This window comes from Mus musculus, chromosome 3 (genome assembly GCF_000001635.26).
Source record: "Mus musculus strain C57BL/6J chromosome 3, GRCm38.p6 C57BL/6J".
Lineage (NCBI taxonomy): Eukaryota > Metazoa > Chordata > Mammalia > Rodentia > Muridae > Mus > Mus musculus.
In genome coordinates, this window is record NC_000069.6 from 14967250 (window position 1) to 15039338 (window position 72089).

The following is a 72089-nucleotide window of genomic DNA, read 5'->3' on the forward strand; positions in this document are numbered from 1 at the left end:
CCCAGGATACACAGGAAAGACTGAATTCATTACTGAGCTATCTTGCCCAGGAGAAGAGCAAGGCTTGGGGTTGTAGGTCTCATCAAGCAGTGACAGTGGACTGCTCTGTGGAAATTCTGGAAAGAGGACCTGCAATGTGACCCAGAACTTAAAGGATCAATCTGGGTTTGGCCAGTCGCCAGTGTTAGGCCTAAGCGTCAGCTCGGCCTTCCTGCCTCTGCTCTTTTAGATGTTTTGGTGCGATTGCAGCTGTTAATCTTTAATGGATTTGCTAGCTCTCTCAAGAAAAATTTTTCTTGCCTCTTTCTGGAATTTTCTTCCGCTGGTGGAGGTGAGATATAAAGATATAGACAAGAAGAACAGTATTTCTAGCAGAAGAGTACACTGTGAATCTATTCATTACCTGCAGGGCCATCACCAATTCAGGAAGGAATGGCCTGAAGTGACAAATACAGGAATGTTCTACTTTTTTCTGTGCTCAGAATTCAGTTTAGCAGGCTTTTGTGATTCTTCCCATATTTCTGCCTGGGTTGACATCCTCTAGTCTGACTATAAGAAAAAGAAATGTCAACTTTTTATCCTCCATCATCTTTTCCTAAACCTAGAGTATTCTCCAGTTCTTGGACACCTTTTGCCCTCAAATTTTTGCCTTTACCCCCTAAAGCAAGGTGTTAGTCTGTTGTAATGGATTTAATAAATCCAACTCAGTGTCCGGTAAATAGATGATGTTCCATAGTGATTGAAATTGACTACCTATATGATCTGTTCTGTGGCAATTTTTCACAAGAGATGTCTTGGGCCACACTTTAGTTAAAAACAGTATTGGAGTGTTTTATTTTAATTTAATTGGAAATATATAGAATATGGTTGTTTCTCATTGCAAAAATTACATGTAAGGTCTAGAAAACATCTGTAAAATTATAAATAAGGCAAAGAAGAAATTTAAAATTCCTCTATCCAGCATTATACCCCACCCCTATAGTCGGTCTATGGATCTGTTAACATACATCTTTAAATGAGACAGAGTAAATGAAAATCATATTTTAAAAGTCCATGAGTAGGTTCAGCTTTGGAAGTTAGGAATTACGCTGCCATCTTTCTTTGTTTTCTCTCTCTCTTACTGTTTAGTTCCCCATTCCCCCCCCCCCCCCCCCCAGGTTCATCTTCCTCCATGTTCTTATGCTTTGTTTTAGTTTTGGTTTTGTGACCCACTGAGGTTAAGCAAGGCTGCCCACTTGGGCATGGGTATGAAGCATAAGCACCTTACCAGTTGTTACATCACTGAAAACAGTGACTTCCTCTTCCTCAACAGCCTTCACCTGACAATAGCTCCCCAGGGAGGAGCCCTAAGGCCTTGTCCTCATCTATGATTTGGTGTTGATAGACCCAGACTAAGTGTTGACAGACCCGGGCTGTATATTTCTTGATGCCCTGGTATATAATTAAACAAAAGGTCTGGGATGCTGACATCAAGTGGTGAACAGCTTAAGGTCCTAAAAAAGGGCTTACATAATTTTCTATATTATTAATTTTGAGACCAGAGTTTAAAATATTTAACATTACTGTGACAGGGCCATTATAGAAACAGGGGACTTAGTGCCTTTCCAGTGAGAATAATTTTTTGATTACCTTTAGTTTTGCAAAAAATAAGCCACTCAACATGATCAACTATACATAATTAAATTATCTTTATTTCTTTTTTTTTTTTTTTTGCTTGGGAAAAATCAGAAAAAGTGTATTTGTGATAATCTATAATATTATTGTGAGTCTAAAACCCTTAATGGAGAGCATTTATTGCTACTTCACTGACTTTGCCAGCAAAGACGGATTAAATGGCAGTGGGGCCAGATTCCTACTTGTAGCTATCACCTCTGGTCTGCCCAGAGCCTGAATAGACTGAATAAGCCTCAGCTCACAAAACATGGAGGGGAGCTGTCACCTGTACAGTGCTTGTCTTTGCTTCTTTCCTGAAGCTTTTCAGACTTCAGGTACTTACAGATCTTGTGCATGGGTGACTTAGAACACTGAGAAAATTAATATCCCTGATGCAAACTCTGGAGCCATGGAGCCAGAATCAGTCTAGAAAACTCCATTTTACCTCTAATAATAATTCTATGAAAACCCAGTACATTGCTCAAATCTCGAAGAAATGTGTATGCTCTATGGTTTTTTCCATCTCTATTCACAGTAGCCAAGGTATGGGGACTAATACAATATATTTTGTGTGTGTGTGTTTGTTATGTATGTGTGTATGTATGTATGCATGCATGTATAAGGAAAGAATTCCTGCCATGTGTGACAATATCTATAAACCTGAGGACATTGCTGTATGAAGTAAGACAAAACGGTGCATGGATTCGGTGTTATATGGTTTGTAAGTCAGGGACCTCACAGGAGCTCAGACTAGTCACTCCAGGCCTTGGGAGAATGTCAAGCTGATAAATCACTCAAGGGGTCTAAGGCTTTAGTAAAGTAAGAGGAGTAAGCGCCAGGGACCAGCCGTATGACAACACACCTGTAATTAGCAATGCTGGGCTGTACTTTAAAACCTTTCCGAAAGGGGAGATCTCACATTAAATGCTGTTCCACAATATGAAAAATAATAACACTCTGGTAATGGAAACAAGGGTGCGTGTGCAGTGAACAAGGAAGTAGCTTGCGAGAATGCCACAGAACAAAAGGCTGGCTAGCATCCAGAGTTTCATGTAAAGTTTTCTATCTGCTATTCTAAAGCAGAAGGCTTAGGTTGATGAAGCCGTCATATTTTCTCAATAGTTTAAAATGAGTTATTCCCTTCAGAGTCACACCTTCCTTCACTTCCCTAGTGCTGTATTAAAGTGTTGTCCTCTCATTGCCGATATCTTTGCTGCCAGGGACTGTCTCACGTTGTGCTGCTGAACTGTCAACAGAACATGGGTAAATGGAAACAGTATTCATTTGTTAGCATTCCTTCTAGGCTTCTCCCAGTTACCTGGCTATTGCCAGGTATGCCTGACTCGCTATAAAAGGAGCTGTTTGCCCCTTCTCACTCTCTTACTCTCTTATTCTCTGTCCCTTCTCTCCCCATTCTTCTCCCCCTCTCTTTCATGGCCTGCTTCTACTCCTCCACTCTGTCTCTGTCTGTCTCTGTCTCCCTGTCTCCCTGTCTCCCTGTCTCCCTGTCTCTCTCTCTCTCTCTCTCTCTCTCTCTCTCTCTCTCTCTCTCTCTCTCTCTCTCTCTCTCTCTCTCTCTCTCTGCCTCTACTCCATCAACTCTCCGCCCCATGCCCTAAAGAAACTATTCCGCCGGACGTGGTGGCACACGCCTTTAACCCCAGCACTCGGGAGGCAGAGCCAGGCGGATTTCTGAGTTCGAGGCCAGCCTGGTCTACAAAGTGAGTTGAGGACAGTCAGGGCTACACAGAGAAACCTTGTCTCAAAAAAAAAAAAAAAAGAATCTCTATTCCATACTATATCCGTTTTATGGATGGTACCTCAGGGGGAAGGAATACCTCAGCGTGGGCCCTCAGAGGCACCCCATTTCCCCTGCACCTGATACTGCGCCTCTACCAAACATATCCTGGTTGTTTTTTTTTTTTTTTTCTTTCTTCCTTTTTATAAAATACAACATCCCACTAGCAAAGATAGTGATGAGAACTGTATTATAAACGCATACCAATTAAAGTGTGGCATACTGTTTAAATTAAAATTGCAGTAGCAAAGTGGCTCTCATTTTAAAACCACATCATTATAGGCTCAGAGAAAACCAAAACCTTCTACTATTTTCCAGACAAATATAAAACGTTTATTACAATTCATTACTTAGACTTCTTTTATAATGCTGCCCACATGTGGAAGTCTATTGTAGACTTCAAAACAAGTTGACCCTTGGCTACTTTGTGGATCATGTAGCTAAGCTGCTAGAACAAATGCAATCAGACACCTGGAAAGAGCAGAAGAACTCTGTCAGATGGCAAATTCCAATAAGAGGTTAGAATTAGTTACCTGCAGAAGATTTGCAGAAAGAAAAGGCATCCTGCAGTAAGAGGACTTGTTCTCCGCCTGCTTCTGCTCAGGTGCACGTGCTGTGGGGGCGCTGCTGAAGGAAGGACATTAACAGGTAAATGATTGGGGTTCTGAAATAATTTTACCCCATATAGGCAATGGACTTCACAGTTTTATGTTTAAAGATATTGGCATTGCTTATGTTAAATATTTATTATAAATATGGATCTATAAACATAAAATGTAACCATGCACACACAAGCTTACATGTATCTACATTCAATTTGATGATTTCTAGCAAACACTGAAAGTGTCTTCAATATATTCAATAAACAGGACACATTAAGCAGCTTTGGTGGGTGTTTGTGAAAAGATAGCTGTTATGATTGCTAACCTATGGTTATTGCTTAAAAATACCATAAAACCTTCAAGAGATCAAAGGAAAAATTTAAGTTTTCAGGGCATTTTTATAAGGCACTATTATTTCTCAGACATAGGGGTTTATTCAAGATACAAACAGGCTTGGTTTGGCTGACTGAAACATGTGCCGTGGTCCTTGTAGTTCCTTGTTTACCTCCTATCTAGGCTTTCAAAAGAGTTCCTTGATTTGGTCAACATTGGCACAGTGTAAAAGGTCACTCTGATACAGCAGAGATTTCATTACTGCCTAAGCTTGTAGTCATGAAATGCGATTCCACCCCACAGGGTTTCAGATGGACACATTTTCTATACATTTCATCTCACTTCAGCATATTTACAAATATTAAACATAATTACAATTATGTGGTTGTCCTGAGGTATGATTACAGCTCAGAGGATCATTGGTTTGGCTGTTTTCTGCTGTGTTTTATTTTATTTACATTTCATGGTCATAAGCTTTATTCTCTAGTAAGGTTTATTCAACCCCCACTCATGACATCCTCCAAGGCAGAAATAATTTCAAAGATTTTTATCCACTTACTTGCTTACTTCAGAAAACAAATCTGATTGTGTAAGATTTCACCATTTCTAAATTAGTGTGGTTGTGGTCAACAGGAATCCCTGCATTCAGAAAGTTGAGACAGGAGGATAGATAGTTGAAGACCAGCTACCACCAAATGAGAACCTGTCTCAAAAAGAAATTTCAGTTCTCTTTTAAGGAAAGGTTCAGTCCCAAGTTTAGCAGCTGGGAAAGAGGGAGAGCAAGGAGGGAGCTGATTTGCTCTGGGTCCTGGGATCAAAGTTGTGGTAAAAGAAAAAGATACTGAAAAAAGGAAGGCAAAAAAGAGAGAAAATAGAATGAAATGGAAAGTAAAATGTAATATTTATATTTTAAAATAAAAAAAGGCACGTTGGAAATAATACACACACACACACACACACACACACACAGAGAGAGAGAGAGAGAGAGAGAGAGAGAGAGAGAGAGAGAGAGAGAGAGAGAGATTGATTTAAGCTCATGGATGTTTTCTTAGATGCCATGCATTGCATGTATTGAAATGGTATTCTTCCCTCTAAATACGGCTGAACTAGCTTAGTGTTGCTTCTTGAGGCAACACCTCTCTTTGCTTGATGTTTCATAGGAGTGTATCATTGCAACCTCTATGCTATTCACCTGCTATTGTCAATATTTAAGTCAGTGAGGGCTTGTTTTGAGAGGAAAGATCATAGTCATTGAACCTAAATTTCGTGACTAAATTGATCAATAATGTAAAGCAGTAGAGAGATTTATAAGAAATCTGGGCTTTTATCATTGACTCCTTTAAACAAACAAGATTACTCTAGTAAGACTTCAGACTTGCTGTCCATTGTTAATAAGCATTTGAGTATCTGTGTGTGCCCATTTGTGCATTTGCAGGAATTAGATCTGAACATTGAGATCTAATAGATTGCCCTGGGTGTGGGTTGAATGATATATTCAGGCACGAGTGGCTATATGTGTACATTAGCTTCTGACAGTCTAGAATTCATGCAAGATGGAGAGCCTTCTGTTCCCCCTCATTCAGCTACAAACCATTAAAGAGAGAGGCTTATTCTCATCTCATCAACTCTATCCATTTCAGAGTCCAGACTAAACTGATACTGAATATTTTACATTAAAGAGGAAATTTTTTCTGAGCTCAGGCATTGAAAACACATTCCTTTTTTTTGGGGGGGGTGCAGTAAATTTTATTTATGATACGCAAGAGAGTAGGGATGGCTCCCTAGGCCCATCTTGTTATTATGGGGGTCTGGGATGGAAATTGTGAGGAAGATGCTCAGTCTTGGGGGACAAGTTGGGGCAGGGACTCCTCAGCAACGGAGGGCCTCTCTCTTGCTCTCAGTGTCCTTTCTGGCATGTGCAGTCCAGGGTTTCTTATTCCTTGGAGGACATGTAGGCCCTGTTGCTATAGCCATATTCATTGTCATATCAGGAAATGAGCTTTACAAAGTTGTCATTGAGAGCAATGCCAGACCCAGCATCAAAGGTGGAAGAGTGGGAGTTTCAGTTGAAGTCTCAGGAGACAACCTGGTCCTCAGTGTAAACCAGTATGCCCTTCAGTGAACCCTCAGATGCCTGCTTCACCACGTTCTTGATATTATCAGACTTCTCAGGTTACTCCAGGAGGCATGTCAGTTCCACAACAGATACACTGGGGGTAGGAACATGGAAGACCATGCCAGTGAGCTTCCTGTTCAGCTCTGGGATAACCTTGCTCACAGCTTTGGCAGCACCAGTGAATGCAGGGATGACATCCTGGACAGTCCCATGACACAGCTTTCCAGAGGGGCCATCCACAGTCTTCTGAGTGGCAGTGATGGCATGGGTCATGGCCATAAGCCCTTCCAGAATGTCAAAGTTGTCATGGATGACCTTAGCCACAGGTGGGGGTGGGGGTGGGGGCTAAGCAGTTGGTGGTGCAGGATGCATTGCTGACAATCTTGAATGAGTTGTCATATTCCTCATGGTTCACACCTATCACAAACATGGGGGCATTGGCAGAAAGGGCAGAGATAATGACCCTTTTGCCCCCCCCTTCAAGTGGGCCCTGGACTTCTCCATGGTGAAGTCCATGACATACTCAGCACCAGCATCACCCCATTTGATGTTAGCGGAATTTTGCGCCTGGAAGATGGTGATGGGCTTCCCATTGATGACAAGCTTCCCATTCTCAGCCTTGACTGTACCATTGAACTTGCCATGGGTGGAGTCATACTGGAACATGTAGACCATGTAGTTGAGGTCAATGAACGGGTCATTGATGCTAACAATCTCCACTTTGCCAAGTACAGAGCAGAAGGCAGTCCTGGTAATCAGGCTCCCAATATGGCCAAATCCATTCTCACCGACCTTCACCATTTTGTCTACTGGACGAGGCTGGCACTGCACAAGAAGATGCAGCTGTCTCTGGAACAAGGTGGAGCAGAGGGCCTAAAAACACATTTCTAAGGGCAGACTTGAGTATCCTTCCTTAAGGTAAAAGTATACTGTTATCTGTATAAATGCCTCTCTTCTGTACAATAGAACATATTTCTCTGTCTTTGAAGTCTGCTAGCAAATGCCACTGTGAATATTTTAGCTATGAAGTTGTCAAAGAAAAGGCAAATAGAACCTTTAAAAACACAATACATTTTAGGAGTACAGAAACCTGAAATCAGTACACCATGTAGTCCAGGTTTGCTTATGAGTAAACACTAACATGGCCACTTTATACACGTCACACTTGTGTGGGGCTCCCAAGGCTAGGGGATTGGCAAGTGTGCAAGGTTCATAGGGTTGATGTGGTTAATAGTAGACTCAGCTTTTCCTTTTTAGATTCTACTGGGCATTATATTATTAAATTTTCTCATGATCAAGTCTTCACAGGAGTTGTGCAACACTTATTTTTTATGTCCTTTCATCCTTGAGGAATCTAGCTTTACAGAATATCATTTGTTCTGTAAGAATACTTAGCGTTCTCATTTAGTATCAGGTTTGCACCCAGACAAATTGAAAACTAATGAAGTATTGTGTAGCTCACATATTGAAACATATTGGTTGGACTGCCTGGCTTTCAACTATACTTGAGCCAAATGAAGTTTGGAATTGCTTATGAAATGTTCTCATTCCCAACGCATCCAAGACACTATATTTAATATCTTTACCAGTGACACATTAACATAAACTCAATAAAGGAATTCCTCACTATCACCTCATTTGGTGAACTACCCATCAGAAGCCATATGGATGTTTTTGTTCTTACAACCAAGCTCATACACTCCCTCCTAAGGTTCTCTTGCTTATGTTTCGGGTTCCCCCAATCATAAGTGTGAAGATAAGCCAGTTGAGGAGAAATTTATGTTCCTTGGGAGCCAGGCAAGTTGAAAACAGAAATCAGCTATTAGAGACCAGAAACCTCTGAACAGACCAGGCCTTAACTGTCAAAATAAAAGAGAGTGGCAGGGTAAGACACAAAGAATTTAGTGATTAGGTTTTGGGTGTAGAACCTTTGTCTCTTACTCAGTGGAATAAGAGATGGTTAAATCCTCGTAAGTTAGATACAATACAGGATAGAGGCTCTGCCTCCAATGTGGCAAAGCTAGCACAACCCTGAAGTTTTAATATTAATGTTAATAACATTAATAACAAGAACAAACATGGAATGGGAATTTACTGTTCCTTAGCCCTCACATCAAATGTGTGGTAGATTACTACTGTTTTCTCCAAACAGCATTGAGGGAAAAAAGAAACAGAAGAATTTAAGAAATTCACTCAACGGAACACAAGTATGAAGGAGTGTGGAGAGTATTCTAAGTCAGTCACTGGCTTTAGATAATGATTTGTCACCGCTTTTGGAGATCAGGACAGTGAAGGAATCCAGGGTCCTGAAAATCAAACCAAGAACAGGCAACTAAGAAACGATATTCTCTCTCTCTCTCTCTCTCTCTCTCTCTCTCTCTCTCTCTCTCTCTCTCTCTCTCTCCCTGTCTCTCTGTTCCTATTTCTGTCTCAATCTCTCTCTCTCTCACACACACCTATATGAATATAACAACAATCAATAAAAAACTGAGGTTATAAATTGGATAGAGAGCAGGGAGAGGTACCTGGGAGGGCTTGGAAGGAGGAAAGAAAGGAGGAAATGATGTGTTTGTGATTATATATATATATATATGAATGAAAAGAAAAAGATCAGCCCATAGACATGATTTGGTATGTTCATTGTGATGCTTAATCTTCAGTGTTAGCCATATTATTTGGAAACATTACATATGTGTCTGTGAAGGTGTTTCCATAGAGGTTTACAGAAGAGAGAAGACACACCCTGAAAGTGGGCAACACAATACCACAGGCTAGAATCCCAGTACAAACAAAAGTAGAAAAAGATGTGAGCTGTGTCAACTGAATGCCAACATTCTCACCTCTGTGCTCCTGGGCTGCTACTTATGAAAGCAAGCAATACCATACATTCCACCATGATGGAGTAAGCTGTTTCAAATTGTGAGCATGCAAACACTTCTTTCCCTAAGTTGCTTTCTATTGGATATTTGGTAGTGACAAATATATGTGTGTGTGTGTGTGTGTGTGTGTGTGTGTGTGTGTGTGTGTGTATTTGTCATCATGCTATGTCATCTATGTATATATATTTACAATTCATTTTTTTTTCATAAAAATATATGAAACATAGTTTTGGACTTGAAGACTGGTTGGTCTTAAGCCTATGGGTCCTAAATGTGTACTTGTTGGGTTTCTGAAAATGTGCCTGGTACATGATACTACATAACAGCATGATGACTGGATTCCAGAACTGTGTATCTGACCTTGACTCTCGGGAAGGTGCTGACAGTTAAGGTGAGGTCATCAAAATCCCTAAACAGAGCAACCCTCATTTGTCAGCAGTAAGAAGGTGATTAAAAATTGGAACAGCTTTGTCTAGCAGTAAACAGAAGTTTACATGCCTAGGCATAAGGCTGGTCAGGAAAACCAGAGAATATGTGGAATGAGTGAAATATTCCTAAATATGGAAGGCTAAATAAGCCCGTCTTGTTATGTGGCTGGTGAGCAGAGAATATACGTTGCAAGCTCATTTGTGTTTAGGGTTTATCAAGATAAAGTATGGGTTTGGGAATTTTCCTGCAGGAATTACGTGAAAGACTTTAACACCTTCAATCTCCAAGCTTATTTAGGCTATCAACCCTACAAGGTCCTCAAAACTAAGCAGAATTCCTAAGGAAATAAGTGGAAAGAAAGTAAATATTATGAGACAGAAACTATCTCAGACTGAAGCAGCTCCAACATCATCTCTAAGTAGTGACTTTGCTCATCTGCTGCCCTTTGGAAGCTGGAGCTGAGGGAAGCAGTTAAGCTAATGTCAGCTAGTGGTATGCTATGCGTCCTTTGTCAGCCTTGAAGAAAACTTTACCACAACCAACTTATCATTGCAAAGAGAGAAACTGAATATTTTTATTATTCAGAAACACTACCATTTTCTTTTATGCCACTTAATTGCATCTCAGAGTAATCATTAATTACATTTTTAGTAATTCCTTGTTATAACGTACAACGACAGTTTTCCTTTGAAGGTCTCAAGTCTGCTCAGTAGATGAAACAGTATCACTCTCAGTGCTAAAAGAACTCTCTTTTCTTCCTTTTTGGCCCTTTTTATTTCTGAGCCCTTTTAATGACTGACAAGTACTTTGTGGATATGCAGGTATTTTTGTAAAACACATATTTGTAAAAGTTTCAAATGCATAATGTGACGTTTGTGTAACTTGTCTCTGGTTTCCAGGAAACACATCTGTACTGTCTATTCTTGCAAATGCCATGGAATGGATTTTGAGAGTTTCTCAGATCTACAACCATAAATGGATGTGGTAGATCACAGCTCTTTGAGCAGTGAATTTTATGGATGCTGTGCTGTCACATTGGTCCTGATTGAGCCCACTTTTCCCTGTCATCTGTAATGTGAGTGTCCCCTTTACACATATTTGCATCAGTCAATGGCACAATGAAAACTAATATTTGTTGATTGGCAACTCTGAAGTTGTGGCTCACTGCTCATCTTTCATTGGTGGTTACTGGTGAGTGTGAAATTCTCCTAATCTGTCCAGTTCTCATTTTTGTGTAATTCCTATTCTAGTGCATACCCATCATCTCCCATTTCTTTGGATTTTCAAGGTCTTTTGTTAAGATAAGAACACCTAGATAGTTCCAAATATTATTGGTCCTTCCATCAGAATACAATTTGTAACTTAGATATTAACTGCAAAATATAAAGCTTTGATTTTAATATGGCTAAATTTACACTGAGGTTGAAGATGACCTTGAAGTTCTGATCCTCCTGTCTCTGAGTGCCTACATACATGGTGGTATGTACCACCCTGCTCAGACTACATGGGAATTGGAATGTAATCTGGGGCTTTGGGCATGGTAGGAATACATGCTGATTACAGATGTATATCATTATAATCATACTACATGGTAATAGGTGTTGAACCCTGGGCTTTATGCATATGAGGCATGCATGCTGCCAGCTGAGCCCCACCCCAAGCCTTACTTTATGAATCTTAAGTACATTTTCCTGTAGATTACAGCTATTTCCCTAGATATGCCTCAAAACTTTGAAATAAACAGGTGCTACAAGCTCCAGGTCTAGCTAGACAGGAATCTATGCCTCCTTTACTGGGAAGAGGGCGATCTCATTCAGGCACGGCCACAGGACAGAAGGACAAATATCAAATGGTAGCTGGCTAGGAAGTTCTAGCCTCCCTTCTCAGACTTTTCAATCAAGGGCCATTTCTTTTTCCCCACAAGAGTTGCTAATTAGGGTCTGCCATCTCAGCTCAATTCTACTCCAGCCTAAGGGTTTCAAATGCCCTGCTTCCTAAATTTAGTCACTCGTAGAAGTCACTTGGAATTTCAGTATATCTTTTGTAAACAGTGACTGACTTCTCAGGAAACGGTTACATAAGAACCTTGCTGAAGACATGCGCAGAAACACCTCTTTGTACCCATAGGCTGCCTTTCCTTAGAAATTCCTGACTGAAGTTAATTGCTTTCTGGGTGATTTCATCTTATAAATGGGAACCAACAGCCTTAAAAGACTAAGAAGATTCTACTGAAGAGTCGGGATAATTAGGAACCGCTGTAAAGAGCATCTTCTCACTCTTTTTAGTTAAAGATTAAATCATCTTTAGCTTCTTCACCCATTGGCTCCATAGTTCATGAAGGTGAGAGACAGTGAGTCATTTGTCAGCAAGGAAGGAAAGTTGAGCTATAAACAAGGGCTGTGGTTTTCACAGTTATTCTAACTATGAGTCGGGTTTCCTCTTGGGAACTTTTATATATGAAACTTTTTGAACAGAAAGTTGATTTCTTTCCTTATAACTTCTTCTCCTACTCAAGTGCTACAGAGAAGCATCCAATGTGAACACATCATGTTCAATGTAATATATAGTTTTATTACGATACAGTTTTTTCTTAACTGTTTATACAATTTGACAAATACACACATTTGATACCTTACTATATTTTTGAAGATTTACATTTTTGCAAAGATTCTAGTTTTGTCAGAAAATATTTTAACTTGTTTTTACAGTTTGATTCACTTAATTAAAATATATTATTAATATTAAAAAGGTTGAAAGATAGGAATTACCAAGTAAGGGACTGGGGAGATGGCTCATTGGTAAAACATTTGCTGCATATGCATGGAGACCTGAGTTTGGATCACCAGCACCATGATAAAAAGCAAAGTCTGGTATATTATGCCTGTAGACTTCTATTCTCTACATCCACATATCTACATGTGCCCATGATCACCCAGATACATAATAGAGATATAAATTTAGATAATATGATGACCAATCTTAGTTGTCAACATGACAGCATCTAAAGTTAACTAAACCCCAAGCAGCTGTGAAGGATATTCTCTTGATTATTTGAAGCAGGACACCCACCCTAAATTTAGAACACTGGTGCCATTCCAGAAAAGAAGAAAGATACTATGTTTTTTGTTTCCTTCCTTCTCTGATATTAGAATCAATTTTTTTGTGATCCCAACATAGCCTAAAAACTAGTAGATCTCTAAGAATCCTCTAGGATTAAAGGCTAGATTGAGATTGTGGAGACAGCCAGCACTGTAGACTGAACAAGTACTGAAATCTCAGCCTTCTAAGCATGAGACAGGCATTTTTTGGACTACCTAGACCATACCATGAAACCTGATCTAATAAATGTTTCCTATGCAAGTATATTCATATATATGCATTTTCACACATCCATACATTTTGTTAGTTCTGTTCTTTTAGGGAACCCTGACTAATACAGATTATGGCATTGGGGGTAGATCAGCCTAAGAAAGCAATGTGTGTTGTAGGCTACAAAGCTACAGTATTAAGGGTGGAATACTGAAAGTCCTTTGACATTGGATATGGAGGTACAAGATTTAGGGTTCTGGCCTTATTTTGGCCCAATATGTCCTCATTATGCTCTCAAACCAGAATGACAAAGGCAATATTTTATACCATTTGTATACTGGAAGAGATTTGGTTTGTTTTTTTTTTTTTTGTTTTTTTTTTTTTTTGTTTTTTGTTTTTTTTTGTTTCACTATGGATTACGGTTAAAAAATTGCTTTGAGTCTTTTTTTTTTTTTTCCATTTTTTATTAGGTATTTAACTCATTTACATTTCCAATGCTATACCAAAAGTCCCCCATATCCACCCACCCCCACTCCCCTGCCCACCCACTCCCCCTTTTTGGCCCTGGTGTTCCCCTGTACTGGGGCATATAAAGTTTGCAAGTCCAATGGGCCTCTCTTTCCAGTGATGGCCGACTAGGCCATCTTTTGATATATATGCAGCTAGAGTCAAGAGCTCCGGGGTACTGGTTAGTTCATAATGTTGTTCCACCTATAGGGTTGCAGATCCCTTTAGCTCCTTGGCTACTTTCTCTAGCTCCTCCATTGGGAGCCCTATGATCCATCCATTAGCTGACTGTGAGCATCCACTTCTGTGTTTGCTAGGCCCCGGCATAGTCTCACAAGAGACAGCTACATCTGGGTCCTTTCAATAAAATCTTGCTAGTGTATGCAATGGTGTCAGAGTTTGGATGCTGATTATGGGGTGGATCCCTGGATATGGCAGTCTCTACATGGTCCATCCTTTCATCTCAGCTCCAAACTTTGGCTCTGTAACTCCTTCCATGGGTGTTTTGTTCCCAAATCTAAGGAGGGGCATAGTGTCCACACTTCAGTCTTCATTCTTCTTGAGTTTCATGTGTTTAACAAATTATATCTTATATCTTGGGTATCCTAGGTTTGGGGCTAATATCCACTTATCAGTGAATACATATTGTGTGAGTTTCTTTGTGAATGTGTTACCTCACTCAGGATGATGCCCTCCAGGTCCATCCATTTGGCTAGGAACTTCATAAATTCATTCTTTTTAATAGCTGAGTAGTACTCCATTGTGTAGATGTACCACATTTTCTGTATCCATTCCTCTGTTGAGGGGCATCTAGGTTCTTTCCAGCTTCTCGCTATTATAAATAAGGCTGCTATGAACATAGTGGAGCATGTGTCCTTCTTACCTGTTGGGGCATCTTCTGGATATATGCCCAGGAGAGGTATTGCTGGATCCTCCGGTAGTACTATGTCCAGTTTTCTGAGGAACCGCCAGACTGATTTCCAGAGTGGTTGTACAAGCCAGCACTCCCACCAACAATGGAGGAGTGTTCCTCTTTCTCCACATCCACGCCAGCATCTGCTGTCACCTGAATTTTTGATCTTAGCCATTCTGACTGGTGTGAGGTGGAATCTCAGGGTTGTTTTGATTTGCATTTCCCTGATGATTAAGGATGTTGAACATTTTTTCAAGTGCTTCTCTGCCATTCGGTATTCCTCAGGTGAGAATTCTTTGTTCAGTTCTGAGCCCCATTTTTTAATGGGGTTATTTGATTTTCTGAAGTCCACCTTCTTGAGTTCTTTATATATGTTGGATATTAGTCCCCTATCTGATTTAGGATAGGTAAAGATCCTTTCCCAATCTGTTGGTGGTCTTTTTGTCTTATTGACGGTGTCTTTTGCCTTGCAGAAACTTTGGAGTTTCATTAGGTCCCATTTGTCAATTCTCGATCTTACAGCACAAGCCATTGCTGTTCTGTTCAGGAATTTTTCCCCTGTGCCCATATCTTCAAGGCTTTTCCCCACTTTCTCCTCTATAAGTTTCAGTGTCTCTGGTTTTATGTGAAGTTCCTTGATCCACTTAGATTTGACCTTAGTACAAGGAGATAAGTATGGATCGATTCGCATTCTTCTACATGATAACAACCAGTTGTGCCAGCACCAATTGTTGAAAATGCTGTCTTTCTTCCACTGGATGGTTTTAGCTCCCTTGTCGAAGATCAAGTAACCATAGGTGTGTGGGTTCATTTCTGGGTCTTCAATTCTATTCCATTGGTCTACTTGTCTGTCTCTATACCAGTACCATGCAGTTTTTATCACAATTGCTCTGTAGTAAAGCTTTAGGTCTGGCATGGTGATTCCGCCAGAAGTTCTTTTATCCTTGAGAAGACTTTTTGCTATCCTAGGTTTTTTGTTATTCCAGACAAATTTGCAAATTGCTCCTTCCAATTCGTTGAAGAATTGAGTTGGAATTTTGATGGGGATTGCATTGAATCTGTAGATTGCTTTTGGCAAGATAGCCATTTTTACAATGTTGATCCTGCCAATCCATGAGCATGGGAGATCTTTCCATCTTCTGAGATCTTCCTTAATTTCTTTCTTCAGAGATTTGAAGTTTTTATCATACAGATCTTTCACTTCCTTAGTTAGAGTCACGACAAGATATTTTATATTATTTGTGACTATTGAGAAGGGTGTTGTTTCCCTAATTTCTTTCTCAGCCTTTTTATTCTTTGTATAGAGAAAGGCCATTGACTTGTTTGAGTTTATTTTATATCCAGCTACTTCACCGAAGCTGTTTATCAGGTTTAGGAGTTCTCTGGTAGAATTTTTAGGGTCACTTATATATACTATCATATCATCTGCAAAAAGTGATATTTTGACTTCCTCTTTTCCAATTTGTATTCCCTTGATCTCCTTTTGTTGTCGAATTGCTCTGGCTAATACTTCAAGGTCTATGTTGAAAAGGTAGGGAGAAAGTGGGCAGCCTTGTCTAGTCCCTGATTTTAGTGGGATTGCTTCCAGCTTCTCTCCATTTACTTTGATGTTGGCTACTGGTTTGCTGTAGATTGCTTTTATCATGTTTAGGTATGGGCCTTGAATTCCTGATCTTTCCAAAACTTTTATCATGAATGGGTGTTGGATCTTGTCAAATGCTTTTTCTGCATCTAACGAGATGATCATGTGGTTTTTGTCTTTGAGTTTGTTTATATAATGGATTACATTGATGGATTTTCGTATATTAAACCATCCCTGCATCCCTGGAATAAAACCTACTTGGTCAGGATGGATGATTGCTTTAATGTGTTCTTGGATTCGGTTAGCGAGAATTTTATTAAGGATTTTTTGCATCGATGTTCATAAGAGAAATTGGTCTGAAGTTCTCTATCTTTGTTTATATAATGGATTACATTGATGGATTTTCGTATATTAAACCATCCCTGCATCCCTGGAATAAAACCTACTTGGTCAGGATGGATGATTGCTTTAATGTGTTCTTGGATTCGGTTAGCGAGAATTTTATTAAGGATTTTTTGCATCGATGTTCATAAGAGAAATTGGTCTGAAGTTCTCTATCTTTGTTGGATCTTTCTGTGGTTTAGGTATCAGAGTAATAGTGGCTTCATAAAATGAGTTGGGTAGAATACCTTCTACTTCTATCTTGTGAAAAAGTTTGTGCAGAACTGGAGTTAGATCTTCTTTGAAGGTCTGATAGAACTCTGCACTAAACCCGTCTGGTCCTGGGCTTTTTTTGGCTGGGAGACTATTAATAACTGCTTCTATTTCTTTAGGGGATATGGGACTGTTTAGAAGGTCAACTTGATCCTGATTCAACTTTGGTACCTGGTATCTGTCCAGAAATTTGTCCATTTCGTCCAGGTTTTCCAGTTTTGTTGAGTATAGCCTTTTGTAGAAGGATCTGATGGTGTTTTGGATTTCTTCAGGATCTGTTGTTATGTCTCCCTTTTCATTTCTGATTTTGTTAATTAGGATTTTGTCCCTGTGCCCTTTAGTGAGTCTAGCTAAGGGTTTATCTATCTTGTTGATTTTCTCAAAGAACCAACTCCTCGTTTGGTTAATTCTTTGAATAGTTCTTCTTGTTTCCACTTGGTTGATTTCACCCCTGAGTTTGATTATTTCCTGCCGTCTACTCCTCTTGGGTGAATTTGCTTCCTTTTTTTCTAGGGCTTTTAGATGTATTGTCAAGCTGCTAGTATGTGCTGTCTCCCGTTTCTTCTTGGAGGCACTCAGAGCTATGAGTTTCCCTCTTAGAAATGCTTTCATTGTGTCCCATAGGTTTGGGTACGTTGTGGCTTCATTTTCATTAAACTCTAAAAAGTCTTTAATTTCTTTCTTTATTCCTTCCTTGACCAAGGTATCATTGAGAAGAGTGTTATTCAGTTTCCACGTGAATGTTGGCTTTCCATTATTTATGTTGTTATTGAAGATCAGTCTTAGGCCATGGTGGTCTGATAGGACACATGGGACAATTTCAATATTTTTGTATCTGTTGAGGCCTGTTTTGTGACCAATTATATGGTCAATTTTGGAGAAGGTCCCGTGAGGTGCTGAGAAGAAGGTATATCCTTTTGTTTTAGGATAAAATGTTCTGTAGATATCTGTCAGGTCCATTTGTTTCATAACTTCTGTTAGTTTCAGTGTGTCCCTGTTTAGTTTCTGTTTCCACGATCTGTCCTTTGAAGAAAGTGGTGTGTTGAAGTCTCCCACTATTATTGTGTGAGGTGCAATGTATGCTTTGAGCTTTACTAAAGTGTCTCTAATGAATGTGGCTGCCCTTGCATTTGGTGTGTAGATACTCAGAATTGAGAGTTCCTCTTGGAGGATTTTACCTTTGATGAGTATGAAGTGTCCCTCCTTGTCTTTTTTGATAACTTTGGGTTGGAAGTCGATTTTATCCGATATTAAAATGGCTACTCCAGCTTGTTTCTTCAGTCCATTTGCTTGGAAAATTGTTTTCCAGCCTTTCACTCTGAGGTTGTGTCTGTCTTTTTCCCTGAGATGGGTTTCCTGTAAGCAGCAGAATGTTGGGTCCTGTTTGTGTAGCCAGTCTGTTAGTCTATGTCTTTTTATTGGGGAATTGAGTCCATTGATATTAAGAGATATTAAGGAAAAGTAATTGTTGCTTCCTTTTATTTTTGTTGTTAGAGTTGGCATTCTGTTCTTGTGGCTGTCTTCTTTTTGGTTTGTTGAATGATTACTTTCTTAGTTGTTCTAGGGCGTGATTTCCGTCCTTGTATTGCTTCTTTTCTGTTATTATCCTTTGAAGGGCTGGATTCATGGAAAGATATTGTGTGAATTTGGTTTTGTCGTGGAATACTTTGGTTTCTCCTTCTATGGTAATTGAGAGTTTGGCCGGGTATAGTAGCCTGGGCTGGCATTTGTGTTCTCTTAGTGTCTGTATAACATCTGTCCAGGCTCTTCTGGCTTTCATAGTCTCTGGTGAAAAGTCTGGTGTAATTCTGATAGGCCTTCCTTTATATGTTACTTGACCTTTCTCCCTTACTGCTTTTAATATTCTCTCTTTATTTAGTGCATTTGTTCTTCTGATTATTATGTGTCGGGAGGAATTTCTTTTCTGGTCCAGTCTATTTGGAGTTCTGTAGGCTTCTTGTATGATCATGGGCATCTCTTTTTTTATGTTTGGGAAGTTTTCTTCTATTATTTTGTTTAAGATATTAGCTGGCCCTTTAAGTTGAAAATCTTCATTCTCATCAATTCCTATTATCCGTAGGTTTGGTCTTCTCATTGTGTCCTGGATTACCTGGATGTTTTGAGTTAGGATCCTTTTGCATTTTGTATTTTCTTTGACTGTTGTGTCGATGTTCTCTATGGAATCTTCTGCACCTGAGATTCTCTCTTCCATTTCTTGTATTCTGTTGCTGATGCATCTATGGTTCCAGATCTCTTTCCTAGGGTTTCTATCTCCAGCGTTGCCTCGCTTTGGGTTTTCTTTATTGTGTCTACTTCCCCTTTTAGTTCTAGTATGGTTTTGTTCATTTCCATCACCTGTTTGGATGTGTTTTCCTGTTTTTCTTTAATGATTTCTACCTGTTTGGCTCTGTTTTCCTGCTTTTCTTTAAGGGCCTGTAACTCTTTAGCAGTGCTCTCCTGTAATTCTTTAAGTGACTTATGAAAGTCCTTCTTGATGTCCTCCATCATCATCATGAGAAATGTTTTTAAATCTGGGTCTAGATTTTTGGTTGTGTTGGGGTGCCCAGGACTAGGTGGGGTGGGAGTGCTGCGTTCTGATGATGGTGAGTGGTCTTGATTTCTGTTAGTAGGATTCTTACGTTTGCCTTTCGCCATCTGGTAATCTCTGAAGCTAGCTGTTTTATTTGTCACTGTTAAGAGCTTGTTCTTCATGTGACTCTGTTAGCCTCTATGAGCAGACCTGGAGGGTAGCACTCTCCTTAGTTTCAGTGGGCAGAGTATTCTCTGCAGGCAAGCTCTCTTCTTGCAAGGCAGGTACCCAGATATCTGGTGTTCGAACCAGACTCCTGGCAGAAGTTGTGTTCCACTCACTAGAGGTCTTTGGATCACGTGTGGAATCCTGTGTGGGCCCTTGAGGGTGTCAGGCGACTCAGCTGGCAAGGTAGCCCGGGGCTCGAGTGGAGTGGAAGGGGTTTGTGCCCCAGATCAAGCCCGGGTAGCCTGCTTCCCTATGTACTGCAGTCTCAAGTTCCGCGCGATTGGATTGGGGCAGGCGCTGTGTTCCACTCACCGGAGGTCTTAGGGTCCCGTGGGGAGTCCTGTGTGGGCCCTTGCGGGTGTTGGGCAAGACTCTGCTGGCAAGGTAGCCCGGGGCTCGAGTCTCGAGTCGAGCGGAAGGGACTTGTGCCCCAGATCCGGCCCGGGTAGCCTGCTTCCCTATGTACCGCAGTCTCAAGTTCCGCGCGATTGGATTGGGGCAGGCGCTGTGTTCCACTCATCAGAGGTCTTAGGATCCCGTGGGGAGTCCCGTGTGGGCCCTTGCGGGTGTTGGGCAAGACTCTGCTGGCAAGGAAGCCCGGGGCTCGAGTCGAGCGGAAGGGACTTGTGCCCCAGATCAGGCCCGGGTAGCCTGCTTCCCTATGTACCGCAGTCTCAAGTTCCGCGCGATTGGATTGGGGCAGGCGCTGTGTTCCACTCACCAGAGGTCTTAGGGTCCCATGGGGAGTCCCGTGTGGGCCCTTGCGGGTGTTGGGCAAGACTCTGCTGGCAAGGTAGCCCGGGGCTCGAGTCTCGACTGCTTTGAGTCTTTAAAGGAGACTTTGAACTATAAAATAAAATGTTGATATTGTAAAAGACTACAGGGGATTTTGAAGCTGGACTAAATGAATTTTAAATGGTGATGACTCTATAGAGGCACAAAAATGGAATAAGAATGTCCCCAAAAGCTCATGCATTTGAAGCCTTGGTTCCCAGTCGATGGCTTTATTTAGAAAGGGTATAGGGAGTGTGGCTTTGTTGGAGAAAGTTTGTCATTGGGGGTGGGCTTTGGGGATTTAAGGACTCCCTCAAATTCCAGTTGCTCTGTATTCTTTGTGCTTCTGGTTCAAGATGAGAGCTCTGTGTTTTGCTCCTTCCACGCCTGCCTCTTGCTGCATCATGAAGGACTCTTAACCTTCTGCCACCATAAGCCAAATAAGTTCTCCCTTTTCTATGTTGTCTTTCTTATGGTGGTTTATCACAACAACAGAAAAATAACTAACACAGGTGGATGAAAGGGAGAAGGAAGGAGGAAGGGAGAGAGAGACAGAAGGAGAGAGGATAAAAAGAGATAAAAATAAGACAGCCAACCACTGCTTTCAATCTCTTGAATGGCTTTGGTTTAGAAGTGTTAGCTAAATTTGTAGAGAAAGGAGATAGGGAGGAGGTTCTGGTAGGAGAGGAGGGAGGGGAAACTGGTAAGAGTTCCTTTTGGTCATTTATCAGTATCTCAGTTCCTCCAATTATCCTGTCTCTCTCTCTCTCCAGTGGCTGGCTGTCCATCCAGCAACAAAGCTAAAGAAAATGTAATTTGGCTAGAGTTATCTCACTTTAATTTGAGCCTAGTTTGATATAATATAGAAAGAAAGAAACAAAACTCCAAATGTTACTGAAAAGCTCCCCCAAACGTACTGTGATAACACGTGGAGACATAGAAATAAGGATGGGACATGGGGATAGGACATACTATATATAGTTTATATAGTATGTAGGGTGGGAAGAGTGGGAGTTAATATAGTATTAAGATTAGAACGCAGATGGCGTTAACAGTGAGGAGGATGTAGGGGCCTTATAGAATGAGAGAGATGATAGGATTCAGGGGGCTTATAGAGTACTGGGAATGAGATGCAGGGCGATTATATAGTAAGAAGGGTAAAATATTGAAGGTGACCCAGTAAGGGGAACAGAGTTAGGGGAGTTTATAAAATCAAGGAATTAGAATAAGGTTGGCTTTTATGGCAAGGAGCTAGAATGAAAGATGCTTTATATAGAAAGGGAGTGGGACAAGGTGGTATTGTACAGTGATTATTTTTTTTTTCAAGGTCAGAATTTTATTAGATAGTCTGATTCTTTTTTTTTCCATTTTTTATTAGGTATTTAGCTCATTTACATTTCCAATGCTATACTAAAAGTCCCCCATACCCACCTACCCCCACTCCCCTACCCACCCACTCCCCCTTTTTGGCCCTGGCGTTCCCCTGTTGTACAGTGATTATAAGTTAAGACTTTTTTAAAGTTTCTTTTTTAATAGTTTTATTATTTTTAGTAGATATTTTCTTTATTTACATTTCAAATATTATCCCCTTTCCTAGTTTCCCCTCTGAAAACCCTCTATCCCCTTCCCCCTCCTCCTGCTCACCAACACACCCACTCCTACTTCCTGGTCCTGGCATTCCCCTATACTAGGGCATAGAGCCTTCACAGGACCAAGGGTCTCTCCTTCTACTGATGACTGACTAGGCCATTCTCTGCTATATATGCTGCTAGAGCCATGAGTCCCACCATGTGTTTTCTTTGGTTAGTGGTTTAGTCCCACGGAGCTCTGGGGGCATTGGTATCTTATTAACCCATAGTAGACATCTTTCCCTTCACACAATTATTTTAGAAGCAAATTGTTACTTTCTTCCAACCTCATTCTCACCAGCTGTCTCTTCAATTGCCTCATTTTATGTAGAACAACACATTCCTTCACTCAAGGACATATCAGAGAGTGGGGGGCGGGAGGAGGCTGAGAGGAGGAAGGCAATTATTCATAATTTAATATGTTTGATTTTATCATGTGGAGATTGAGCATTTTCTCCTTACTAGTCATAAAAATTAAAATCAGAAATACAAACTCCCCCTTTAGGGTTGCTGGTTTTCCCAGTGGTTGTTTTCCATTTGGCTCGGTGTCTTGCATCTCCTTGTTGAAGGAGGATGTGGGGAGGACAGGAAGGAAGCCAGGAACAGTAGTTCTGCAGAGGATATGCCTGACTTTCGGTTATAGGACAGCAGAAATCATGTGAGACTCAAAGCCTGAATATCTTCTTTCAAGCCTTAGCAGGCTGCTTCCTGCTAGGTGAATAGTTGGCCAAGCAACTAATCAGGTGGTGCCCCAGTTTTCCTAGTAGGAAGTGTGGAGTGTGGATGTCATCGAACCTTAGCTGCTGCCCTTCATGTGACCCCCCATAGGCTTTGATCTGACACTCAACTACTCACCAAGCACTGTAGGACAATGCTCCACTAATTTCTCTCTTCACTAAATGAGTTCCCATGAGACAAGGGGATGAGTGAACTTCTAGCTGCTTTGCAAATCAGAAGACAACCGCTGTCACAACCTCAAGATCCAAAAATGAGTAAAATAAAATAAAAAATAGAAATAAAATTAAAGCATTATCCTCGGGGAGAATTCCTTTGTGTGAAGGGCTATATTTGTTAACCAGGCTGTTATAATAAATATAGGACAAATGGGAGTGAATCTTCACTGTGATGGCTACTACAAGTCCCAAACCACAAAATCAGCAGAGTGGATGATTTCTGGCTTCCAAATTATGGCCTCCTTAGTCTCCCAGAGGTATGTATGTATGATCAATTCTCTTTTTCTTACAAGGAGATACCACTCATAGTGGATCAGGGCCCGCTCATTCTCATTTTTCCTTAAGGGTGTCTTTAACAGGCACATCTCCCAAAACACTGTAGTCAGAGGTCTTGAAGTTTAAATCCTACAGAAATTTTGGAGGGACACCACTACCTGTAACACAGATGGCTACCTTTCTCTTTTCGTATGTTAATATTCATTCAATATTTTGTATAAGCACTAATTTCTTTTAGTTTGCATAAGTTATTTTGTGACCAGTCATTGTGGCGTTCAGAGTTCAGATTTCTTTTGTCTTTTGTCTTTTTGGGTTTGGTGTTGAAGGTTTCCAACAAGGACAGTATTGTCCAGAGGATATTTGTCCGTTGAGGTTTGTTCATTGTCTTTCTCTCAGTTCACAAAGCTGTAAACATTGTTGGTGATTAATCGTAGGTGATAATCAGTTTGCAAAAAAGGAGAGGAGATTTCCATTGCATGAGATCTGCCTTACAGCAGTAATTCATGACTAGTAATTGGCCAACCACTTTCTGGTGGCAGTCAAAATCCAGTACTTTTCTGTGCCTCTTTAAGATCAAAGGCAAAGAAATAAGAACTGTAATTTTCACCAGTTTTAACAAAAAAATTATACAAGTGATAAAGGGCATGTAATTTCTTAGAAAACAGAGCATAGCAAATACTTTCTAATCTGTCAAGGCAGCAAATATACAAGAGATTCCACATGCCTTTTTAATTTTCATTAAATATTTTACTGAATTCCCATGCATTTCACTATCAGTGCTATAAAGAGATTCTTCTTAGAAGAAATAACTCAATTTTTTACCAGACGTTCAGGCTTGCTTTAATCAGCAAATTGTTCAGGCTCTTCCTAGGTACTTAGGGCTGAGCTGGGCTGAAACATGAGTGTAAAATGAGCTACATCAACAGCTGGATCTGAAAACCTTCTGAACTGCCACATACTTTATGTCTGAATTTTCCATTGGAGATGCTCCATCGTAGAAGGCCCTTTAACCTTTTTTACCAAAAATGATTTCTAAAATTGTGTCTGTGTATATGTAAAGAATGTGTACGGTGGTACGAGAATAGATTAGAAAAGCGCATTGGATGCCAGATGTTGGAGTTATAAGTGGCTATAACCTACCATCATGGGCACTGAACTCTTTTGGTAAAATAGTAATCACTGTTAATCACTGAATCATCTTTCTAGGCTTCGTTCAGCCTTCTTTAAAATAAAGTTTTGTTGGCCAAGGTAGCAAGTTCCACACATGCTCCTGCTTCTAACCACAGGTAAAATCAGGCCTCAGTTAGACCACAAGTCAGACAAATAACTTATGCTGAGAACATTTTACAGAAAGCTTCCCTTTTTGTTAATTTTCAAAGAATTTATGTTGGCTAAGTATCATTGTTCAAAGTTTGGAAAGGAGAAAAGTGAATATTAGTGAGTTGCTAGTAGTTCTAATACTAAAATCCAGTCATTTCATAACACAATCTAGGGAGGAGAGTATACACACACGCGCGCGCGCGCACACACACACACACACACACACACACACACACACACACATATACAAACACACACACTCACTCACTCATAGGGTACAGACACAAATAGACAGACATTTACACACACATGGGTTATAGGTAGACAGACATTTACACACACACACATACATACACACACAAACACACAAACACTGTCTCAGCCTCTTAAGAATCTGAAAGTACAAGTGTGTACAATCATTAATTTCACAATGGCCTGAGGAATAGGGACCCAGAACTTTATCCACAACTGGGATTTAAATGTGTTTGTACCTGTTCAAATAATAGAGGAGTTGGTTTATAGATAGTAAACCTTAAGAAAAAAAAGTTCTGAACTTCACCAAAGGATTTATCAAAAGTAAGAAATGATAGAGGAGTACTATATCTAAAGGCCACCAGGAAGATTTGCGTTTATAGCAAATGAACTCTTGTAACCTGTGCCACACCAACATTTGTTGAGAGAGCTAATTCAGAAAAGTTCCAGAACAGAACGCTTATGAGCATAGCTAATGGTGAATATAGCTGAAAAGAGAGCCATGGTCCCACTACCTGGAGAAATGGTTCAACTTGTGAGGGTACAAGCATGAAGAACCGAGTGTGAGTCCCAGTCACTGGACAGTACATATCTGTTATGGCAATACTGGATAGGGGAAGACAGGAGGATCTTTGGCACTTGCTGTCCGTCTAGCTATTGGTGAGCTCCAGATGCAGTGTGAGACTCTGTTTCAAAAATTAAGATGGAAAACAACTGAAGAAAGCACTCTAGCCTTCAAATGTACATGTGCACGCACATGTCTGCATACACATACACAGACATATACAGACACACATACATACACAAATGAATCCACACATGTGCACTATTCCCCACAAACATGATCATACTCATAGTCACTCAGACAGACAGACAGACAGACAGACAGACAGACAGACAGACACGCACACACGCGTGCGCGCGCACAACCCCAATGGTACTGAAGATATTAGAGAATAGTATGTACCAGCATGAGCAAAATCACAGCATCCAGAGAACCCCATGGAGAAGACAGGTCAGGAATGAATCAGCACAGAACATGTCTGGAGACCGTCAGAGACAATAGAGAGGAAAGGGACCCTCAGAATTTGATTGTCATGTCATTGAAGTACAGGGTAAATCTACTTGTTAAACTAATGTGAATAACCTAAGAGGCATAGAATCCATAAATAAATGTGAACATTGCATTGTTTCTGGCTTTAGAAACAACAGTTCCTTTCTGTGTCTTGTTAATTATTCTGAGGGTTAAATTAGAATACACCAAATTTTATAAAAATGGAATCTACTCACTCCAACTCTTAGCATGACCAACACCCTCTAACTGGGTAACCAAATCTGCCTTTATTTACTTTTTTCATAAACAACACTGGTCTGGGTGGATGGTCTAATGAACAAGAATCTTTTTCTAACATTATAAGAACAGAAATAGATACTGACACACTTTCTTCATTTTCAAAAATTCATGCTTATGAATTCACAATGTTTGTTTGGAAATTCCATTCCTAAGCTATACTGCATATACTGTTATTTTCTCCTTAGATTTAGGTATTGAGCACTTATTTTAGCGTGTTTTTCTTCTGTGTTACTAAATGATGACAAAAAAAAAAAAAAAAACAAAAAAACAAAACAAAACAAAAAAAAAAAAACAAAAAAAAAAGTAGGGCCTGGACTCTAGAATTGTGTTGTAGGGTGGTTACTTCTAGGTTACTGGCCCTCTGGAGGCTGTCTAAAGACCACCCTCAGCATTAGGGCCAGAGAAGTCTAGTGTTGTCTATGAAAAGAAACAGCTTCTCGCTGTTATCTCCTGTTGTGTACAATCGTTGTGGATGCTGGAGATTTTCTTAACTGAGGTTGGTACCGGGGAGCCCTAGCTTACCGGAACCCCCGAGTGAACCATGTGGAGCCGGAATCAGTGCAAAAAGCAAGAGGAAATTATTGTTCCAGTGCACTGGGGTCGTACCAGACCGGAAGGAGAGGCAGCTACCCCCAGCACCAGTTTGGTGGGTTTTTATATGGTTTCCAGGAGCAGAACAGAGCATCAGCAACAGTGCACCCTTTTAATCTGATTGGTCTTTAGGGAATGAGGTGACAAGGACTTCCCTTGTCTGAAGGTGAGCAAGTCAGTCCTGAGGAATGTGTCCCCACCCACAGGTCTGTTCCTGCCTTGTGGTCTGAGACATGCTAATTAGCCTCTCCCTTCCAGAGAGTGTTTCATGACCTTCCCAAAGTTCCTATGCTGACCTTTTCACCACCTATTCTTTTATCTAAAGGAGAAAAAACATGTTATGTGGATCTTAGTCCACAGGGCAAAAGAGAATCAGTTGGTGTCTAAGTGTGTATACTTCCCTTGAGGAAAGACCATGTTAAAAATCAGAGATGGATAGTATCTGGCTTTCTTGCTTAACTATGGCAGTGGAGAATTAGTACATGACAGGCACATAATGTAATACAGAGTCCTTTTGGATTCAGAAACGGGACTTATTTAGTTTACAAAATATTTTAACTTTAAGAAGCCCTTTATTAAGATTTAACATTGATTTCTCTATTTAGCTAAAGTGGTGGGAAGGAAACAACTGCTCTTTTAAATGTTAAAAAAAAAAAAAAAAGCCACGTCTTTGCTATTTATGTGATCTGTATTTTATGTAAAATGAGAGTGCTCCCCAGTCAGGGTCATGAGCTGGCAGATACTTCACTCCTGTTCTTAGGATTTTAGAAATATAAGATTCAAATGCAGCCCCTCTTACACTGAACATGCATGTTTGTTACAGAACAAGCTTTATTTGTCCTTCTTTCCTTTCTTTTTTCCTTCAATCCTTCCTTTTACTAAGTTTTGAACACAGGGTCTCTCTATATATATCCTAGATCTTCCAAGTCCAGGGATTAGAGGACTGTAATGATGCTTGGCTATAAGTAACAAACTTGAGAAGTAAAAATAAATAAAAACAGATGCTTTAAAGTATATGGTGAAACCTCAGTGGTGTTTTTTTAAAAAAGAATCAAAGTGAGTTCCAGGACAGCCAGGGCTATACAGAAAAACCCTGTCTCAAAAAACAAAACAAACAAACAAGCAAAAAGAATCAGAAAGAGCAAGACAATGGAAACTTGTGAAAAGATTCTGATGGTTTTTCAAAGGGGCAAAATATTAAAGATTTTTGGATTCTTCTGGCATTGTTAAGGTATATTAAACGTTGGTTGTGAAAGCACAATGACACTTGGCTGAATATTTTTTTGATTCTTTGTTGAGTATCAGACATGTGGGCAATTGACATCTCATATGAGCTTGGTGATCATATGTGTTAATAGTGACCCTATTGTCATGCTGCTGTTCAACTAAGGAGACTGAATCTCAAGAGGATTAAGCCATGTGCTGAAGGATACACAATTCTTCCAAAGAGGGATTTTATATGACTCCAAGGTCATTTCTTCAAACTATTTGAGACTACTACAGTGGGCTTGGCCTAATATTGCTTGTATTCTGTTAATTTGGGTCTGCAAAATTGTTTGCAGGAGAGAGTTCCCGCATAAGACACTGTGGGACCCTTCCCCCAGTTAATTCTGATTGACAAATAAAGACACCAGCAGCCAATAACTGGGGAGAAGAGATGTGGTGGTGGTATTGGGGTGGGGAGGGGTAGGTTTCCTAGGAAGGAGGCAGGAGATCCGCCATGCTGAGAGAGTGTGGAAGAGAGGAGAGGTGCCATGCCTGAGAAGAGTGCATGGCAGAGAGGTATGGCTGCCATTGAAGGACCCAAGAGAGCATGGCCCAGTTGGGCAGACCTCTGGGTCCAGAGCCAAGATAGAACATAGAATTAGTAATAACTTAGAATTAACCTCATGGAGTTTAGGCAGTAGCTGGGCTATTGAGCTGTGAAAGGCATGCCAAAATATAAAGTCTGTGTATGTCTTTCATTCAGGAATGTAAACCATTGAGGCAGGTAGTGAATATAAAGCCAATATTTATTAATTAATACTACTACCACTACTGTTACACAGAGCTGTAAAAAGCTGACTGTTTAAGTTGTCTTAAAACCTAGGCAGTTTCAGGGCAGGAGAGATAGCTCAGCAGTTAAGAGCACTGACTGCTCTTCTGAAGATTCTGAGTTCAAATCCCAGCAACTACATGGTGGCTCACAACCATCCATAATGAAATCAGACACCCTCTTGTGGTGCATCTGAAGACAGCTACAGTGTACTTAGATATAATAATAAATAAATCTTAAACAAACAAACAAAAACTTGGGCAGTTTCAATAGTAAATCAAAATCTATCTGGTTAGTGATAGGACTTTTTTTTTTTTTTTTAATTAGAAACATTTAAGCCATAAAGTATATTTGATGACAAGGAAACGCCTATCTAATTTCTAAGTAGTCTTATGGAAAGTATTAATTGTATTAAATTGTTTTTACCTAAAAAAAAAAAAACAAAAAAAACCAGACCTTTATTTTCTCAAAGTATTTAAAATGTACTTTTGTAGTTTGGCTTACATGTACAGTTTAGTCAATGTTACAAATAATTATTAATTTAACTTTTGTTAATATATAAATATTAACATGTATAAAATCATTATGCTGTAGCCATTGTATCTAGTACCTTCTTTAAAAGATGAACCAAGAGAAATCTCAGGGCCTGGGGACTTCACTGGACTGAGAGCCCATGTTTATGTGGTTCAGATAAAAGACTTAATGACATCATGGGCATGAGTCACTGCTCTGTTTCTGCACATTCTTGTGCTCCATTTACATAAATAAATGTGTAAATTGTGTCTCCTTGATTTTGTTCTTAAAATAAACTTCCTTTTAAAAAAGGAAATACATATTGCTCTAGAATTAGGAGGACATTAGCTTATTAGAACATTTTAAAAGTAAAGAAGCCAGAAAACTCAGGGAGTCAGATACTAAAAAGAGTAAACACAGAAGCTTATAAAACTCATAAAGAGAGAGGACATGGAGCTGCTACTCAAAATATTCATTCTTACAAAGAAATAGGGCATAAAACATTGTTCCACTAGTGAGGAAGTTAATGGATGTTTTTAATATGCATGATAATCAACCTGTGACAAACACTAAGAAGGAAAAAGAATGGTATAAGTATAAAAAAGAAAAAATATATTATTTTTCTGGAACTATTCTTGGTTATACTAACTAAAACAAGACTTGAAAAGAAGAAAATAAGCTCTTTGAATGAAAGATCTGAGTCAAAGAGTGGGGATGTTGGTGTATAGAAGCAGAATATTCTGCTTATGATGAGTAAAAGCAGTGACATCACATTTAAAATTACAACAATAATGTTTTCTTCCCCCATTTCCTCAGTGTTCCCTGAGGGTGACACAAATGTCTTGTTTATGTCTGCGTCCTCAGCAATCTTTCATTCTCAACATTTGGTAGAGCCGTGGATCTTTGCATTTATCTACATTCACTACAAGGAGAGACTTCTTTATCTGAGGCTAACAGGGACATTCGTCTCTGTATAGAAACACAGATATGAAGGGGTGGTTTGATTCAGTTCAGATAGGCTATCATCTTAGTTATGAGAATGGGAGATAAAAACTAGTTGTCTAGGGCAGGGGCCCCAAAATAGCAGTTTTCCAAAATTCCTTCCTAGAGGCCAAAGATGTCAAAATTAGTCCTGTATTTTGTGGTGGTTGTTGCTTGTTTGCTTGCTTCTTGGTTTCAGTGAAAATATAGTTACAGTATTATCTCTTCCTCTCCTCCCTCTTATTCCTTATTCCCATGTCTACCATACTTCTCAAGTTCATGGCTTCTTCTTCTTTAAATCCTTCTTGTTACCTACAAACAAATAAATATTTAAATGTAATTTGCTAAGTTCATTCAGTGTTGTATGCATACATACATTGCCAGGGCTTGCTGTATGGTACTGCATAACCAAACATGAGGCTTGTCCTGGGAGAGATTATTTCTCCCTCTCTCAGTAGTTGTTAAGTAATTGCAGCTCTTCCTCTCAAGGTGGACTTCATGAAATGTCATTCGTGTGTTAGCATGACAATTCTTAGAATTTCTCAGATCTTGTTTAGGTAGCTGTGGTATTGAGGTTTCATGGTTGTACTTCCCTGGCATATCTAAAAGACATAATCTTGTAGCAGACTTCCTAGTCCTCTGGATTTTACAATTTTTCTGTCTCCTCTTCTGTGATTTTCCACTTAGTCTTAGGTGTATTCATTGTGCTGTAGATATATCAATTGAAGCTGGGCATCACGTGGTCATTTGCTTTGAATTTTGAGTAGTTGTGGCTCTCTCTAATTGTCTCCTGCAAAAAGAAGCATTTTCTTGTTGTTGAGGAGTGAGAGCTACACTTATCTCTGATTATAAGGATACATATTTAAAATGTAGTTAGAGATTGCATTAGTTTTGGAAGGTGGCCACATTAGGTTCTCCTCTAGAATCCATGTTTTACCCTGACTAGTGTTGTAAGACTCTGGTGATCCTTAGCTTACCAGGACTCCCTGAGTGAATGACACAGAGTTGGGAATTGATGTAAAAAGCAAGAGGAATTTATTGTTCTAACATGTTGGGGTTGCCCTGCACATGGAGAGAGAATGACCATGCACAACCCATCCAGCAAGCCTTTATACAGTTCTCCAGGCAGCAGCCATTAGGCTCAATGTGATTGGCAGAACAGTGTGACTTTTAAACTAATTGGTCTCTAGCGAATGAAGTGAATGGTCAATGGTCTCAGAAAGTGTCTACAAGTTCAGTCCTTCCTCCCTGTGGTCGAAGGAATGTAATTAGCCCCTCCCTTCTGGAGAGGAGGGGTGCCTGTGTTCTTTATGACCTTTCACTTCCAGGAGGGGAGGGGTCCAGTGGAATTTTCTAAAGTTCCTGAGCTGACCTTTTCAGTACTAAAGTATTTGTTAGTCTCTGGTTCCATTTTTGTTGTTGTTGTTTCTAAATGAGCATCTCTGCCAAAAGTCTGTACATGCCTAGGTGACTGGAAGTGAGATGAGGTACTTGGATACCAACCTCACTCTAATTTCTGTCATAATCCTTTAAAAAGATCCCAGATAATATACATGATTTGTGAAACCCATCCTGGTATATAAGAGCTCTGTTCTTACTCTTTCTCTCTTTTGTTAATATTCATAAATCTTTTAATAAACTTTGTTCTAAAACTACTTCTTGTGATCTGTAAATTTCATCCTTCAAATTTATTTATTTGTTTGTTTGTTTTTATTTTAATTATCTTTAATCTTTTTTTTTTTTTTTTACAATCTAGTTGTTATCCCCCTCCCATTCTGCCCTCCAACAGTTCCTTATCCCATTCCCAGTCCCCCAGATGCAAGAGGATGTCCCCACTTCCCACCCCACCTCACCTTACCCCGTCAGAACTCCCCACTCCCTGGGACCTTAAGCCCCTTGAGGGTAAGGTGCATCTTCTCATCCTTCAAATTTATAAGACAATCTGAAAGCTCCTGGCTCAGGGTGGAGTTTTCCTGAATCCTTACCTCCCTAGGAAGAGAAAGTCTCCATCATTCTAAGACACTCAAATATTTCTGTAGGATTAGGTTCCCCTCCAGGGTCTAAGACTTCTTCAGACATGGGGTTTTGACAATGTTTACAGTAGTAGGTATGCCTCACATCCAATTAGGAAATGGTTCGCTGCCTCCATAAAAGTCATGTCAACATTACACCAATGGGCTCATTTTGGCTGTAGCTAATAGAGTTCACAGCTGGTTTAGACCAGCTACACAGTGAACTTTAAAACAAGATTAAGGTAGTCCAAAGTGGTTAGAAAAATATACCTAGGCTGTTCATCATCTTAAATAAAGAGATAGAAAAGAAAGTTACAGCAGGGGACAGGGCTCAAAATAATGAACAGATCCAAAAGAATCTCATGACAGCTTTTACAGACAGAAGTTCTTGGAAAGAAAAGTACATTGTCACTATGTCTTTATCATCTTTAAGGTGAATTCATGCTCCTGAGGGTGTGGTAACATGGCTAGGTCAATGATCTTCCCAACTGTATTAACTCTAAGAGGAGGAAACAATGCAAGGCTCCACAGGGAGGTACATTCTTTTGACTAGGAGATGAAGCTTTTCTGTAGTGGGCCTTCAATTGTATTCTAACACTAATCAAAACACCACTCTCTGCCTTCCTCCAGGCTAGCAGGCACCCTACTGGGAACATTCTATGAGTCTGTGGCTACCTGGGCTTCTGAACTTCCAGGAAAAAAATTCTAACACCTAGAGACTTGGACACTCACTCTGGCAGCCTGTTTGTCTCAGTTGATCCTGGGATTCCTGGAGCTACAGGAAGAGGCAAATAGCTTCTGAGTTTGCAAAGTTCAGACATCAAAGAGCTATGGGACTCTCTGCCCATTCAGTGAATGTATCAAAGATACACCTCCTCTACATTCCCTATTCACTTCCTCCCACCTTCCCCAAATGCCTTAAAGTAGGCCTCTTTGTTTTTCTGGGTGGCCCCAGATATTCTTTCATTCATTTCTGAACAGCCACCATATTCTCTCTGGTGTTAAATAAACCTTGAGTCTTCAAAGAACAGTCACTGACCCAGAGTCCTCTACTGTATCTTAGTATTTTCATAAGATCTGGGGACACAGATGATCTCTGGAGCCTTATCTTGTTCCAGTTAAGGTAACATGTCTACCATAGACTATAGTAATATATTTTACTTGCTAGAAGCATCCATTGATTTATCAGTGGAGCTGATATATACCTGATGGGTGACTGAATAAGAGACTTAGTGTCTTGTGTCTGTCCCCTTAGGGACAGTTCAAGACCTTTGGAAAATTTCACCAGACCCCTCCCTCTCCTCCAGGAAGAGAAAGGTCGCATAACAATTAGGCACTCTGGAAGGGAGAGGCTAATTAACATTCCTCAGACCACAGCGGGGAGGGAGGTGGGGGGGGCTGGGTTACCAACCATCTGCCACCTGCGGGTGGGGAAGGCCCAGAGCATATAGACACATTCCACAGGATGGACCTACTTACAATTGGCCACCTACAGATAAGGCTTGTCAGAGTCTTACACCTCAGCTCCTCATCTTTGAATCAGAGATTACTGAGTTCATCATGCAAACATGTTAATCATTAAAATGCATTATCTAGTGCTAGGGTAGGAGGACACCCAGGGGGCTGCCATCCTCTCATATGAGAAGGTCAGGGATGGGGGGTGGGGACAGTGAGTGGGGTATAAAGTGAACACATTTTTGAAAATTAAAAAGAAAAAAAGAAAGAAAAATGCATTACCTATGACTGTACTACAGTGTGAGCTTAATCCAGTGCTGAATGGTACTAATCCATGTTTATTGACAATATTCTCGTACCTTATCCCTCCTCCCCTTATCCCAAACAATTCAAGCACTGAAAGTCTTTCAGCTCTATCATAAGACAATTCTGAGCTGTGCTTCAAAAATTACTTAACAGTGTTGGTTGCCCTTAGCCCTTCTAGCACAAGGCCAGGATGCTCTGAAATAAGAAAATCTAAGACTGTGTCCATGTCCAATGGAAAATTACCAAGTGTTAGCCATCCCGGATATTCAACTAAAATCTGTGGCCAGCTTGTTCATCTCAACAGCCTGGTCATTCTGGCAGCACTGGGTCTCTTTAGCTTAGGAGAGCAACTTAATTAGTTTCTACCAGGATCATGCCTAGAAGAAAAAATGTCCTCATATCTCTGTCATGCCATAATGTCCTGCTTCCATATCTGACCATTTCACCATGAAAATAGAATGACTAGTTCCTTCAACTAAAATTCAGTTACTAGTTTTCAAGACTTCCTCTGTACTGAGTGACTGGCATCATGGGAACAGAAGTGAGAGAATAACAATATATACGGCTCTGTTCAAAGAAACTTACAAATATGGAAGACATTGCTATAGAAAATTGACAACATTTTATTTCTTTTCAGGACTTTGAAAAACATGGAACGAAATCCTGGACATGAAGAAAATTGGAAATGATTTCAACAACAACAAAAAAATTGCTTGTAAATCTAAGTACAAAACAAACCTTCCTTTCGATGTGAGGATCCATACTAAAACTTGACTCACCATGGATTAGTACCCAGTAGCTCTTCTCAGTCATGGAGTTATATAGCACTGTGGGGCCATCATTAGATCATCATTGTTCTACATGCATCTAGTGATCTCATGCACTTTAGTTACTCACACCATATCGTGTAGGAGCTGAACACAGGCTGCACAAGAGCCTGGCTCACTCTGCCTCTTTACTGGCTGAAGCAGATCCTGCTTGCATGAGGGCCACACTTTTTCTTGGCTCCATGATGCATTCACCCTGAGTCTCTTTCATTATCATTCTATGTTTCCTTTATTTTTAAGTAAATAAAAACATCCAACATGTCCTTTATCTTTGCCTTTGCTTTGATCTTCTGTTCTTGAACATTAAACTAAACATGGGCATGTACTCATGCATTAATTCCACCTAACTCAGCGATGCGGTCTAGTAATGTTCACATTCAGATATAGCAGTGTTACCTTATAAATTTAAACTGTAAATAATTCATAATGGACTGCAGAAGTGACTCAATGGTTACGCGCACTTGCTGTTCCTCCAGGGCATCAGCATGAAATTTTCTACAATTACATAGCACCTCACAGCCAAGTAGGCATCTGAGAAGCCATCTCTGGTCTCTGTAGGTATTGCATACATATGGCGGACAGACAAGTAAACAGGCAAAACATCAATTTACATACAACAAATAAATTAAATAAAAAATAAAAACTTCATTATAAGTTTGCATGCTTGCAATTGTATTTGTGATTTCTGTGAAGTTCAGTTTCCTCTTTCCTTTCCTTTCTTCCCTCTTAACTTATTTCCAGAACTCTGTAATCACTGTATTGTGGGAGAAGGGCACTTTACTTATAATAGATAATATTACAGAGTCTGTGTGGGTAGAGCATGTACAATTAGCTAAATGTAATCTATCAAATGAATTCCACCCCAAATCTTTCATTTCCTGAATCAGTGGATTCTCTATGTGGACTCCGGTCCTTGCCCACTAAAATGTACAAAGCAAATTGTAGGAAAGAGAATTGCAATGCTTTTATCCTATTTATCTTCTCCTGGAGTTAATAACAAGGTATTTAGTAAACAGGATGAGTGGAATGCCTCCAGGTCTGGAACTAATTTCTGCTGTGAGGATGGTGACACTCCATAAGGACATGTTGGGAGGTCCTGCACATAGCTCTGTGTACCAGTAGTCATTCCTCAAGGTCAGACTTCCCTTTCTAGCTGACTTTCCTTCCCATGCCAGGCCGTGCTGCCTCATCTGGATTACTGTATTCTAGCTGCTGAGTCTGAAGTAATTTCAGTTACAGCTCCTGTGTCAGCAACGTCCCATTCTGAGTGACTGAGATCTGACTTTTTCCTTTAGAATCATATTTCCAGCCCTCTATCCCTCCAAGCCTGGGACTTCTTATGAATTACTAACATGCAGACTAAGTTTCTCGGAGACCAGGGCTTGGCTGAGTCATAAAACTTAAACTGTGAAACAATCCTTTTGGGAACAGAGTCCTGCTCTCATGGCAGATGTGTCCCTTGCTCCTTCCTCTGCCCTGTCAGATGCAGGTGCAGAGATGCCCACCCACTCACTCACTTACCTTTGACTAGAGACTGCCTGTGTTCCCTAAGTCACTTTCCTTTCCCTTCTGTGGCACTCTGGGGAACATCGTTTGCTCTGACTCCACTTGTAAGATACATTTGGAGCTCAACTAAGGTCTGTTCGTGCGCTTTGACATTGCACCTGTCACAGAGATGCTGAACTTTTAGAGATGAGGAGGATGAATATAAATCAAAGCAAAACAGGAAGTTAAAAGTCACAATGCATATGCATGACCACACCAGATGAAGCAGTTCTTTCTGTCTGCATTCTTATTTCCAGTACCTTTAATATGTCTGGCATTCATTTGTATGCTTCGCTTGAGTTATCTGGTTTCCATAAAGTAGGGTTTTCTTTTTTTCAAGGAGCCTTTATCTCAATAAAGTGAGACTATTCAAACAAAGCATTGTCCCAGATAATTGGATTTTACAAAATGAGGTCGGAGCAAAATGCTCTTTTAGTTGTTCCTTGTTGAAACATGTCTACGATCTATTTTTTAGCTTAGTAAACAAAATGTAATTAATGGGTTGACTCTTATGTGAGGATTTCTGTTCCTGGTGTGCTTTCCGGCATTGGATCACTAAGCCCAAATGTATTCAATCCCACAGTACTTACTGTGCCCATTGTCCTTAACAATGATTTTACAAAGGTGAAAAGAACACACTATAGTGAGCTCAAGGTGGCTAGTTACATTGCTATTTGTGCTCCCCAAGCAAAAGCATTTTGGGTTTTTTTTTTTTAGAAAATGCTTTTGTTTATTTCCAATGGGTTGTCTACCCCATCAAGCTGGCAGTCAACCAAATCATTGAATTCTCAGAACAGAATTGTTTATACAATTTAAATAGTGCTACAATATTACTACAATTGCTATGTATAGCTAAGTAGACACCTCCCCTATATTCTTTATACATCTTGATATTTTCAAACTTGCTTTAGTTTACTGCTATGCTCAACCTTATTCTCTTAGTGTAAATAAAACCACATAAGTGAGATACTTGTTTTCAAGCTATAATATAATCTTTAACCTGTGTGATCTAATTTAAAATTAAATAAATATCTCCTTTACCTTTTTATACAAACTGCAAGAATCTACAGCAAAACCGTTGCAGTGGTCCCATTTGGTTCTCTCTTCTTAGATGCCTTGTACATTCAAACCTAAGAATTTGAAATTTATTTGTAACAAATACAAACAAAGTAACAGTGGTATGGTGTTGCTGCAAAGACCAGTTTCAGCTCTTGTCAGGCACTTTGATACAGTACCTTGGGATAAACTGTACCAGACATCTGACTTGTAGAAGATGAGATAATAAATACTGTTTTAAACTAGTTAGTTTGGTAGAAAATTTTTATGCATCAAAGTATAATTAGTACAACTGATAAGGAGTTAGGAATAATACAAAATGATATTGATAGGAGTGTTTTGATATTAATTATCCTAACAATATTATTAAAATATGAAATTATACAGTGTTTTAATGTTAAATATAATCATACTATACTAATGGTTTAATATGAAAACTACATTAAAAAATGTTCATGCCAGGCAGTGGTGGCATATGCCTTTAATCCCAGCACTTAGTAGGCAGAGGCAGGTGAATTTCTGAGTTCGAGGCCAGCCTGGTCTACAGAGTGAGTTCCAGGACAGCCAGGGCTACACAGAGAAACCCTGTCTCCAAAAAAACAAAAGTAAGTAAATAAATAAAAAATCCTGACTAGTTTATGTGCAAAGTGGTGTTACTGGGTTTTGACCTTAACTTGTGAGTTGCTTCAATTAACTGCATTTCCCTGATGAAGAAACCATAGCATGGAGATGCACACGAGCAACCTCTAGTAAAAGCCTGCATTCCTAATGACTGTAATGTAAGAGGAGACAGTCTCCATTTGCCAGGATCACTTGGTTTTTGTGAGCTTTGGAGACTTTTTTTCTAATCTCATTTTTTTTTTTTTCCTAAACCAAGCAGGGCTGTGATTTGAACTGTCTCTAGCTCTGGTCTCCAGATATTATAGTCTCACTGTAAGATGCCTGAAGATATATATCAGTAGCTACATAGCAGGCACACAGTGGATGTCTCTTAAGTGCATGGTTCAATGTGTGCTTGCATGTTGATCTCTGCCACCGACAAAATCTTTTCTGTTGCCCTTACAGCTGGTCAGATGGACAGTGTGTGGGGGTTGGTGATGTATTTCACTGGCAAGTGCTAGGGCCAGGCGTGCATCAAGCTCAGGAAGATTTATGCATCTTCGCCATCTTCTTCAGAAGATTGCCTCACATAGTCTAAGTCTAGGTTTTGCTTATGACAGAAAGATATATGGAGGTAATTTGTCATCTCATGTTTTTTTCCATCGTCATTATGGGTAAGAATAAAGCCTGCAATTTCAGATCCTTTGAACTGAGATGGAATGAAAATATCTTTTCATCTAAGTGTAGCTCTTCCTGCTATAACTGTTGGGAGTATAAATCAGAATATTCTGTATGAAGAGAAAATTTAGAATGCAGAACAAAATTATTCATGTGCAGACTCTTTGATTCAACATTTTCACTTTAATTTATTTAATATAAAAGGTTATTATTTTATAAGCAAATATTTATGCTTTGTTACGTTTTATTTATTTTCTGTGTGTGCATGTACAGGTGCATGTATGTGTGTGTGCTTTTGTGTCCTTGTGTGTGTGTGTGTGTGTGTGTGTGTGTGTGTGTGAGAGAGAGAGAGAGAGAGAGAGAGAGAGAGAGAGAGAGAGAGAGAGAGAGAGAGAGAGAGAGAGAAAGAGAGCGGTGTGCTTATCTGTACAGGTACATGTATAGTGTGTGTATAGAGGCCACAGGAAAATTTTCAGGAGTCAGTTCTCTTTTCCTGCCATGTGAGTGCTAGGTCTCAAATTCAGGTCATCAGACTTGGCAGTATGTATCTTCACCAGCTGAGGCATCTTATTGACCCAAGAATAAAGGGTTAGAAGCAATTTAATTGCCTATCTGTAAATAGTTGTTTAAACAAATTATGATCTATCTTTCCTTATAGAAATATTACCTAGCTAAAACAACACAGGGTGACCAAAGAGGAAATCTTATCATACTGCTTATTTGGAATGATCTTAAAGATATTTTAAATATAAGAAGTAAAGAAGAGTAGAAAAGTTTGGAGTATAAACTCGGTGCCATTCAATCTATGCGGTATTTGTAGCATGTTTTTGAAATATCTAGACACATTTTTGATAGTTTTCTGACCCGTCCAGCAGGTCCAGTTATTCGAGGACCTCGAGGGGACCTCCTCCTAATAACCAAATGGGGCGTAGAGAGGGACGAGGGTCTTGTACGAGTAACGACATGGAAACCGTTCTGAAGTTGTATCAAGACCCCAAAATGTATTAGCCAGGCCCAAGGTTTAAATACACAAGCAAAAGGGGAAGTGCCTTTTAGCAGGAGGAATGGGGCAGAGGAAATGCACCTCAGCAGGAGGGATGGGGCAGCAGAAAGAGAGGAAGTACTTCTCAACAGGAGGGATGGGGCAGTGGAAATTTTTCTTTTGGCGACTACAAGGGGAAGCAGGAACTTGGTGGTATCAGGGTACATCTTGAGGTCAGGACATCCGGCGCTGACTTTCTTGGAGCGGTGCGTCAGGTGGCCCCCTTTTGACCCTCTTTTCTTCTGGGGGGGGGGGAGGCCCAATTCAGAGATCAGGACAATAGCGTTGCCTTAATGGCTCCCAACAGTTTTCTGTCTTGAAAAGATGAAACTTAACTCTCTTATCTTTGATGTAGCAATATGTACAGTTAACTACTTGTGTAAAATGTAAAATATGACGAGACTGAGATTTTGGGTATCTCTAAGGAGGAGAATGTGGTTGCTTTGAACAGGGTGAGGTATGTTGTATGTTTCCAGTTCATCTGTCCTCTATGCCTGCTGGATTTTGAACCACGTTAGAGGTATTTGAAATGTAAATTCAAAGCCCATGAAGCCTTTGCTTGTCTTAAAGTTTTAGACTTCCTTGGTGATGGATATGGTGACATTTCTTAATAATAGGGGGTGTTAGAAGTCAATGCCATAGTAGAGTTAGTGGTACATAGTAGCTTTCAGGCTTTGCAGTTGACCAGGACCTATATGCCCTCATAGTATGAACTGCTAGTTGATGTTTCCTTATGTTAGCTAAAGTGAGGAGGCTAGGTTTAGGCAAGCCAAATCAAGTTTTATAATTCTCTGTGACTTGCTCTTTTCTCTTCCAGGACAATGTGGGTGCCCTTGTGCAAGCTCCGTTGCTCACCAGCTCAATGCACTTTCCATTGTATAGTTGTCTTAGGGTGAGCAACAAATTTTTTTTTTCTGCAATAGCCTTATGAACTGAACAACTTCTGAGTGTTGAAACCACTTTAAAATACAGAGCAGGGTGGGGGCACGGGAAGGAGAGACAGTTAAAATTTATTCATGCTTAGTCATTAGAACAAGTCAACACAGTGACCTTGGGTCACATTCAAACACATAATTCCTATGAGACAGATTTAATGATCTTTGACTGGGTTTTAAGCACACCGAGACTCAACTTTCCACCCATTCATGTGTGCATGTGTGTGTGTGTGTGTTTCACACACTGTGACTTACAGTCTAAATAGGATACTTTGCTGACCAAAAACTGACTTTTACCAGATAAATAAAACTTCCTTAGGAATTTCTTGTTAGCTCATGTAAAAAAAAAATCATACATTTCTAAATCAGTGTCACCTATAATACATAACAGTTCCTGAGGCCAGAATTTGCTAACATACCTAGAGTAAGACCAGACATGTATAAAAATTTAGAAAGCCATTTGGAATTATAGAATAAAGAAATGCTTCTAAATTTGAATCATAAAAGAAGAAAACAGTAGCAGGCACAGAATTTTGCCTCATAATCTGATGTTGATTAAAATGGTTGGAATGTAAACTTTATAAATGCACAATGTTCTTTTCCATTTTTCTACTGGCAGATGAAGTACCCAAGAGTTCCAACTGTTCCTCTCCACACTCCCCTCAGAAGTAGCATGACTTTACTTGCCTTTTGCCTTTCTAGCACAACTTTCCCAATCCAGGAGACACTTGTCCAAGCCCAGAACATGAATGATTATTCTAATAAGTTCCAGGAAGACTTTAATTCTGCAAGACAAGACGTGGGAAGTCAATTCACCAAGAGTTTTGAATCTCACACCACAGTAATCTTCTCCTCACTCTTTCTACCAATTTAAAGTGTTACTCAATTCTCATCAGGCATCCCTCATTTCCCAATCCTCACAGACCCAATGAGTCAAACTCCAAAATCTCAATACATGCCAACTTTCCCTTTTTTATTGGAGACACTATTGCACCTTTGTCAAAGTGATATCCTTTACCAATGCACTCAGAAAATTTAACCTGATTTTATCAAAAGGTTATGGTATATCTATAATAGCATCAGACACTCAAAAGTATGTATTTAAAGAATGAGTATAAGGTATGAAGCCATATGTGATAAGACTTTCAAAGTTCTACTAACCCCAAGTATGATCAAGTCTGGGAACACTAACATGTTATTCTATAAGCATTAACATGCTTCTGAAACTGCTTACCCAATATCTGCATATTCACAATATATTCATGATTTTACATTACTGTTTTTTGTTTGTTTGTTTTTTCTAGACAGTTTTCTGTATAGCCCTGGCTGTCCTGGAACTCACTCTGTAGAACAGATTGTCTTCGAACTCAGAAATCCGCTTGCCTCTGCATCTCAAGTGCTGGGATTAAAGGCATACACCACTTATTTCTTTTTTAAAGATCTATCTATCTATCTATCTATCTATCTATCTATCTATCTATCTATCATCTATCTATCTATCTATCTATCTATCTATCTATCTATCTATCTATCCATTTATTTATTTAATGTATATGAGTACACTGTTGCTGTCTTCAGACACACTAGAAGATGGCTTCAGATCCCATTACAGATGGCTGTGAACCACCATGTGGTTGCTGAGAATTTAACTCAGGACCTCTGGAAGAGCAGCTAGTGCTCTTAACCTAACTGCTGAGCCATCTCTCAGTCCTTAAGTTACCTTTTATGGCTTGAACAAATGAATACAAGTCAGTGATCCAGAAAAGAACAGCGATATTTACTGACTCCTTCTCTAAAAATAACAAAGAGTTTGCTTCAGATTTTCACAGAAAATAGGTGAGTTTTCTTTTACCAACTCTTTTCTAGGAAAAAGATGTTTTCCTGGGGAATTTTCTAAACTCAAATAACAGCTTTTCTGTTTTGTCTTTTAAGGCACCCACAGCACAGAGGAAGCTGTGTTATCTGATTTACACAGTCTGGCTTCCAATGGTGATGAAACCCAAGAATACCCACAGCTAGCCAGAAAAACTCCAAACAGAATGCATTATTTATCGGAGGGTAAATAAATACAGCTAAAAGGACTTTGTAATAAAGAATTTAAGTTTGGAAAAGTTCCAGTGTCCACTAGAAGTACCTGGAATATCAATACGCCAGACTCCTCCCCAAAGAGGTTACTGGGGCTGAATTATACTTTTCTTATTAACCCATCAGGGTAAAATACTCAGACACAACTGGTTTTTTTTTTTTTTTTTTTTTTTTTTTGGGTCTGGTTGTTTGGGAAGAATTTGGTTGATTTTAGGGTTTCCTTGGAGAATGCACAAAGATGCAATTGTTTAAATCAAATGTAATGTAAACTTCTGGGTTTTTTCAAGTCATTCAAAATTGAAATCCAAAGTGATACACGTGAGTCATCTTATTTATTCTCTTCTCACAGGAACGAATGTTCTAGTAGTCATAAGAGTGCTGCAGGGTTTGAGATATGGGGATAGAGGACACTTGGAGATGAGCGTTGTTTACAAAGCTCCTGAATATTATATTCATGGGCAGGTTGGGTAGCATCTATTGTTACTCCATGACATGCTGCTAGTGAGACACACTGGTGGGTGCTCTGATTGAGCCTTTTTGAGCCTTTTCCCAAGAGCTAGGCATGTTCCCAAGAAACAGCACTATGAGGAAGATCCTGGACACTGTTGCTGCTACCCAACCTCAGGGAATTCCGAATCTCCAAAGAGGACTGATGACCGTTCTTGAACTAAGGAAAATTTCAGAATGAAGCCATCTTGCCTGTGTATCCAGAGAATATGGTTTTGACAAGAAATCTCTGACATGGGTTCTGAACTCAGCATACATTTTGACTACAGTCTTATCCTTGTTGCTAGACTGTTTCTCTAAATTGTAACAGTCAAATGTTCTCTTTTTCTAATTCTATGTCACTTGTGTCTTTGAAATAATAATAATGATAATAATAACTATAATCTCTCCTGTCAAGATTTTCTTGTTTCTGGACAACTCTTTTATTTACTCTTTTATTCAAAGAAAACTATTTCCTACTTCTATTTGCCATTCAATAGTACAAATGGTCAGCATGTTTTAAATCTGGTCATTTTATATCTGGATAGTGACAAAGCCCAAGAGCTATTTGCAAGTACAGTTCATAGCTTATTAATCCAGGCAACCCGATGAAGATTTCTCGGAGGTTGGTGAAGCAACCTAATCTGAACTTCAGATTTAATGGCCACTTTAGTCTCTGAGAAACTTTGCACAAAACATGGAAGATTGGATTCATGTACTTAAAACATTTTCCATGAATTATTGCTGCATCTATAACCTAGAAGAAAACCACAGATGCAAAAGCATTTGGCAAATTTCTCAGCTGCAAACAAAATAAGCCCACGTATCACAGCCACACAAAACAAAACATTAGTGAAGTATTTGCTTTTTTCTGAGTGGGCTGCTCTGTGGGAAGGATTAAGCAACCTCAATATATCCTATGGTATTTTCCCAACTGCTATTATCTAAATGTCTTTGAAATTTACAGGGGCTAGATAGGCAAAGATTAAAATCCCAGGTAGGCAGAGACTTAAATCATAAAGTGATTTCTACAGTCCTGTTAAGAAAAATATTCACCAAAATAAATTGTCCTGCTCTATCAACAGAGCAAAAGGCCACGCCACCTTGAAAAGTTGAATTCAAACAGAATTGACCAATTAGCTTCTAGCATGTATACTTTAGCATCCAGAGAGTAGTCAGAATGGAGAGTCATTTTCTGCCTGAAGGTAGCTTTAACTGGTTTGGGGTTACAGCAAACGTAACATATTTCAAAATGAGAGATTAAAAAAGGCAGAAATATATCACTGTGGAAATTATGGATACTGTGCCCATATTTCTTTTTCTTGGAAAGAAATAAAGGATAGAGAAAAGAGAAAGGAGAGAGGGGAGATGACTAGATGTCCATGGATAATATGAGAGTTCTCGGCACTGGGAGGAATGCAGATGCGAGGCTGGATAATCATACAAAGGGTGCTTTGAAAGATGCCAGATAATGTTCTTAGGGTGTTAAATTAATTTACAACTGGAAAGCTGTGAATGTGTTAGATAGGCCTTACAAGATATAGATAAGAAGATTACTTTGTTGGAAGATGCATATAGAATTACAATTTGATGACCAGGTTTCATAAGGATCAAATTTTCCTTTTTTTTCAGTTGCATGATATTTCAGAGAGGTTGAAAAATAGGAAGAGAATTTTGAGAAGCTCTGTGAACTTTTCCTTACTTCTCCTATTTATTACCTCCTCCTCCTTTTTTTTTTATTGAGGTAGTTTTGCTATGTAACCGAGGCTAGCCTCAAATTTGTGACTCTCCCACTCTCCTGTGAGCATTATGACTGCAGCCATATGCTGTCTATTGTGCGTTGTTTCTGGAATCTTCACGTTTAAAACTTCACCTTCTAAGAAAAATCTTGAGTAGAAATATTCCATTTGGCATTTTCACTATGTCATTGCAAGGTTTTGACCTTAAGCCAAGACATGTAACATTCTTGGTTCCTTTTTCAGTCCCCAAGGCATTGTGCCTCCATCTCTGGTCACATGGCACTTATCTAGTAGGAGGATGCATGTTTCACTGGAGTAGACCAGACTCGTATCATCCAATGGCTAAATGAATCCAGCAGAACTTTATGCTCCTGTAGAGCTCTAGCTTCTGTCTCAAAGAGCATACTGTACATTTTAGGCTAAGCATAGGGTTGTGTGTTCTACTGATGAGCTTCTGTTTTAGGAGGCCTCAGGCATTTTGGATTGAAGACCCTGTTTTCTCAAAAACAGAATGAAAAACTCAACAGATCTTTCATTCAGTTAGATTATAGCTGTCAGTCTATCCTATTGAAATTCAATATGTCAAAAGATTAAACATGTTTATTAATTTAAAAAAATAAATGGACATATATCACTTTTTATTAAAAACAGTTTTCAGGAAAATGCAAACTAATAATCTAGTAAGAATGCTAAGGGAATTGACTCATTTTTCTTTTGCGTCTGGTCTAACAGATATCATAGTTCAGGATCTGACGCTGCCTTGTTCCTGGCACTACTACTAGCAGCCTGAAACAAACCTGACTATAAACTTAGCAAATAAAAAGAATGAAAAAAGAGATAAGCTTTTTAGTACCATCTCAAGACCCATTTGCCTATATCCAGTGTTTGAAGGAGTTTAATACCTTGCTTTGTAGCAGTTGTTCTATGTAGTGGAATATTCAGCACAAATTTTAAAGTTTAACTTTTAATTATACAACATTGTATAGTTACACTCATTTTGAAAAAAACAAAAACCTCTGAAGATTCTTTAATGACTTACTCACTTAGATTACTTCAGCACTTAGAATATTTATATAATAATATAGCAATAATGAATTAATAATCAAGTTAAAGACATCTTTATATCAGCTTTAATAATGTTATCTCATTTAATCCTTAGTGTAAGATGCACTTGTGTCAGTGGCATTAATGTAAGAGTCAGCATGCAGACTTAGACAGCCTAGGACCCTTGTCCAAACTTGAGTGGACCCAGGGCCTAGCTTTCTAGCTTAGGATCCAACTCTAGATCATAGGATATTCCTAATACATATCTTGGTTATCTCTTCAGACGAAGCCACTTAGCAGTGAAATAAGGGTCTTGTATAATACCTAAGAAACTCATGACCATATATTTTCTGCACTGCTGAGTTGGGCATATGAGGCTGCATAGTGGTTTCTGTCAGGACCGACTCTGTGTTATGTGACACCATCTGGTTGCTGCGAATTGAACTCAGGACCTCTGGAAGAACAACCAGTACTCTCAACCGCTGAGCCATCTCTCCAGTCCCAGAACAATATTCTTAATTTTCCTTGACTACTAGTTTTTTTTTTTTTTTAAATCAACAATTCCAAAGGATATATTTGAAGCGAATTTTCTTAATCCTGGAAATAAAGTTCCTCAAAATATTTAAGTTATTCTAAGAATATATGGACTATGGGATTTTATCCACCATTCTGAATTCTGAGTCTCAGAAGTAAATATTGTACAAGTGAAAATGTGATGCCACTATAGCCCTAAAGAAAGAATGAATCAGTGTTGAATTTGTTTCTAAGATGTTCCTTTGAAGTCACAAGTTTTGCTAGTTTTGCAGCAGTTCATTTAATGATGCAGTCATTCACTTTTGGTGTTTAAGTTAAGAGTGGACCACATGTTGGTCTTCCTTCTTGATTTTCTTGTGTTTTGCAAATTGTATCTTGGGAAAGAAATGCACTTTTTGTTTGTTTGTTTGTTTGTTTGTTTTGTTTTGTTTTTTATATAGCTGTCGCTTGTGAGGCTATGCCAGAGCCTGGCAAAGACAGAAGTGGATACTCACAGTCATCTATAAGATGGAACACAGGGCCCCCAATGTAGTAGCTAGAGAAAGTACCCAAGGAGCTGAAGGGGTCTGCAATAGGTAGAACAACAATATGAACTAACCAGTACCCCCAGAGCTTGTGTCTCTAGCTGCATATGTAGCAGAAGATGGCCTAGTTGGCCATCATTGGGAAGATAGGCGCCTTGGTCTTGCAAACTTTATATGCCCCAGTACAGGGGAATGCCAGGGCCAAGAACTGGGAGTGGGTAGGTAGGGGAACAGGGCAGGGGTAGGGTATAGGGAACTTTCGGGATATCATTTGAAATGTAAATAAAGAAAATATCTAATAAAAAAATAAAAAAAAAAGAGTGGACCACATGTGCAATGGAGGTCTTCAAGGACTACAATAGAGCTAAAAAATCCTATTGCCTATTGATGCCATAGCCACCATAATAGCACAATGCATTATTCATGAGTTTCTCATGAATCTGATCTGAACTAATATACTGAACTAACAGCCAAGTGAGAGCATAGAGCATACAATTGCTTATAGGTCATAATACTTAATAATGACGATAAATGTTGGTATTACTTGCTTAACAGATTTCTATATCTGCACCATCAATCTTTATTTTAGAGTATATTCATTCTAATTCTAAACATATCTACTGTAAAACAGTTCTGTGACACTAACAGCAATTTCATGTACTTCATGTTTTTATCATATCAAAAGCTACACAGTGATGTATCTATACTGTCTAGCTTTCCATAGATACATTCTATGATATTTACACAATAATGATATTGCCTTCTGTTTTATTTCAGAGCATATCAAGTGATTAAGTGATAAACATATTCAACAATGTTCCATCTATGTAAGGTTTTGACTTTATTTTAAGTGCTTTGAAGAATATGCTCTGTTTGATAAAATGTTATCTATTTTTACCCTCAAGTGCCTGACTTTTCCAATATAATATTGTATGAGCACCATTTTTCAAGTATTGTTTTTAAGTATAATAATCACCTGCTATTGCATTTCTCATCTGCTACTTCTTAGTTGAGAACTGAGTTTCCTATAGAAACTCTTCTATAATATTCAGTCATAAGGCCCAGAGGCAAGTACATTATTTATTTTTCAGTCAAGTTCAATATTGTATCACCATCATCACATAACTCACTGAAGTTTAAGAAGATCAAAATTCTCCACTTTTTGGACTTGGAAAATGCTGGACTGTAGATACTTGCTTACCTTACTAAATGCACCCTGACTTTGAAAGCAAAGGAGTGGAATTACACCCCAACCAAGTGATATCACCACTATGCAGTTGCTTTGCTGTCCACTGTTACCTAAGAGTAACTGTATTCTTAAGATCTCAATTCATGAGTGGCCTCAAATTGATGAATGTTAAGTTCTTTACAAAGGAAGGCTATTGTTCTTTGGGATCTCCAACCTTATTCCCCGCAGAGGCTATCCTTTAACTCTGAATGTTTCCAGATTGTAAGACCTTTAAAGTAAATTGCTATCTTTCAGAGGAAACTGTGTCTTATCACTCACAAGAACAGTAACTTTAGCTATTTAATTCCTCTCCATTTAAAGAGAATGATAGATTAAGGGGGGAATACTGTGAAACAAGCCTGATTTGAAAACATCAAGACATTTGAAGAAAAATATAAATTAAAATGATTAATACTCTGTATATATTAATTAATACTGAAAATTAATTTGGTGGCAATTATTCCTTAACCAGCGTTCTACCAAATATCCACACAGAGACCTTTTAATATTTCAAAGCCTTAGCCCTTAGCTGAACAGAGTCTCAACTAGCTCATCTAAGTTAATTCAGCCACCTAGGCCCAGACAGCCACGTGGGTAGCCTTACCTTCCATGCCTGTGATCACATCCATCTCTTCCCATGTCTCCTGGCAATAGAGCTTTTGTCCTTCTTCTTCCCAGCATTCCTTTTTTCCTCCCAGGAAGTCCCAAATCCAATTTCCTGCCCAGCATATTGGCCATCAGAATTTCACTAAAGCCAAAACATAGAATGCCTTAGGTAGGCGAGGAAGGACAGAGACACAATTGCACAAAGTGTACCCCAACAGAAAATGCAGAAGAATAGGAAAATCAAGAATAGGGTTTTTGTTATTGTTGTTGTTTATTTGTGTGTGTGTGTGTGTGTGTGTGTGTGTGTGTGTGTGTGTGTGTGTTCAGGAGCTCAGTGTTCTAAAATTCTCAGCCTGCCTTAAGTAGCAATATTGATTTTTATTTTATTCAGTGATAGTGATGGGCTACAGGAGCAGGATATAGACAAACATTTGGTAACATCAAACTCTGATGACTCTGGTTTAAACCTCCTAATTTATAACCCAAATTTCCCAACAGTAGTCATGCAAAGTAGAAATCTTATGTGTAATTTTTTTTTCAGTATTATCATAGGAAATGATGGCAAGAACAAAAGGAACAAGGTAGGCAGATGGGTTTGATGTGTGGGAGGCAACTGCATAGAACTCTTGGGTGCAGACAACCCATTTAGAGTCAGCTGAGACAGTGGCAGTGATCTCCAGAGTGCAAAATGCACAGAGAAGCACCAGGTGCTGGTGGAAGGGCTATAAAGCAAGCTGTGAAAATAGCTTAGTCACAGGGAGGGGTGTGCTGTGATTTTCATTCCTAATTAAGCATATTTTCCCTCTTAATAATGTAAGAGCCAAATTCACTGTTATTTCCACAGTTCCGAAGTTCTGAAGAGACCTGGAGTAAATGAAAGTCTTTGAGGCATTTATAATCAAAACAAAGGCACCCTATTAAGAAGATGTTTATTTTCTCTAGTGGGGTTCCACTTCTTTGTCAATATTTGTTATTCCAGTCAGCTGATCATGTGAGTGTAGTATAGTACACTGGAATGAGTATATTTGACTGTTATCAATTAATTGATGTTTCCTAAAGACACACAGAAGCATCTCACATTCCATTTAGGTACTGTACTGATGCCTGTTAGCCTATCCTGCATGTTGTAATTATTTGTTCTCTCTCCAGATTATAAATTCCTTGAAGTTATGCCAACTTTCATTATAAAAACTAATAGTTATTATTGAGTATTAATAATGTAGAATATTCTGTCAGATCAGTTATTGAATTTAAACTTCACAAAGCTTGTAAGATGACATTATAAATATTTTCATTTAAGATTTGTTACACTCATGAGTGTGTGCGTGTGTTTGTGTGTGCCCACACACACATACCAAAATGTCATAGTGCATGTGTAGTGGTCAGAGGACAACTAGGGGGACATTTTGCTGACCTGGGTAAGCAGTTTCATTTTAAAGAATAGTACATTTGTAGTCAGAAAACACAATTTAAATGAAGGTTTAAAGTAAGCTGGACAGCAATAGACATGCAGTGTGTATCCTATCTATCTCAATAGTATTGCTGTTAATAAATACAAGGTTCTATCTTTATGTGTTTACAAGCGAGACTATTATTGAAGGGTCAATGTTTGTTGCATACTAAGAATGTACTACCCCTTTTAATTTTTATTCTCTTTTTAATATTATGAAATAAATACTCGTATTGTTCCTATTTGGTAGATGACAAAACAGGCAGACAGATGTTAAGTGACTGACTCAGTTTTACATAATAACTGCTTAAGTTCTCCTAGCCTTACACTGTGGCATGGTGAGCCGTTGTACCCTAGGCTGTGAGAGTCCAGTCTAGCTGTGTGCATGGTGAATTGCAGTATCCTAGAATGTGAATGTCCAGCTTAGCTCTGTGCATGGTGAGCCACTGTACCGTGGGATGTGAATGTTGAGACTGCATAGGTGTTCATGAGGCTCCTCCCTCCTAACTGAACCTATGCAGTTCACCTATCTTCAGTTATCCCCACTTTATCTCACTCAAATCCAAACAAGAAAAATATCAGCCTCTTTATTTGTAATTATGGCTCAGCTAAGGCTGAGCACTGAAGATGATTTAGCCGAGTTTCCTGGTAAAATAGTAAACCCCTGAGATGCTTACGATTCTCAATTACAAGATTTTTAAAACAGGATATTTATCCTAACAAGACCATCCTCCGCCCCATCTTCCAGAGCTTGGATTCAACAAATGCATCTTACTGCAAGATGTGGTAGCTTGTACTTGTAATTCCAGAACATGAGGAATCCTCTCAGATATGAGGCTGGGCTGGTTAGTGTCAAACCCTCAAAGAAAGAAAAAAGGAATGATTTACTCCTTGATTGATTAAAAAAGAAAAACTCCTCAAGAAAAACTTGAATCTCTCCCTTTCTCTCTCCCTTTCCTTCTTCTCCTCACCCGTATCTCTCTTGTCTACATAGCAGGCTTACAAAAGGTCCAGTGATGGCTATTTTTTGCTTAGCTCTCATGTATCTTTATCATTGCAAACCAAGTGCATCCAGCCTGTCATTCCTCATGGATCTTATTACAAATATCCTGTTATTGTATGATATTGTTTTTCTAAAGGCAGTTTGTTATTTATCTTAGTTGTAATTCATTCATTCACTCATTCATTGACTCTTCATTCATTCATTCATTCCATAACAGGTATGAGCCTCAATCCTCTATTGGAATTGTGCTGAATGCTGGGGAATTGAATGCAGGCAACACACATGGTCTCTTGGTACATTAACTTAACAATTGCTATAACTAGTCTGAGGGACAGTTGAAATGTAAAGCCAAACTAGAAAGAGACTCCGCCACACGTCATCTCAGTCAGAGTATCACAAGAAATTTTGCTGAGGATAGAGGTGGAGAGGAACTCCTACACACTGTTGGTGGGAACATACATTATTCCAGGCTGTGTGGACAGTACTATGGTGTAAGGGGAGGTTCTGATGCTAACCATGTTCCCCAATTGGTCCTTGATTTGTCAATGAAACAGGCCAGGAGACAGTTGCTGGGTGAAAGGTACAGTTGAGACTTGCGGGTTCCAGGAGGAAAAGGCAGACACAAGGAAGGAGAGGGGCCTTTTCTGCCATGCTTTGGAGGAAGAAGGATGCATCAATCATGTAAGACCTTGGGGAGAGCTAGGGCCAGCGGTCTCCGCTACGGGCAGGTGGCAAAGGATGTTTGGCAGGGGCTAGGTAACTCTAAGTTTAGGGCAGATGGGGAGACAGAAATAACAAATTGGTAAGGGCACACCTTGCCAGGCAGGAGTTATCTGTGCCCAACAATTATGCCTTGGAGGCAAGTTAAAGCAACAAAACTCTGTGTGTGTGTGTGTGTGTGTGTGTGTGTGTGTGTGTGTGTGTCTTTTATCTGCAGATTCAAGGGTCTCGGCTCGACTTCTCCCCGAGCAAAGGTGGGTAGAAAGAGAAGCCAGGTTAGGACTGGTGGCCACTGATCCTGGAGCTCAGCAGGAGGAACAAAGGGGAAGTCGGGAGGGGACAGAGCGACATCTGATCCCGGAAAAAGGTAGCGATTTTAAAACTACACGAAACACTATGGACACTCCTCAAAAATCAAAAAGAGAAACTACTATATGTCCACTAGGGACATACACCTAGAAAACTCAGTCTATTAACAATAGTAATATCTTGGAACTTGTATAGCCTGATTGTGAAATCAGCAGAGGTGACCATCACCAGAACACATTTAAAAGCACGTGTTATATTTACTGCATAAAATAAGTCTTAAATATTTAGAACACAGAATAAATACTAGTTAGACCAGTCAAGAGGTTCATTTGACGGTTTTCTTAGTCTTTCTCCTCCCTCTGTTTGTTTTTGTTTAGATAGTTTCTATTTCCCTGACACTAAGTTACTTTTTATCATGAGTACATATTGTGAAATCTAAACATTTGGTATTTTATTTTCATCTCTAAAATTTTTTAATTTTTTTTACTTCTCAGATAAACTTCTTCTGTTTTTATATTAAAAATTTTATTTCAAAATTGCTGCTTTATTTCTTAATTTTAAAACATTTATTTTCACAATCTTTTGACCACTGAGTTCTCTCTTGTACATGAATCTTATTTTTAGGCTTCTTTGGATATCTCATCACTTTTTAAAAAAATACAGGACATTAAAGGTATCATAAATTTAGATTTTGCTGGTAATTCGTTTGCCAACAGAGCACAAGTTATTATTTAGTTTTCTTATCTTAATTTTTATTGAGAATTTTATAAATGCATACAGTATGTTTTGATCAAACTTACCAACCTATTCTCTCCTCTTCAATCTCCTTTTTATCTATCTTTCTATATTTTCACTTCTAACTTTTTGTGTTCTCCCTCTTTCCTGACCATCCACCAAAGTGACTTCATGATCCCTGGATATGTATGGGTGTAAGACCTTCTGCTGGAGAGTTGATAGGATTTCACCTCTCCTACACCATTTAGTGTTTAAGAGTACTTAGCATTCTTGCAGGAGACCAGAAGTTGATTCCCAGCACCCATATCGAGTATCTCCCAGCTGCCTGTTAGTGTAGCTTCAGAGGATCTGACACCATCTTCTAGCCTCCAGGACAACTGCATTCCTGTGCATACTTCCAGACACACTGTCTTAGTCAGGGTTTCACTGCTGTGAACAGACACTATGACCAAGGCAGGTCTTATAAAGGACAACATTTAGTTGAGTTTGGCTTTCAGGTTCAGAGGTTCAGTCCTTTATCATCAAGGTGGGAACATGGCAACATCTAGGCAGGCATGGTGCAGGCAGAACTGAGAGTTCTATATCTTCATTTGGAGGCTGCTACTGGAAAACTGACTTCCAGGCAGCTAAGATGAGGGTCTTAAAGCCCATATCCACAGTGACACACCTACTTCCCATAAGGCCACACCTCCAAAAAGTGCCACTGCCTGGGCCAAGCATACTCAACCATGACACAAGCATAAATGTTTCTTATAATAAAGATAAAAATATTTAAATAACTTTTCTTATAGAAGAACCTAGAGTAGGAGCCAGTGAATTATAGTCATCAGCAAAATGATGTTCACCAAATGTTACAAATAAAGCTTTATTAGAGCACACACATGTTTATTAAAATATATATGATCTAAAGATGCATTTATTCTGCAGTTTCAGAGTCAAGCATCTGCAAAAGAGAATGTACTTACTTATTATCTGGAGGAAAAAGTAATACTGATTTCTACTACAGAGTAGGAGCTATCTTATGACTTAGATAAATAAATCTTATATTAATATTTAGAAAAATCATCAATAAAATGTCCAGGGTGTTTGAGCTACTTCAAATCTAAAACATTCCTATTTTCTGTGAACAAAATTTTTTACCTTTCCCAATGTGATTTGAACCCAAATTATTCTTAAGCCTAAATTTCCCCCAGGGCTCTTCTGTGCCAATTATCGTACAATGTTGTCATACCTACAGGATTCACTATTTGTTTAAAGACTTACAAAGGTTTTTGCACAAATTCCTAGCTCCTTCCTCTCCACTTCTCTCTTTCTAGTGTTTACCTCTAGTAGTCTAGCCTACAGTACTCAGCTTGTATTTGCTCCTCTGTGAGCACACTTAACACGTTAGTACATAGAACACCAAAAGATTCTCAGCATTGAAACTATAACTATGCTATCAACATGTAATACAGATTGGTAGCTCTTGCTTCCAAATGTGCACAGAATGCATCTGTTTGTGAAATGGCCAGCATGCAAGGCCTCTACAGAGCTACAAAATGCAATCAGATTGTTTAAAGTCTATAACCTCAGCTACACCATTGCAGAAAACCAGAAAAATGTCATGCATCAAAGGCAAAATTCTGATCGCCTTATTTTAAAAGTTCATGTATTTCTCATATAAATGAAATTGAAAAGAATAGATAAATGTATTATGCAATACTATGTTCAAGAAAATTAATTCAAAATTCAAAAAGGAATATTTCAATGATATCTCTTGTGTTTAGAGGTTCAAATTCCAAAACTAACTTAGAACCTTTTTCTATCTGCTAATGTTTATTCTCACTGTCAGTTAGCTTGTGTTGCTATTTACATTATTATCCATTAATTCATGTCTGTTCCTTAATATTCCTCCTCAGGTACACTGTTCATATAATTCATGTGAACTGTGGGAAAAGTAACTGGGAAAAACTAGTTCTTTGTTACATAAATTCTGAAAGACAAGTTATGGATTACATTTTCTCCTATGGGTCCATAGGAATCCATCGGAGCCAGCAGTCCCTCACTTGCCTCCTAGGTCTGTCAGTTCCATGCAATATGAAGAACTTCCCCAAAGACATTTCTTATTCATTTATTTTCTTTTTAACTGGGCATAGGCATACTGAATTTGGTTGCTATTATAACAGAAATTAACTGTCAAAAAGAATGTTATTCTGAGTGCACACCCCATCAATTGACAGAAAAAACTACATCAACTCTTTGATGGCAAAAAATACATCTCTTCCAGATCCTCACATGTCTCACCTCTTCTTTCATGACATTGGCATAAAAATGCCTTCTTATGTAATTTCTGAGAATATCATCAATGTTAAGAGGTAATTTTCTGAGTTCAGCCATCTCAGGATAGAGTCCTACCTTGCTGGCAGAATCAAGACTGAATTCATTTTCCTAAGCCCTGGAAAGTAACTCCTATGCTACTTCTTCAGATGTTTGATGTTTGTCTGTTAACCAGTAGAGAAGGTGAAGAGGAAAGATGCTGTTATCCCGTTATCTAAACTAAGGCACACAAGTGAGAGATGTGTTGCTTGTCTTAACTGACCGTGTGCAGCATACCCTAGCCTTTGTTCTCTTATCATTCTAAACTCCAGGCAGGAGTCAAGGAGGGGACCTGACTGTAATGCTGACTCAAGGACCCTGAAACCAGGTGACCCAGATAAAACATAGTCATCAAAGTTCATTTCCTTGCTTAATCCCTGTGTCAATGCAACAAATCACTCCATCCACCTTGCTTTGTGTTCTCATCCTATAAAATATTGCATAGTCTCCCTTCAAGGACAGGGTTCAGATCTGGAAGTGTCTATCTCCCTTAGTGCTCAGAAAAGAAAGCTTCATTATTAAGCTTCCATATCTATAATAAGTGAGTTTTCTCGGCTTCCATCCTGAGCCAAACAATCAATATGTTTTTTATAGAAGCAAGATATGACCAGAATCACCTTTAGTGCCTTTTACATTTGAGAGCTTTTAAATGTGAAGCTAAGTGGTTTTATTAGTTATTTCATCCAAAAGCTATCTGATATTCAATAATTCCATTGAAGAAGGGGGACGTAAATTATAACTTCATGATTTAAAAATATTGGACAACCTTCATACTCAACAGAAATGTTAAACTACCTATTAATGTAATCGTTTGCGTTGATTGCACCTACACTCATTTTGAATGTTGCTATGGAAACCAGTGAAACTGCCCTGGTGAGAACTAATGGAGTTTTTTAAGATACACTTTAAAACCACCTGCAAACAATAGCCTTTAAATAAAAAGTACTAGAAAGAGTTTCTCTCTCTTTTCGAAACCTAAATGTAGGTAATGGCATTCAACTACTTACCAAACAGTGAGTTGCTTTTGAATACATTTGCAGTGAGTATTTTCTTAGATTGGGATGAATATGAATGTGCAGGCTTGTTTCCTGTCTGACTTTCTGATTATTCTCAGCTTAGATGGGCAAAACAAGAACACACAGAAATACAAGACAAGGGTCATATGAGCTCAAGTTCTTCCAAACCATGTAAACAGGAAGTATTGGTAATCCCATGAGAAGTTAGCTATATTTGTTGAAACAAAAACGTTTAGGAATAAATTTCATGCTGATTAACTTTCTTCTTTCAGTAGCTGAAAGAAGTCTGTGTGAGAGAGCTGAATGGACTCATGCAGCTTTTAAAAGTACTGCAGGGGCAGGAATAGGTGCAGGCTACAAGGTTCCTGGAGGAGCCTCTTTCAAGCATCTCATTGGGATATAATTTAAGTGTCCAGAATGTTTATTAAATGATGAACAAAATAAAAGCTGAATATGACGAACACATGAAAGAAGATTTTTCTTTAGCAAAATCATTACATCACTGACAAAGCCCAAGTTTAGTGATCACCTGGGAAGAGTTTCAGACTTAGAAATGGACAAGGACTAACCATTTATTATTGTCTTCGTATGACCTAATGGTATTTTGACTTTGGAAGTCTTCTGAGGGAAATGAATGCCAATGGATAGCTCCTGAATTTGTATTTCAGTGGTCAGAAGCAAAACACTGCATATCTTCTTTCAATTTGCTTACTCAGACCTAAGGATTCAATTTCAGTGTCTTAAGGTCAAGAAACAAGACAACATTCTACTAGCTAGCATGCTTTCCATGTTGCAGTATTTTCTCAGGATACAGAGGATTCTCTTTTACTGCCTTCAGCTATGATATTCCATGCTAAAGCAGATTGAAATTTCCAAATGTTATTGTTTTTAGGATTCAGTTCTTGTGTTTCAAACTTAGGCTGCTTATGTTCATGGCAGATCAAGTTGTACACAGCCACCTTCCCAGATTACTTCCTTCAAGTACCCCGTGCCCTGAAACTAAACTCAAGTCATCCTGTCAGACAGAATCCTTTCTTGTGAGAAGGTTATCAAGTTCCTTCTCATCTTGAGCCTCTGCTTTACCATGCACACACCAGTTCATCAGATTCATGGAAACCACTGTACTTCTGATGAAAGGCTGTGAGATAGACACTCATGCAAGTCCTGAATAGAACTGTAAGTCCCAGTAGGCAGGTGTGTCATGTATGTGACACCATTCACATCCACCCCTAAATCTTAGATGACTGTGGAATCATGTGCTAATCTTTTACCCCCAGGATGAGTGCCTTATCCCCACTTCCGAGTCAAAAGCACTGTTTTCTAATATCCACTAAACAAACTCTAAAAAATGTTACTTTGTCCATTCTATCAAAATAGTGTTAATAACTTTTAAATCCTTTAAATAATAATTGAAACAAAACCAGACCAGAATACCATGAAGTTTGAAATATTTTCTGGTATGGTTTGGCATTGATATCATCAAACTTGTCAATTGCTAAAGCTTTTTAATAGAATAGTTACATGCTAAAAGTCAATATAATTTGCTACACTACTTTAACATGGAGAAAAGTCAACTGTTAATGGCACAGAAATATTCTGTAGCATATTTGGGTGAGTGCTGTATCCCCGTACTTGATTCAGTAAGAATGGAACCTTCTAGAATAGTTTTACTTCATTTGTTAACAATTTCATGCAGAGACTAATGTTGGTGAGTTGCTTATAATTTTTATATTTTTTATATTATAGAATTTTATTTTTTAAAAAGATTTATTTACTATTATACATGAGTACACTGTAGCTGACTTCAGATGCACCAGAAGAGGACGTCAGATCTCATTATGGGTGGTTGTGAGCCACCATGTGGTTGCTGGGATTTGAACTCTGGACCTTTGGAAGAGCAGTCAGTGCTCTTACCTGCTGAGCCATCTCGCCAGCCTGAATTTTATTTATTTTAACTGATTGGCATCATGATTTATATCAATTGTCTTCTTGTCAGGATCTAGAATTGCCTAGGACAAGAGCCACAGTGCATGCCGGTGAGGGTTTATCTAGGCTAGCTTAGCTTCTGGGAAAGCCTTGGGGCGGGGGGTGGGGGTGATTGTGGTGGTTCTTGATTTGGCAAATTGAGTTAGGATAACCTACCATAAATGTGGGAAAGAGCTTTTCATGGGTCCTGCCTTACATGAAAGAATGAAAGGAAGCAACCTAGCAGATGTATCATATGACCAGCTGATCCAAACTCGTGCCTTTGGGGCTTCCCACTCTGATGGTGGTACCCCTTGAGCACTGAGCCAAAGTAAACCCGCTCTTCTTTAAATTGCCTTTTCAGGGCATTTTATCCCACCAAGGAAAGTAACATAGGTAACTGGGCAAAGTAAAAAGTAGTCATAAACATTTTCATATTTGACCTTATTTTTAAAGTCTTGCAATGACTATGTGGGTGTTACATGAATTAAACAATAAATAGGTAGGTACCACATAGTCCTGTTTTAAATGTTTAACAACAATGGGGAGCAGAAAAAAACTACAGTGGCTTTTAAAAAACATCAATAACCATAAGCAGACATTCACATTTTTTTCTCAATAGTAAAAATCAGTTATAAATTACTTAAAATTTTTAGATCTTGAGAGGGCTTTTGTATTCCCAATTTATAGGTGGTGTCTGTCAACAATGTAGCAGATTTACACTCAGTGTCCTGCCCAGCACCTGTTTAATGAACATTTCTGCATACAGAAGCTGGCAAGTTTACATGCTTAAGGAACTCTTTTTTTAAAATATTTTTTATTATTATGTACTTTCCTCAATTACATTTAGAATGCTATCCCAAAAGTCCCCCATACCCACCCACCCCCACTTCCCTACCCACCCATTCCCATTTTTTGGCCCTGGCATCCCCCTGTACTGGGGCATATAAAGTTTGCAAGTCCAATGGGCCTCTCTTTCCAGTGATGGCCGACTAGGCCATCTTTTTTTTTTTAATATTTTGTATTATTATGTATTTTCCTAATTACATTTCCAATGCTATCCCAAAAGTCCCCCATACCCTTCCCCCCCACTTCCCTACCCACCCATTCCCATATTTTGGCCCTGGCGTTCCCCTGTACTGGGGCATATAAAGTTTGCGTGTCCAATGGGCCTCTCTTTCCAGTGATGGCTGACTAGGCCATCTTTTGATACATATGCAGCTAGAGTCAAGAGCTCCGGGGTACTGGCTAGTTCATAATGTTGTTGCACCTACAGGGTTGCAGATCTCTTTAGCTCCTTGGATACTTTCTCTAGCTCCTCCATTGGGGGCCCTGTGCTCCATCCAATAGCTGACTGTGAGCATCCACTTATGTCCAGCGTTTAGGTGTGAAAGGTAAGATACGTCTGCTATGAGTCACAGCAGAGATCCTTTCCTTCTATTTCTGTTTCTGCTACTCTGAATCTTGAACTTTAGCATCACCCTTAGCCTGGTATAGGGCCCCAGATAGCTCATGGGGTTTGAGTGGTAGGGCAAAAGGCATCAGGTTATTTGGCATGGATGGTAGCAGACACTGCATATTTGGGCGCTGAATGCAAGAGCCTCAGCTTGGTGACTGCAGTGCCTACTGGATCTCTGCTTTATTCTATTGTTGCTTTGAAGGTTTGGTTCTAGACTTCCCTGTTCCCAAGAGAGTACTGAAACTTGAAACAGAGTCTACATTCCACATCCTATTTCAAAACACCATGTAAAAGGCAATTTTCTTAAAGATCATTAAAAAAAAACCCACCTGTGTTTTATGTAACCGATAATTGAGGATAAATTCATTTTATGTGAACATATGGTAATTCTAAGATCTTTCATCCATCTTCTGTCTTGCTTAAGAGTACTAAGTGTGAATTGTCTTCTCTGACAAAGTTCTGATAACACTGTTACTCTCCAGCAATATCTGGTAGATGAGGAGGTTGAGATTGCAAGCCATTGGTTCTCTGGATGCACAGATTAGGCTCACTTATCACAAATTTGGTCTCATGCAGGAGCACTCTGGGTCTTGTCCACTTGCATTTGCTTTGAAATATCTTTTACAGATATTCAGATGATTCTAGTCCAGATGATTTTCAGAATTAGCCGTCTAAAGCACTCGACACATTGTAGGTATTAGGAAGATATTGTGAAGCTAAAGAGTCTTTGGCGCTCATTTCAATTATTTTCTTTGTTTTCGTGTATGAAACAAGCAGATTTCAAGACTTTGTATATACTCTGACAGGTGGCTACTCACTTGATTGTCTTGCTGATTCCGATAAAGCCTTTCTAATCTTTGTAATAAAAAAGTCTCTAAATATAAAAAGAGTATCTCAAGCTCATCATATTATCTAAAATACATTAGCAATGCACATATTGCATGAATAATCACAGTACAGTCTTTAAAATCCTTAATAAGAAATTGCCATTATTATTCGGAATTCTCATGCTTACTTGCAACAGTAATAAAATTTAAAGTAAATTAAGCAACAGAGCAAACTAATAAAACATTAAATATGTATACATATATATGTACTTGAATGTAATTCTTTCTTGACTTACATGGCTCAATTTGTTAATCTGTTTAGATTGTGGCTTTCAGCTGATGTTGTGATTATCTGACCTCCTACACAGTGCTGCTGCCTCAATTTAGCAAGTAAAGTTACATCAGCAATACTACTTCACTTCTTGGCAGGTAACATCAGACATGAAAATGAATATCCCGGCTGGGGAGGCGACCTAAGCCACAGCAGCAGCGGTCGCCATCTTGGTCCGGGACCCGCTGAACTTAGGAAATTAGTCTGAACAGGTGAGAGGGTGCGCCAGAGAACCTGACAGCTTCTGGGACAGGCGGAAGCACAGAGGCGCTGAGGCAGCACCCTTTGTGGGCCGGGGACAGCCAGCCACCATCCGGACCGGAGGACAGGTGCCCGCCCGGCTGGGGAGGCAGCCTAAGCCACAGCAGCAGCGGTCGCCAGCTTGGTCCGAGACCCGCCGAACTTAGGAAATTAGTCTGAACAGGTGAGAGGGTGCGCCAGAGAACCTGACAGCTTCTGGAACAGGCAGAAGCACAGAGGCGCTGAGGCAGCACCCTGTGTGGGCCGGGGACAGCCGGCCACCTTCCGGACCGGAGGACAGGTGCCCACCCGGCTGGGGAGGCGGCCTAAGCCACAGCAGCAGCGGTCGCCATCTTGGTCCCGGGACTCCAAGGAACTTAGGAATTTAGTCTGCTTAGGTGAGAGTCTGTACCACCTGGGAACTGCCAAAGCAACACAGTGTCTGAGAAAGGTCCTGTTTTGGGCCTTCTTCTTCGGCCAGGAGGAGGTCCAAATACAAGATATCTGCGCACCTTCCCTGTAAGAGAGCTTGCCAGCAGAGAGTGCTCTGAGCACTGAAACTCAGAGGAGAGAATCTGTCTCCCAGGTCTGCTGATAGACGGTAACAGAATCACCAGAAGAACAATCTCTAAACAGAGTCAACTATAACTACTAACTCCAGAGATTACCAGATGGCGAAAGGTAAACGGAGGAATCTTACTAACAGGAACCAAGACCACTCACCATCACCAGAACCCAGCACACCCACTTCGCCCAGTCCAGGGAACCCCAACACACCTGAGAACCTAGACCTAGATTTAAAAGCATATCTCATGATGATGGTAGAGGACATCAAGAAGGACTTTAATAAATCACTTAAAGAAATACAGGAGAACACTGCTAAAGAGTTACAAGTCCTTAAAGAAAAACAGGAAAACACAATCAAACAGGTAGAAGTCCTTACAGAAAAAGAGGAAAAAACATACAAACAGGTGATGGAAATGAACAAAACCATACTAGACCTAAAAAGGGAAGTAGACACAATAAAGAAAACTCAAAGCGAGGCAACACTAGAGATAGAAACCCTAGGAAAGAAATCTGGAACCATAGATTTGAGCATCAGCAACAGAATACAAGAGATGGAAGAGAGAATCTCAGGTGCAGAAGATTCCATAGAGAACATCGGCACAACAATCAAAGAAAATGGAAAATGCAAAAAGATCCTAACTCAAAATATCCAGGAAATCCAGGACACAATAAGAAGACCAAACGTACGGATAATAGGAGTGGATGAGAATGAAGATTTTCAACTCAAAGGTCCAGCAAACATCTTCAACAAAATTATTGAAGAAAACTTCCCAAATCTAAAGAATGAGATGCATATGAACATACAAGAAGCCTACAGAACTCCAAATAGACTGGACCAGAAAAGAAATTCCTCCCGACACATAATAATCAGAACATCAAATGCACTAAATAAAGATAGAATACTAAAAGCAGTAAGGGAAAAAGGTCAAGTAACATATAAAGGCAAGCCTATCAGAATTACACCAGATTTTTCACCAGAGACTATGAAAGCCAGAAGAGCCTGGACAGATGTTATACAGACACTAAGAGAACACAAACTGCAGCCCAGGCTACTATACCCAGCCAAACTCTCAATTATCATAGAGGGAGAAACCAAAGTATTCCACGACAAAACCAAATTCACGCATTATCGCTCCACGAATCCAGCCCTTCAAAGGATAATAACAGAAAAAAACCAATACAAGAACGGGAACAACGCCCTAGAAAAAACAAGAAGGTAATCCCTCAACAAACCTAAAAGAAGACAGCCACAAGAACAGAATGCCACCTTTAACAACTAAAATAACAGGAAGCAACAATTACTTTTCCTTAATATCTCTTAACATCAATGGTCTCAACTCGCCAATAAAAAGACATAGACTAACAAACTGGCTACACAAACAAGACCCAACATTTTGCTGCTTACAGGAAACTCATCTCAGAGAAAAAGATAGACACTACCTCAGAATGAAAGGCTGGAAAACAATTTTCCAAGCAAATGGTATGAAGAAACAAGCAGGAGTAGCCATCCTAATATCTGATAAGATTGACTTCCAACCCAAAGTCATCAAAAAAGACAAGGAGGGACACTTCATTCTCATCAAAGGTAAAATCCTCCAAGAGGAACTCTCAATTCTGAATATCTATGCTCCAAATACAAGAGCAGCCACATTCACTAAAGAAACTTTAGTAAAGCTCAAAGCACACATTGCGCCTCACACAATAATAGTGGGAGACTTCAACACACCACTTTCACCAATGGACAGATCATGGAAACAGAAACTAAACAGGGACACACTGAAACTAACAGAAGTGATGAAACAAATGGATCTGACAGATATCTACAGAACATTTTATCCTAAAACAAAAGGATATACCTTCTTCTCAGCACCTCATGGTACCTTCTCCAAAATTGACCACATAATAGGTCACAAATCAGGCCTCAACAGATTCAAAAATATTGAAATTGTCCCATGTATCCTATCAGATCACCATGCACTAAGGCTGATCTTCAATAACAAAATAAATAACAGAAAGCCAACATTCACATGGAAACTGAACAACACTCTTCTCAATGATACCTTGGTCAAGGAAGGAATAAAGAAAGAAATTAAAGACTTTTTAGAGTTTAATGAAAATGAAGCCACAACGTACCCAAACCTTTGGGACACAATGAAAGCATTTCTAAGAGGGAAACTCATAGCTATGAGTGCCTTCAAGAAAAAACGGGAGAGAGCACATACTAGCAGCTTGACAACACATCTAAAAGCTCTAGAAAAAAAGGAAGCAAATTCACCCAAGAGGAGTAGACGGCAGGAAATAATCAAACTCAGGGGTGAAATCAACCAAGTGGAAACAAGAAGAACTATTCAAAGAATTAACCAAACGAGGAGTTGGTTCTTTGAGAAAATCAACAAGATAGATAAACCCTTAGCTAGACTCACTAAAGGGCACAGGGACAAAATCCTAATTAACAAAATCAGAAATGAAAAGGGAGACATAACAACAGATCCTGAAGAAATCCAAAACACCATCAGATCCTTCTACAAAAGGCTATACTCAACAAAACTGGAAAACCTGGACGAAATGGACAAATTTCTGGACAGATACCAGGTACCAAAGTTGAATCAGGATCAAGTTGACCTTCTAAACAGTCCCATATCCCCTAAAGAAATAGAAGCAGTTATTAATAGTCTCCCAGCCAAAAAAAGCCCAGGACCAGACGGGTTTAGTGCAGAGTTCTATCAGACCTTCAAAGAAGATCTAACTCCAGTTCTGCACAAACTTTTTCACAAGATAGAAGTAGAAGGTATTCTACCCAACTCATTTTATGAAGCCACTATTACTCTGATACCTAAACCACAGAAAGATCCAACAAAGATAGAGAACTTCAGACCAATTTCTCTTATGAACATCGATGCAAAAATCCTCAATAAAATTCTCGCTAACCGAATCCAAGAACACATTAAAGCAATCATCCATCCTGACCAAGTAGGTTTTATTGCAGGGATGCAGGGATGGTTTAATATACGAAAATCCATCAATGTAATCCATTATATAAACAAACTCAAAGACAAAAACCACATGATCATCTCGTTAGATGCAGAAAAAGCATTTGACAAGATCCAACACCCATTCATGATAAAAGTTCTGGAAAGATCAGGAATTCAAGGCCAATACCTAAACATGATAAAAGCAATCTACAGCAAACCAGTAGCCAACATCAAAGTAAATGGAGAGAAGCTGGAAGCAATCCCACTAAAATCAGGGACTAGACAAGGCTGCCCACTTTCTCCCTACCTTTTCAACATAGTACTTGAAGTATTAGCCAGAGCAATTCGACAACAAAAGGAGATCAAGGGGATACAAATTGGAAAAGAGGAAGTCAAAATATCACTTTTTGCAGATGATATGATAGTATATATAAGTGACCCTAAAAATTCCAACAGAGAACTCCTAAACCTGATAAACAGCTTCGGTGAAGTAGCTGGATATAAAATTAACTCAAACAAGTCAATGGCCTTTCTCTACACAAAGAATAAACAGGCTGAGAAAGAAATTAGGGAAACAACACCCTTCTCAATAGCCACAAATAATATAAAATATCTCGGCGTGACTCTAACGAAGGAAGTGAAAGATCTGTATGATAAAAACTTCAAGTCCCTGAAGAAAGAAATTAAAGAAGATCTCAGAAGATGGAAAGATCTCCCATGCTCATGGATTGGCAGGACCAACATTGTAAAAATGGCTATCTTGCCAAAAGCAATCTACAGATTCAATGCAATCCCCATTAAAATTCCAACTCAATTCTTCAACGAATTAGAAGGAGCAATTTGCAAATTCATCTGGAATAACAAAAAACCGAGGATAGCAAAAACTCTTCTCAAGGATAAAAGAACCTCGGGTGGAATTACCATGCCTGACCTAAAGCTTTACTACAGAGCAATTGTGATAAAAACTGCATGGTACTGGTATAGAGACAGACAAGTGGACCAATGGAATAGAATTGAAGACCCAGAAATGAACCCACACACCTATGGTCACTTGATCTTCGACAAGGGAGCCAAAACCATCCAGTGGAAGAAAGACAGCATTTTCAACAATTGGTGCTGGCACAACTGGTTGTTATCATGTAGAAGAATGCGAATCGATCCATACTTATCTCCTTGTACTAAGGTCAAATCTAAGTGGATCAAGGAACTTCACATAAAACCAGAGACACTGAAACTTATAGAGGAGAAAGTGGGGAAAAGCCTTGAAGATATGGGCACAGGGGAAAAATTCCTGAACAGAACAGCAATGGCTTGTGCTGTAAGATCGAGAATTGACAAATGGGACCTAATGAAACTCCAAAGTTTCTGCAAGGCAAAAGACACTGTCTATAAGACAAAAAGACCACCAACAGACTGGGAAAGGATCTTTACCTACCCTAAATCAGATAGGGGACTAATATCCAACATATATAAAGAACTCAAGAAGGTGGACCTCAGAAAATCAAATAACCCCCTTAAAAAATGGGGCTCAGAACTGAACAAAGAATTCTCACCTGAGGAATACCGAATGGCAGAGAAGCACCTGAAAAAATGTTCAACATCCTTAATCATCAGGGAAATGCAAATCAAAACAACCCTGAGATTCCACCTCACACCAGTGAGAATGGCTAAGATCAAAAATTCAGGTGACAGCAGATGCTGGCGAGGATGTGGAGAAAGAGGAACACTCCTCCATTGTTGGTGGGATTGCAGGCTTGTACAACCACTCTGGAAATCAGTCTGGCGGTTCCTCAGAAAATTGGACATAGTACTACCGGAGGATCCAGCAATACCTCTCCTGGGCATATATCCAGAAGAAGCCCCAACTGGTAAGAAGGACACATGCTCCACTATGTTCATAGCAGCCTTATTTATAATAGCCAGAAACTGGAAAGAACCCAGATGCCCCTCAACAGAGGAATGGATACAGAAAATGTGGTACATCTACACAATGGAGTACTACTCAGCTATTAAAAAGAATGAATTTATGAAATTCCTAGCCAAATGGATGGACCTGGAGAGCATCATCCTGAGTGAGGTAACACAATCACAAAGGAACTCACACAATATGTACTCACTGATAAGTGGATACTAGCCCAAAACCTAGGATACCCACGTTATAAGATACAATTTCCTAAACACATGAAACTCAAGAAAAATGAAGACTGAAGTGTGGACACTATGCCCCTCCTTAGAAGTGGGAACAAAACACCCATGGAAGGAGTTACAGAAACAAAGTATGGAGCTGAGATGAAAGGATGGACCATGTAGAGACTGCCATATCCAGGGATCCACCCCATAATCAGCTTCCAAATGCTGACACCATTGCATACACTAGCAAGATTTTACTGAAAGGACCCAGATGTAGCTGTCTCTTGTGAGACTATGCCGGGGCCTAGCAAACACAGAAGTGGATGCTCACAGTCAGCTAATGGATGGATCACAGGGCTCCCAATGGAGGAGCTAGAGAAAGTACCCAAGGAGCTAAAGGGGTCTGCAACACTATAGGTGGAACAACATTATGAACTAACCAGTACCCCTGAGCTCTTGACTCTAGCTGCATATGTATCAAAAGATGGCCTAGTCGGCCATCACTGGAAAGAGAGGCCCATTGGACACGCAGACTTTGTGTGCCCCGGTACAGGGGAACGCCAGGGCCAAAGGGGGGGAGTGGGTGGGTAGGGGAGTGGGGGTGGGTGGGTAAGGGGGACTTTTGGTATAGCATTGGAAATGTAAATGAGCTAAATACCTAATAAAAAATGGAAAAAAAAAAAAGAAAATGAATATCTTCATAGCTTTGGCAGAAAGATGGTTTTGGTGGTCAAATGTAGCATTTTTTTGAGCTAAGTCAAATCTTTGAATATCCTTGGATTAAGAGTTCTTTAACTTGTCCAGAGTCATGCTCATTTCCAAGACTGGAGGTGGTGGTCCACCTCCACCAAAATGTCTGGACTAGATACCTGTAAAGGATGAGTCATGGACTAGTGTTCACATAAGCAATACTCTAAACTTTGATGTCTACTACTGTAGAGCTGGAGGGGGTTGGGCAGAATCAGCGTACTTGGAGAGGTTTCAAGGATTCCTGCCACATCAGAGTGATTTTTTTCCTTTCATGCTCTTCTCTTGTATAAGGCATAACTCATAATTTTCAAGCTATATTCTATTTCCTTGTTATGTTATACAACTGTTCCAACAAAGGCCAAAATCTAGACAAATGTTCTTCATTAAAAGCTCATGAGTTCTTTAGTACTCCAGGAAGAGATTCTGTTATTAATAGACAGGAAATGAATACGGAGAAGGCAAAAATAGTGATACCCTTATTCTATCTCTTAGCTATATGGAGGGTGTGTGTGTGTTTATGTGTGTGAGAGAGATTTTCAATATATAGAGTTTTCAATTATATCTATACAATTTTAAAAATGACTGCATTTGTGACATACAAATGATAGTTCTTTTCATTTGTATTGAAAAATCAAAGCAGAGGTAGGTGGATTTCTCAGTTCAAGGCCAGCCTGGTCTACAGAGTGAGTTTCAGGACAGCCAGGGCTACACAGAGAAACCCTGTCTCCAAAACCAACCAACCAACCAACCAACCAAAAAGGGTCTTTCCAGAGACTTATATAAATTCCAAGTTCAGGGTCTCTGAATGAATGATGTGCATACTCCCTTGGCTATCCAGTGAAAAATATAAGATCTCTACTGGTAAGTCTAGTTAGCCAAACCTTAACAAATTTCTCCTTTAGGAAGAGAAGAAGGTTAAACAACATACAGAGCTACATCTATCTCAAACATTCCCTTAGATGAGAGAGTTGAACGACTTCTCAGAGGAAAGAATCTGTTGACTAGCCAGTTTGCTTGCTCTTTCAGTCATTCCTCTTTCCTTTATTGGATTTTGAATCAATACTTGAGTGTCCTTTGGGAAGGACTCTCTTGATAATGCCTACCTGGGTAGGTGCAGGAACCTGGAGATAACCTCAGGTTGGAGAACCTGAGGACTCTGGTTACTACTCTGCTGCTTTGTCTCATTCTCCAACCTCAGGAAGCCACTGTGTGAATACCACTGAACTGAACTGTTGAGATGATTAGAATACGAATCCATGACTTCACACTGAGTTCTGAATGCTGCCTTATATCTATTGCTCTTCTACTGACTTCTATTGTTACCCTTAGCCTGACATTCATCTTGCCATGGTAATATTGGTTGTATTGAAGGGCCACACTACAGTGTGTCTTGTACCAAGACATCATTTCATGATAATGTTTTATAACAGACATAATTTTTGTTTTTAGGGAGTGAAGATGTCAGCACTTATAAACATTTTGGTGTTTGGAAGATGTTAAAAATCCACAAAAGTCAAGTGTTACAGCTCTTCCTATGCTACGGCCTTATTAACTGTGCGTTCTTCTTTCCTGTCTTTGTTCTCATTAACTTTTCACAATAGGTCAGCAAATCCATCCTTTCAGCCACCAAATGCTCATATTATCTGACTTCCAAAGATCTTACGTCAGGCATGTGATGACAAGGGGTTCCCTTAGTAATGCTGTGAATTGGCTGTTTTCAGATGTTACTGCTTTTATATATTTAGGTTTTTAAGGACTTTACTGAAAGCTGCAAGAAAATGAGTAGTTCCAATATTCTGACATTTTATTGTTACTTAATATTTATAGGTTCAGTGGTAACATTTTGTATTAGGAGTCATGAGTGGTTGAAGTTAGTAGCTCTGAGAATAGATTAATGAGACTGGACATTTTCAGAAACAGTGATAGTGGGACCATCTTTATCTGCCATTGCAACTTCAATGAGCTAATTTCACTTTTTTGTGCTTGAAACTTTTAAGGCCTTACACAATATTTTGTGAGGCTTTATTTGATAAGGCATCAGAATCTTGTTATGCTGATTTAGACAGAAGTGAGGTACAGATACATTTAATATGGTTTTCCCTCCGTAGAGTAGTATCCAGGGATGCAGATGTCCTTTTAAGGTCTTAACTTTGTTTTATTCAGTAATCCTTCTTTGAGTAGTAGAACATATAGCAACTGATTTCTCCAGACTGCCCTCCATCAATGAGAAAAAATAATATGTCCAAGTTTTTAAAATAAACATCCTACAGAGGAGCTAACTGGTCTAGGCTATGCCAGTTCTCAGAACAGATCCTAGTATGACCAGAAATAAGAGACTATTTAACTGACCAAACCTGGCTAGATCCAGGCCTTATACTGAAGTGTAAACTTATTGTTTCTTTGGAAAGTTACATCAAATGATGTTTTGCTGGGGGACACAGGTGAAGAATGTCTTGTTAATGCAAACACATGAAAGGCTGCTTTCCTGAAGCAAACACGGGTAAAAGAGGATTTGATATAGCAAACATGTGAAAGGATGTTTGATGAAGGAGTATAGATATGACCACACAGATAGTAGGGGACAAGCACTGAAGTTTGGTTTGCTCCACCTTGCTATTCTTCACTAAAGACATTCCTGTATTGGTTTGCCTTACATAGATAGAGTTGTTGAGCTCAAGTTGTGGTAATATTGCCATTGAGAGGAATTAGCCTCCACAGCCTTGCTTTAGGCCAGGTGCCGAACATGGCAGTTTCTTCAGGATTGAACTACAGTTGCCTGGTGTCTGCTTGCTGAAAGGACTGGACTGCAGTGGCTGGTTCATGCCTGGGGTCTCCCTGTCTAGAGGACTGGTCTGTAGCAGCTAAGCTGTATTTGGCGTTTGCTATGGGACAGAACTGCTGCCAAAGAAGATCAAGCTTGCCCCCAAAGAACTATTGCTAAACAGATCCACTTCCCCCCATTCTAATAACTTTTCTCTTCTGCTACCTCTGCTGGGTGGTGGGCTAGAGGAGAGGATGAACCCATATCAAGAGTAGGTTGCTAAAAAAAAATCTATGCTTACATTATAGCTTGGGACAGAGTGTAAGCATAGATTCAACTAAATATGGAATCCTGGGCTGGAGGAGTGGCTCAGAAGTTGAACCCTTGCTGCTCCTGCAGAGGATCTGCAATCAGTTCCCGGTAGATATCCACATGGTTGGTAGCTTGTAATTGCTGGTAACTCTAGTTATAAGGATACATACTTTCTGGTTTCTACAGCCACGCATCCATGTGTCACACATACATACATAAAAGTATGCATATGTACATATCAAATAAAAATAAAATTTAAAAAGTTTTAAATATTACGGAATGAATTTTCTTCATAAAAGGAGGTGTGAGCCGGGCAGTGGTGACCAACACCTTTAATTCCAGCAGTTGGCAGAGGCAGGCGGATTTTGAGTTTGAGGCCAGCCTGGTCTACAGAGTGAGTTCCAGGACAGCCAGGGCTACACAGAGAAATCCTGTCTCGAAAAACAACAACAACAACAACAACAAAAAGGAGGTCTGATCTGGAAGCAATGGGAGTAATCTTTATTTGCAAAGCAAAAAAAAAAAATATTGGATGTCTGCTGATTGATAATATATTAACCATTCTTTACATACACAAAGTGAGATTATATACACTTATTCAGAAAGCTAAAAGGATTCTTTGTTTTACTGTTACATACTTACCTGGTGCTCTGTTATTTGCACTAGGAATCACCCTATCTGGTAAAATATATTCTACTTCCCTCAGTGTCTAGTCAATGATGGATATGTAAGCTGAATAATGACATCATCCTGAGCACCATTTGTTTAGACAAGGCATACATTTACATTTAATAAACAGAATCTAATGTATATATATATGTGTGTGTGTGTGTGTGTGTGTGTGTGTGTGTATATATATATATATATATATATATATATATATATATATATATCCCAGTTTTACAGTAGGTGAAATGAATAGACCGCCGTGCCCCATCCCCCAAGTATCACAAACTCTGGATGTTACTGAAACACAGATTTTGTTGAAGCAATTTGAAAAATTGTTAGCCGTTATATCCCACTGTTAGGTTCCCAAATGGCTTTGTCAAAATAGAAAGCTACAAGAATGGTATGTTGTTCTTTAATACCAATATGTCCTCAGTCCTTCACACACTGCTTTTCTGCCCAGTGCTGATTCATGCTCACAAGGTAGTCCCTGCAGTCACCCCAGAAAGAAAGTTTAAAAAAAAAAAAAGCACGCTCCCTACCCCCCCATCCCCAGTTACTTAGCTCTCTGTAAAGGGACCTTCTAGAACCAGCTCCCGGGAGCAGTCA

The 72089-nt window shown here is 39.3% G+C and overlaps 1 long non-coding RNA gene and 1 pseudogene across 2 annotated transcripts; one reads left to right on the plus strand and one right to left on the minus strand.

The window, feature by feature from the left end:
* Positions 1-3951: 3951 nt before the first annotated feature.
* Positions 3952-35478, plus strand: A930001A20Rik (RIKEN cDNA A930001A20 gene). 2 transcript variants are annotated; one of them, NR_040549.1, is made up of 5 exons: positions 3952-4099; positions 7237-7420; positions 9207-9421; positions 10710-10885; positions 34621-35478. It is a non-coding gene; the product is annotated as an RIKEN cDNA A930001A20 gene (long non-coding RNA). The 2 variants fall into 2 exon arrangements; NR_040550.1 differs by lacking the exon at positions 9207-9421.
* Gm7132 (predicted gene 7132) lies at positions 6119-7321 on the minus strand (annotated as a pseudogene).
* Positions 35479-72089: the final 36611 nt, after the last annotated feature.